Source organism: Mixophyes fleayi, chromosome 10 (assembly GCF_038048845.1).
Source record: "Mixophyes fleayi isolate aMixFle1 chromosome 10, aMixFle1.hap1, whole genome shotgun sequence".
NCBI lineage: Eukaryota > Metazoa > Chordata > Amphibia > Anura > Limnodynastidae > Mixophyes > Mixophyes fleayi.
Window position 1 is genome coordinate 25,686,920 of NC_134411.1, and position 60,948 is coordinate 25,747,867.

Consider the following 60,948-nt stretch of genomic DNA (forward strand, 5'->3'; position numbering starts at 1 on the left):
GAAACTGACAAAAGATAGGTGTGCCAAGATTGTGGCATCATTGTCACGACTTTCACTAGGAATATCACTGACTGGTATTAGCACAACTAAACTGAGAGGTGCGGAGTATAATGCACCACCGGTGTTCGCCAGGGACCCCCGCAAGGAGGTTTGGGCTTTGCTGCGTGTGATGCGCAGGTCGCGGTTCTCCCTGATAGTTACCAGCGCAGTGAATGGAGAGTAGTCAAACAGGCCAAGTCGAAACCAGAGGAACGCAGTACAACGGAGAGAAGGCAAATCGTAGTCAGGAACAGTCCAAGGGTCAAAACCAGTGCGGGCAGCAAAGTAAAAGGGAAATCCGGAAGAGAGGTCAAACAAGCCAAGGAGTCTATACACAGGAGTTCAGGAACAGGAATGCAAACTAAATGCTGGAGCTGGAAGAACCAATACTCTGGCACTAGACATGTGTCAGAGGCTGCTTTATGTACCCTAAGGTGCCTACTGATTGGGTTAGGGAGATTTTGGCGGTTTAGACATGCTGGCTGCAGACAGGTGAGCAGAGATAGAGTTCTGCTGCTAGGCAACAGGACGTGGATTGCGGAGAGAAGGTGTCCGTCTCCGGCGCCTGTGGAGAGCGTGGAGACGGCACCTGACAATCATATTCAAAAAGACTTGAGGCTGTAATTGCTGCCAAAGGTGCATCAATAAAGTATTGAGCAAAGGCTGTGAATACGTATGTACATGTGATTTCTTAATTTTTATTTTCAATAAATTTGCAAAAATCTCCAAAAACTTTTTTCACGTTGTCATTATGTGGTATTGTGTGTGTGAATACGTTCCAGATGCACTGTGTGTATATGTATGTATGTATGTATGTCTGTATGTGTGTGTGTGTGTATATATAATTATTCTATGTATCAATAATAAGTCCACAATTGAGCAGTGCAGAGTAAACATACCTGTAACCCTATATAAGTGTTTTTTTTTTTTTATGGAGAACAGTATATAATACAGATTATGGAGTACATAGACATACTCCTAAATATACTGGCTAGGAGACTGTCATTAACACCCCTGTCAACAGTGCACAATGTGAAGAATAGGAAGCATATTTAGTCATAGTAATGAGAGTCATGTCTATTTGTCTTTTGTGTTCCCCGCCTATAACCTCTCTCTACCTGCGTTGCTCATTCTTCGTATCCCTTCACCAACTTCACCTTTTGGAGGAACTTTGTGAACAGTTATGTATGTGTCCCCGTTGTCTCACTCACCTGTTGGGTGGGGTAATGGGTGTCACACTCCTCTTGTCGGTCTGCCAAGTAATAGATATACAATACGTATATTGATTTCCAACAATATATCCACAAATAAGTAATGCAAAATAAACATATCCATAAAGACATTGCATGGGTGGCTATCCGGGCGCTTGCCTTTCAGGACATTCATGCACTCCCGGGAACCTGTGCAGATATGTTCATTGCCCATTGTTTATCTCCAGAAGGGAAACATCTCAGCAGTTTCTCGCACTGCACAGGCACTGTTGGATAATTTGGAACACGAACTTAAGGACTTGCCTTTAATACCATTCAGTATTTTATAGTTTCCCTGGGCTCCACACTATTGGGGCAATCCAGGAGTCCTGCCACCTTATAAACTGTTTTAAGGACAGTATATGACTTGCCAAGAATCACCTGGTTTTGAATAAGGAGATGATGACCATCTAGGACTGTGACTCCCCTTCCAAGCCATTCCCCCATCACTGTTTTGGTGAAAATTTTTGCCTTAATTTATGCACCCTACACTTATATGTGCCTGTCTCTCAATAAAGCTTTGGGCCTGTGACTCCCCTCCCTACTCCTCACATCCATTGCTTGTTGTTTAACTGATGCATCGTTAGTGCAGTATTTGATGTTGTATCTTGTACCTTATGTCATGTATTGCACTAAAAACTATAATTGTTTCACAGTGTATTGTGCTTACAGCTGCGCTGCAACACACAGTACACTTGAATGTAATGTGTTGTATATTTTTATACAAAATAAAGACACTTTTCAATAAAAAATAGACCTTAACCATAACCCTATGTGTTTTATGGAGCACAGTATATGATAGACTCTGCACCCTATTGTGAGTTATGCAACACCGTTAACTATAAATCATACTTGCCAATTTTTTAAATCTCCGCTCCAGGAAATCCTGGAAGGCGGATCTGGCGGAAGATGCAGGAGGGGGTGTCACCGTGCAATTGTCACCGTGGTACCAACCTCTGCTGTGCAATGTCACAATTCACTGCATAGCCCATCTGGGGACTTGGCCTGGTGACGTGAATCATATCATTAAGCCCCCCTCCCACCAGGGATCAGGGGGAATGTCCGCTCTTCTGAGAGTCTAGGAGGACTCCCCAAAATTCTGGCTTCTCCTGGACATTCTGGGAAGGTGGGCAAGTATGCTATAAATTAATAATCACAAACAGTATAAAAAGCATGGATTATTTATAGGTAACAATGTCACAAATAAAAAGACGTAAAACTGCTTTATAACCAGACAACACAACACACAGCACTATGCACTGGACACAAATGTCCACCCCATGATTCTATACCTTCTATGGAGCAGTGAAGTAAGTCACGTGACTGTGGCACACTCAAATCATGCTGAACAAAGAGACGTAAGGCGGACATCTTTGTACGCCGAGCGCTGAAGCCGTCCAGGCCGGACATGTTTCTACTCCAACCTATATATCTATTTGGGCTGTGACACCGCAATAGTCTTCCCCACAGGAAGTGCGGCTCAGCTGAAGGAGTTCCGAGGCCGGGCATTTTGAGAGACTATGGCTGGAAAGAGCGGCGCAGGCTCCTTCTCCCCCCTGTGGACGGTAGTTCTGCTGCTGGGGCAGATCTTGGCAGCTGTACAGCTCGCACAGGCTCGCCAGCTACGCCTGGTCACAGTGGTAAGTGGGGGGAGTATGGCGGGGGGTACCGGCGTGACGTCACCTGCACTCATCAGCCATTATTAGTAAATTATAAGGGACCCGGAAGTGAGGCAGATACAGGGGTTCACCAATAGAGGTGGACAGTCCTGTGTAATGAATGAGGGTAATCTGTATTGTTTAACAAAGGTGTATCCTTCATGCAGAAAGTAAACATCGGGACAGGAGCATTGTTCTAGTAGACCATGGTATACCTGCCATCTGTGCAATACTCTACTCCTGCTTTCCCAAATTGGTTTCCACTTGCTATAACCCCCAATATATTTAATCACTTGTGTTGAAGAGTATTTGGTTATTATTTTTATTTTTTTAACACCAGCTAATTGAGCCCCATTTTATTGAAAATGAAAAATAAGTGGGAAAAGCAGGAGCAGTATAGTATCACAATGTGAAGTGGAAAAGGTCATCATCATCATCACCATTTATTTATATGGTGCCACTAATTACGCAGCGCTGTACAGAGAACTCATTCACATCAGTCCCTGCCCCATTGGGGCTTACAGTCTAAATTCGCTAACATACACAGAGAGAGACTAGGGTCAATTTTGATAGCAGCCAATTAACCTACTAGTATGTTTTTGGAGTGGGAGGAAACCGGAGCACCCAGAAGAAACCCACGCAAACACGGGGAGAACATACAAACTCCACACAGATAAGGCCATGGTCGGGAATTGAACTCATGACCCCAATGCTGTAAGGCAGAAGTGCTAACCACTTAGCCACCATGCTGCCTCTGGTATCTGTCATTTACATACTGTCCATAGTATTGTACTATGGAGGAAATAGGTGGCTGAGAAGTCCCCACTCAATTTAGAGTACAGCCTAAAGTCCATTTACTCTTTTATGTATATAAAGATATAGACTTAATGACACATCGAGAAAAAAAAAAAAAGAGCAAAGTGCAAAAACCACTGATAACACCCACCATAAAGGGCTAAACCTGCTCTAACCCATAGTATATACAATAAGATAATTATATTAGTTTCCAAATTACTCTGAAAAATAGACCCTACTTGGTTGCTATGGAATACGCCAACTTTTTCCTGCGCTTCAGTTTTCAGAATGTCAGTGATCTCAGGTGTGCGGCACAAGGTTGAGTGCTGCACACACTGCGGGTTTGGGACCAAGAAACTGATGTTATAAAGGGACCAAACTCTAGAACTGTAACATTAAAGTGGATGTGTGTTGCTGTTCCATTGTTGCACCAGAGCCATTTCTCTGTCCATGCCATGCTGCATACAGTGCAATGCCATCTAACGAGCTGGGTGTTCCATGTTCACTTTAATGCTACACTGTGGGAGTGTTTGATCATGGTTAGGACACAGTACTTTTATTTTATTTGCACATGTGCATAATGTAGACGTCTGTGTAAAAAAACCAAAACAAATTGCAACCATGAACCTTGTGACAGGTAGTCGTTAAGAAAGATATAGAGGAACATCATCATTTATTTATATAGCGCCAACATATTCCATAGAACAATATGTTAACTTGTGGGTCTGGATCTAAATGTAGGTTCCCATGCCATTTACATTAAATTATGTTGAAATCACCATTTATAGGTGATTTTAACATAATCGAAGACCAAAATTAGGCCTAATTAATGGTTTGTTGTATTGTATTTTCTTTAATTTTTTTGTTTTTATATATGTATTAATGGTTGTACAAATACATTTTATTATATATTTTAAATCTACAGTGGTATTTATTAGCTAGGATCTATTTAGGCTTGTATTGTTTTTGTTTGTTTTTTCTTAGAATGTTTTAAGCCTGTAAATAAAAGCTGTGTGAAATGTGTCTGTGCACCTCCAGCAGCTCATAGAAAGACAATTGGGTAGATTTTCAGTTTGTTTAGTCTGTTTTCATAGTGATGAGCAAACATATTGCACAATGGGCAGCTATGACTCCACCCATTGTTTACCAGCCGGAGAAACCAGGAAGTTCTCAGTGTTATGACATGAATAAGGATGTCTGGGGCCTGTAGAATGTATGATGGGGGCCCATATGCACCACCATAAAGTCATATCCTCCACAATGTCTGTATTCACCCCCAGTCAGTATCCAGTAGGACATATAGGGCCAATAGCATCAGTAGCAATCTGGAAGATTAGTGTGAATTGCATATACTGTCATTTTATCCTCCTTATATTACAAATCATAAAACTGCCTGGATAAATATACTATGAAGCCATGTTATATTTATACTAAAGCACTCTGGGACAGGACCCCATGTGTTAATGGGTGCTGTGTCAGTAACACCTACTTACCAACCTTTGGTAAGTTCCTTCCGGGAGAACCCAAGCAGGGGGCGTGTTTGGTGAGTGGGTGGGGCACGGTAATTTGCGTCCTCTTGGCTCCGCGCCCGCGACAAAATGCCATTTTGGGGACAGGGCCAAAATGACACGATTCACCGCGAACTGCGTCATTTTGAGGAGCAGATGTCATATGCGGGATATTTGTTTGCTCGCCCGGGAGACCTTCCCAAATTTCGGGAGTCTCCCGGACATTCCGGGAGAGTTGGCAAGTATGCAGTAACATGGTTATAATTTCACCGCTATAGTTGCACCCTTGGAGACATATAGTTCTGTATCAGTTTGTATTAATGGGTTATGAAATGAATACTTTTAGAAGGGTAGACCTATTGATGCAATATACAGGCAGATATTTTATGTAATCATTTAATATTAATGAAGTTGTACATGAGTGATTTATAATGTCAGCATGCATTTATAGAAGCACTCCTGTAAGATTATAATTGTATAACTGGTGCTTGGTTCTGTGCCAGGTCTAGTAGCGTTGGGCCAGCGTCCTTGTCTGTATGTGATCTCAGAACTTTTTGGTGCCTCCTAATATCCGTAGAAATAAAACAGTGATTACATATGTGACTGTCAGGATTTTGCAGCAAGCGGTCTCGTGTTGTGTGATTTTGAGGGCTTTCCCTAGTGGCTCCAATGAACTTATGTCTCTGATAACTCCATTGTCTTCTCCAGGTTTATCGTCATGGCGACCGTTCACCAGTCAGAGCTTACCCAAAGGATGTCCACCAGGAGAGTGCCTGGCCTCAGGGGTTTGGGCAGCTAACACAGGTGAGGTTGATCGGTGTAGAGGCACACCTGGCCCACATTCATAGTAATACAGACCATCCATTCACTAGGAACCAGGGAGGATGCATTGTCAGGAATATTGGTTCATACATGACTGTATCCAATGTATATAGAGGACGTGCATATTAATGAAATCTGAACTTCATTTAAAATTTCCAGCCCGAAATTAGCATTTCCTTCCATCTACTCTAATGATCATTCAGCTCATCAAATGGACCATAAAATTGCAGACACAACAAAAACGGCCCATAGATTACAGTCTGCACTCTGTTCGTGCTTATTTGGTTTGCAAATTTCACACAGACACAAATCTAAGACTGAATCAGCATTTAGGTTATTGCTCAATGAAACCACATGATACACCACACACATTCATCTGTAATAGTTTATGTGGATAACTGCTCAGAAGTTGTTGTTTGAGTCTGTGTGATTAAAGGTCCCCATTGTGCTACAATATCCTACAATAAGTAAACACACTTGTAAATCTATGCACTGCAATGTCTGTGGTGTAAAATAGATCAGAACTGAATCAAACCTTGAACCCGGATTGAAGAAAATCTACCAGTATGCACTATTTCCAGAAAAAGAACAAAACGTAGCACTAGGCTACAACCCACCAGTTTCCATTAATCTGTCACTCGCATTTCACAACACCATGTTTAATGAAAGTCCCCAGCATTGGGCTCACAGCCTGCGATTCAACCAATGCCATGTTTATTGGTTTTAGTACACAAACCTGCCTGACCAGTGTGTATCTCCGGTTATGGGATATATCTGGGCATATGTTTATAGCCTGAATAGCCTGTTTTTCCTGCAGATTAACTTAAATGAAACCAGCTTTGTCTCTACTAACACACCCTCCGCCCTGTAACTAGCAGGACTGTGGGGGAGGGGTACTTTACCAGGGATCTCTGCAAATTGGGAGAAATCTCTGCCAATGCCACACAGCAGGGAGAAATCAATCTATACTGTATTGTGATCGTTTGAAAGAGAGGAGCTGATTGGACGGAGCTTCGTGTCTCATCAGTCGGTTTCTGTGTTGGATTCCAACGTAGAAATGTTTGCATTACCTCTTCTGACAGTTATCAGTGGTGAACAAGCATCACTGACCGTGCAAACGGGCATGAGAACTCAAAATTGTGCCATTCCAGGCACTGGGCTCTCAAAAGTTCTCCTAGTTGGGAGGAGAGGAGTTGTTAATTAAAAATGTTTTTTGAACTTATCCGCTAATGGATGATTATTATTATTTTTTTTCATTTCTAAGTGGAGGAGGGTATTTCTTTATTCTGATTGCAGAAGTGACATTTGGTACACATTTTTTTTTTAGGAAATGAGTCTATCCGTTGTAATGCTTTTAAGAGTAACATTTTCCATACATTCAGAAAGTTTCTTGCATAACAGCGATGTTTTCTTATTCTCAGTCCTAGAGAACACACAAGTGTCTTTGTATTACCCTAATTGATGCAGTTCTTGGCGCACGGTGTCAGATTTCACCCTAAGGCAATCTGTGTTTCTGATCCACACTAACTCCTGGGGATTTAAGTTGTCATGTCTACTAATTGGTCCCTTGTCAAAGTGTCTGCACTGGGATAGTTTATATATTATGTTAATTACTGTCAAATGTTATCACTTCATGAAATCAATAGATCAATGATTTAAGGTGGATCTCCCAATATGTATCTGTTGTTTCTGTAAGTGTCTTCTTAGACCAACCTTTGGTTGATGTTTCGTTCCTAGAAGTTGCGGAAAGAAAGGGACCTAAACAGTGTATTTGTGTAGCCCAACACTGGAAATAATCACCAATGCTTGAATTTCAAAACTTCACCAAAGATTACTACATACCTAAGATTACGTTAAAATAAAATATATAATATTTTTACAACCATATGTATAACAATTATTGACTGTTTATTTACTAACTGTTATTTATATAGTACCCTGATGATCTTTCTCGCTCACTATGTAGATTTACTAACTTTAAAAATAAACATGACAAGTATTAAGTCTCTTATGAAAGAAATTAAACACATCATATCAACATAAGTTTTATTAAGTATAAAAATAGCTAATTATATGCTTCAGACGGAGTTGTTCGCAAAGATTTTCCCATCAGCAGATCAGGTAGCGAGATCTGATATTGTGATACTGACGTGCTGATTACATTTGTTTGTAGAGTCTTGCTGGAGGTTGTGTGTACAGATCTGTTCATGCTGCCTGTAGCAACGTCCTGTTTTTCTCCGCTTGGTTAAATAGACGATCAAGTAAAGTACAGATAAAATAGAGACGGTAAACGTGGACCCCAGGACCACAATAGTGCATGCCATTTCATCTTCCACAGGCTCCGTCCAATTCTCCAATACATATACTGTGGCACATATGTGCAGCAATACCGAGTGCCACAATAAGTTAAATAAAACTATGGCCTTCATTGGCCAGTTTGTAGGCTTCTTTGTACCAGGCTTTTGAATGTGATGTGTGGAGCTAAAGGAGCAATCGTTCATGGCCCCGGCTCTGTTTAACAGAGTCCAATTAGTAAAGCAACTTTCCCAGATTCTTCCTAGATCAGCATAATCCACCACTGCAGTCAGTGCAAGCTGTACATGGAAGGCGGCAGCGGCTAATATGGGGAAGGCCAAGTCGTAGTTATCAGCCAACCAAATGTATGGGAAACTGAAAAACAGTCCATTCATTAATAACAGCATGCAGAGAAAGAGCAAACTATTGTGCATCTTTTGGAGCGATGTCCTGTGGCAACGTGTCTTCTTACTTGAAATCTGGTCAGTTGATCATCTTTGTGTTTCCTAGCAACGGCGGAATTCAGGAAGACAATTTTATGTCATTGTTATATCATTCGGGTTCCAAACAAACTTTCCCGTCCCATCTGGGGTCCAGTGGACTTCTACCGGGGTGCCCCGCCAGCCTGCATGTGTCTGAAAAAAAATCTTTTTTTGGGTGGGTGACATGCTCCCTTAAGTTCAGAGTCCCCGCAAGTATCTGAACAACCCTGGGGAAATATGGGGGCATAGGAAGATGATGGGGCAAATTAGAGCTTGGATTCTTTGTCTGCCTTCGAAAGAAATAAACTTGTCTCCTATTTTACTTTTCACACAAATCTTCCAGGAGATCTGAAATGAGGCACATTTGTACTATATACAGGTCTGAAAGAAATAAGATCATATCATTGTGTAAAGGTTAATTAATAACCTTTATACTATATATCCGGTTACTTTTTTCTTTTTTTTTAAATTGGATTAAGGAACGTCTTGTAAAAAGAGGAGTTAATATGCCCCCATACTGTAACATTAGGATATTCTGTATAGTCATGGAACTTCAAGCTGACTACTAAGGCCATATACAGCTGACTTCTAATAACCATAATCCCTTTCAGTATGGGTACTATCTTCTTAGAATACAAGCAAGCTTTACTTAAAAAACAAAAAACATTTTTGCAATTGACCTGCCACACTGATATATATATATATATATATATATATATATATATATATATATATATATATATATGGGAGATACAGAGATCATTTGGTACAATGATTTAGATTTTTACATCTGTGTACATACTCTTAACTGACTGTTTCTAAAAACACGGCAAGCTACGTACCTACTGAAGTTAACATTATTCGTCTAAGACAATTCCGTCTATCAATACAGAAAGCTCCAAATGCGTCGTACACCCTATTCTTTGTTTTGGGTAATTGATATATTTGCACCAAATGCGTTCAGACTAGTTACCATGTCTATAGTGTGTCGCTTACATTCTCCTCCGGTTCCTTGTTGTCGGATCTTTGTATTTTGCTTTTAACAATATTATAATAAATAAAGGTCTCCGAGCTGGTTATTACATCAGAATTATACCTATATTATATTGCCCATTAGTATAACAATTTCAGATCTCCTAGAAGAATGACGTCCTGGAAACCTAATGAACATGCCTCGCATAACAGAGTATAAAATATATATCTCGCATTCTATAAACTAATAGAATTTACAGGTTGTAGGAAAAATATACAAAATATATATTTATTAAATGTCAGGAATATGAAGGAGAACACATAGCCATGTTTACATGTTACCCCTCTGGCTGAAGGTTCAGCATCCAAGCTGCTCCAGACTTTTTGGAACTTTGCAGGACGACCTCTTTGAATATAACCTAATTTGAATAACAACCTGTCGCTATTTTGCACCAGTTGGTCCTGCTGGTGGTTTCCAGTTGAGAGTTATCGTTTTTCCAGCATAGAACAATAGGTAGGATAGATGAATATTTTCGTATAATGTATGCCCAATAGATACAACTTTGAGGTCCAGGGGGATATAGTTTCCTAATATTACCTGTATTTGGAGTACCAAAAGATGACATATGGAAGTTGGAACCCGCTGTCCATCCCACAGAGCTGTATTTCTGGAGCCTTTGCTCAAGGGGCAATTACAATTTTTTTTTTTTTTTTTTAAATGTGCCTTGTGTCAGAGGAACCTATAAATATGTCAGGGATAATTGAGAGCCCTACATTACCACCTGCTGGACATTAATGTGTCTGCAGAATCTGTTTGTCTTTTTGCAGTCTCCCAAGTAGTTTTTATTTGCTCAGGTGACGTTCAAAGACCTGTAATCCCCACTGCTTAAAAAAAAATAATAAAAATGCATTTGACTGTTTTCTTTTTAATTAACATCTTAATTTATGCAGTGCCTGAATTTGATCTGTTTTTAGGTTGGCATGAGACAGCACTGGGATTTGGGACAAGCATTACGTGCGCGTTACAAAGGATTCCTTAATGAGTCATATGATCGGCATGAGGTAAGAACTCCTGTTACATTTAAACATAATAGTACTCACAGTCTGAAAAACCTTTTACCGTGATATATTAAACTGGACCTGACTTTGTAACAAGTTGCTATGAGCCAATGACCTCACTGAGCCAAATTTAAACTGCTTCTGTTGCATCGTGCAAGACCAATGAATAACTAAAACTTTGCACTTGCATCTAAAAATCCCTTTTGTGCCTGTCAAATGCTTTGTCCTAACTTTCATTACTTCTGCACCTAACCTTAAAAATTTGTGAACTCCCCCTCCCCTTTGTAAACATCTTTGACTTTTAAAGCCTGATAGTATTAAAATCTTTGTATAGATTATGATTGCCTGGTTCTCCCACCAGCTTAGTGTTCGTGATACAATATTGTTGTCTCTTATTTGTTGTTCCTGATGTTCTGCTTTGGATCAGATCTATGTTAGGAGCACAGACGTGGACCGCACACTTATGAGCGCAGAGGCGAATTTGGCCGGTCTCTACCCACCTGAAGGCTCCCAGGTCTTCAACCCAAACATCTCTTGGCAGCCAATCCCAGTACATACTGTCCCCGATTCTGAGGAGCGGGTGAGTGACTATGTTACTGACTGTTTACGAGAGGGCCTAATGGAGGCCACCCACACTTGTTTCATGTGTGTCTTTTTTTATTTTAGCTCCTGAAATTTCCAATACTTCCTTGTCCAAAATACCTCAAGCTGCAGGAAGAGACACGGAAATCTCCAGAGTATGTCAACAAGACCACGGACAATATGGTAAGAAAGCAGAGTAACACCATTACCCAAGCCAATAGCACAACTATAATTAATACTCACTCTTTGTTTCTTCAATAGAACTTTATACAAATGGTGGCAAATGAAACTGGTCTGTCCGATTGTTCTTTAGAATCTGTATGGTCCATTTCTGACATTCTCTTCTGTGAGGTGAGTATCCACAGCATTGAATCTGATCTCTAGTTAGTTTGTGACATTCCATCATGACATCACCCCTACCATAACCTCTCTCCGTTATAGGATAAATGTAATTATTAATTTTCTTATTTGGGGATTTGATGCAAAAGCAAGTTACAAAAAAGTGGTATTGGTCTAATAGCTGCCATAGACAGTTCTGCCACAAATTGAGATATTATCTGATAAAACACGGAATTAGAAAGCATAGGAGCAAAGTGAGTGAACAGCAGTTCACATTGCTGGAAATACAGACTTTTAAGAATGAATAGATCAATACATTTATTATTAAATGTAAGTTTTCTCTATACAACAATTCCTGCATTTAAAAAGCAAAGGGAGGCCACAAAAAACAGCTCAAAGGTGTTTGTGTCAAGATCCATGGTACTTCCACTTAACATGTAGCAGGTCTTGAAATAAGATTAATTCTAGGGGGGGTATTCAGTTGACTGCAATTTTTTTTTTTTTAAAGGAGAAAAAAAAAAAATCACACGCAGGCTTTTAACTGCTAAAGTTTTTAGTTAACGCAGAGTGAAAACTCGTGCAATTCAATTGAAAAAGAGGGAACGCTGCACCTGCGCGTTAATCATTGGTGTTTGCGAGTTTTTAGGGGAGTGAAGGAGTTTTAACGTGGTCATGTATAATAAAAAAAGGATTGGCATACATTTGCATACATCAGATTGCATTACACAACCTATTTATTTGATAATATCTACATTACAGTACTTTCTTTAGCATATCTTTTTATTTAATTTTTTTAATTTTTTTTTTACTATAGGATAATCTATACCATGTCAAAACACATTAGTACATACATATTTGTACCCAAAAACATACATAAATATATTTTATTAGTGGGTTTTTTTTTCTCCCATTATTACATGATTTCAAATAGTTTATTTTTATCAACATAAACATATTTGCCTGTTTAACGCGCCGCGTTAAAAAACAATTGAACACCTTTTAACGCGGCTGCCTCTAGCACACCCTATACTGTCAATAGACCTTCTATTGGAGCGCGAGAGTATTTTTTCATAAAAAAAACGGAGCGCTAGAAAGTGAATTGAATCAAGGGTAAAGTTAACCCGCTCAAATGATTAAAAAAAAAACAACAAAAAAAAAACCAGCGTTAAAATGACTTAACGCAGTGTTAAAACAAAACTTGCTATAACTTGACTACCCCACTAAGTATCGCTACACTATGGCGCTCCCTAGTGGCCAAAGTTTACATTTTTAAATTTTCCATTTGTATTTGTGTAACGTAAATATTAAGTGATGAATGTATAAAATCAGTCTTGTTATATAAGACATGATTTAGTCTCTGTAATGCTGCAAATAAATCTGTTTGCAAGATTGGCCGTTTGGTACAGTGCCAAAATCTCGTTATCCTCTTCCCTGAGCTCTGCTGTCACTTATTGAGGTGTGATAATCCTTTTTCAATACAGTAACATGAGACATAGCCTAGTTTCAAGTGTTCAACGTCATTGTGAAGTGATCAGGTTCAAAGAGGACAGAACATATCCTATGGGTGGCACAGTGGTTAGCATTGTTGTCTCCCAGCGTGGGGGAGTTTGAATGGCCTACCTGTATTTGCAGGATTTCCTCCCACAGTCCGTACTGGTAGGTTAATGTTTGTTGGGTAGATTATTTAGACTTTTAGCTCCAATAGGCCAAAGTCAGAAGTGACTGATTTAAACATTCCAAATATGTTGGCGCTACAACAAGTTTGAGGCTTCAGTCCCTTTTTTTTGCATCTGACTTTGGGATAGTTTGTTTTATTACCAATATAACATTGAGTTTAAACTCCTTTCTAGATTGTAAAGGGACATTACATTAAGGTATTCTTCTAAAGACAATGTTATTGTAATTGTAAAACAATCTGATTATAAATCAACAATAGTTTGTTTTTGTGTTTTGTTCATGTTCCAAATCCTATTTTAAAAGTCCGTCCAAAAATGGCTCCCGCAGTTTTTATAATATCTGAGTCCATATGGTAAACCCTGCATGTGTAACATACTTATGTATGAGCATTTACGATGTATAATCCTTAATGAGTATAGCACATATACTGTTATTATGCTTTACTGAAATCTTGTAAATTGCGTCATTTAATTCTGATATGTATGCGATTGTTTTTCATTTCTTTTTGTTGTTTGGTATGTTTGTATCTTGAAAAATTCCAATAAAAATACTGGATTTAAAAGAAAAAAGTCCGTCCAAAAAAGGCTCAACAGGCACCACTGTTTTGGGAATATGGACGTTCTACCACCTTAAAATAAGACTATATTGCTTTGTAATGCTAAATCTTCAGTTTTGCACCTGGGTGCAGAATCCGGAGTTTACTATGGCTAGCACAGATTCTGTATAGTGTACCTTACACACACACACACACACAGAGTTCCTCATGTCTCAGTGATATCTGTGTACACAATATATAAATAGTATATTATGTAAGATTGCTAACGTTTGCGTCTTGTGCCCTAGTCAAAGCACAACCTGAGCCTCCCGTCCTGGGCAACACCTGACGTTCTAGCACGACTGAGCAACTTGAAGGATTTCAGCTTCAGGTTCCTGTTTGGGATCATTGAACAGAAGCAGAAAGCTCGTCTGCAGGGAGGTGAGATGATGAACGGATCTAGAATGGCCAGCAAGTGTCAAAGGTCACCTGGGGCTGGTTTTATGTCACTGGGCCAATGTTGTACAGTTATGCCATAGGCAAGGGTGGTACTGTATGACAGCAGATGATACAGACAATTGTCCCAGCAACCAGTGGACTGCAAGATGTCAAGTGTCTGTAGTCATCATATTGATACAGATACACTTCATTTACTTTCCGCCCGTTTTGGGGGGGTTGAGAGCCATTCAAGCACCAACTGATGCCAAATACATAGTCTCTGCCTTACTACAAGCCTCCGCTTCTGGGCCGAGTATGGCTGTTTTTATATCTATCTCCGCATCCTGGCAGAATAGGAAAAGAAGAGATGGATTGACCCTGCACATATTATATCGGTGGTTGAATTCGGGGCGGTGGTGGGTAGAAAATGACATTATAATTGGTGGTACACTACCTCTTTTGTGCAGGTGTTTTGGTGGCTCAGATCCTGAAGAACATAACCGCAGCGGCACACAACACCTCAAGCGGCCTCAAGCTCATTGCGTACTCTGCAGTAAGTGACGATACAATGGCTCATCGGCTTGTCCTGCATGCAGGCTTAGTCTGTTGTTTGCATATGTCTAACGTACACTCCTCCTTGGGTGTCTGACTCCTGTGTATGTTATAAGGATACCAGATTCTGAATAATGAAGCCAGCAACACAAAAATCTACGGTTTGGCCACGGACCCCTTTACAGCAACTAACTATGGGGGGGTGGGGTTACAGCAAAATATGCACTTTATAACATCACCGTTAGTAACTGTGCAGTGCACATGGCCCACCATGTTGGGATGATAATATGGGACAGTACCTGACATACATGATATACTTATAGCAGCATAAAAGTGAATATTTAGCATACACTCTGTAGTAAAAGGTTAAACATAGCTATGTAACTATAATCAGTGCTGAGATAGTAGTATATCTCCATTTTAGAACTCACAGGTTCTATTTCAGCTGTGTTTTAGTAGTCATTTGCCTATATAACTAAACCTTGTACATAGTGTTACAGCGCTGGACTATATTCTTTGTTAATAATATTGTTTAAACGTTGCTATGTACCTGGGTTAGGAATATAAGAGCTTAACCTCTGCTAGGATATCCTTTCCATTGCCACGCATACATGCCCCCCCTCCCCCAAATTGCTGCCCATCTTCCCCTTGCCAGTCTTCACTGATCCGCATCTCCTTGCCAGCCTCCTACCTGAGCATCTTAGTGGTGCCCCATAAATGTCCTGTGTTTTTAGGGTCAACTCTAGAACCTTCAGGCAGCAGAAGTGATTTAGAGACTCGGAGAGGAAAAGCCGCTGTGTAGAGGTTGTCTGAGCAGTCACTGCTATGAGCACTGATAGTGCTGAATATTCCCGATGCCATAAAGCAGTAGTGTAGCCTTCACATCTGTTGTCACCGGTCATAATGGTTCCATGCACAAAGGCTGGAACAATGGACAAGGTTACTCCAGGGGTTGTCTTTGAGGACAGACACTTCCCACCGCTAACAGGCCTGTTCTAGGGCAGCGGACATCTAGTATCCTTATACTTCACAGTCCAGTTCTCTAGCTGGTTCAATCAATGTACATGTTGTCTGTAGATTTGTGGTCTGTTTTTATTATAAATGTCCCTTGTATAAACACTTCCTTTTACTCCTTAGCATGACACCACACTGGGCGCTCTACAGATGGCTCTGGATGTCTACAACGGAAAGCAGGCTCCTTACGCTGCCTGCCATATATTCGAGCTGTACGAGGAGAGTCCTGGGTATGTTCTCTTCTCTGACCTTTCTGCTCTTCTTTTCACCTATATCCTGTGTCTGATTCACCCTAAACTATTAACCCTTTGTTCTCCGGAGAAGCTGATGATCTTAAACTGTCTTTCAACCAGAAGACTATTAAATGAAGAACAATTTTTACAAATCTTTATCATTTGGAGAACATCAATTAAAACAAATGTCTGGATCAATGTGTTGTCATTCTCTGAAGAAGAAGCTCCAGCCTCTTTTCATCCTCATTCACTAATTGTATAGTCAAGTGTAATCAGTACTCCTGTTACTCCTTACTTCACTACTGTCTGTTACTCTCAGTGCCACCTTGCTGACCAGGAACTATGCTTTATCATTCTCATACCCACTTTTTCTTTGCCCGCTGCTCTGTAGTCGAGATCCCCAATATTTTCCCTATTGCTCTATCCATCACTGAATTGTTTTGTTTTTTTTCTGGCAGAAACTTTACAGTAGAGATGTACTTTAGAAATGAGAGTGCACAGCCACCTTTCTCTCTGACCGTCCCGGGCTGTGTGCACAGCTGCCCCCTGGAGAAGTTTCAGAGCTTGCTGCAGCTGGTGGTGGCTGAAGACTGGGAGAAAGAGTGTCAGCTCTCCAGCCCAAGCAGGGACACAGGTGAGCGAGAGGCCGCAAACTAACCAGACCAAGCAGGGAGGCCAACCCCAGAGTATCCCTTTCTGGATATATGCTCTCTGCATACATGTATTCAACGTGATGGTGTTAATTCAAAATAATGTATAAAAGGAATCATAGATAAATGTTTTTGCTATTCTTATCTTACTGTATAAATTGTTAGGGAAAAAACTGGAGTTAAAATGTTCTAGTGCAGTCCTTTAAAAATGATGGAACAGCATTATTTTAATAATACTACCACTTTTATTTCCAACCTAGCAGCACAAACTCCAAATCTTATGCAAATTATCAAAGGCGAGTGTGGTTTCACATTGATAAAAGTATATCTTTAGTTATAAATAATAGCTATGTTTATATAAATAGTAAAACTATAATCTTTAGTTAAGGCTGACATTCTACACAAATGTTTTACCATATGACACTACCGTTTGGGGTGGCACAGCTGTTGGCATTAATGCCATGGGTTCAATTCCAACAAGGGCATTATCTGTGTAGAACTTGTATAAGATAAACAGTACTTTATGTGGTGGTGGATTTGTGAAATTGCTTCATCTATTTATAGTTCTACTGGTAGGTTAATTGGCTGCTGCCAAAAATAGTGCGTGTTGAGGAATTTGGACGGGGGCGGATGTGAATGATTCAATATAGATCTTTATGGGAATGGCCGGGACAGACTCCGTCTTTTTGTGATGCAGCGTGATTGGCTCCCGGCTATAGGTAGCTATTATGCTACATGGGAGGGGACATTGCGGATAAGGGAAAGTTGTCCTTTTAATATTTGACTCCCACTTTTATAGAATATTCCTATGTAAAGTAAATGTCTTTCATAATTGCAGAGACTGAATCCATCTTGACACACTATCTTACTCTCCTTTTACTTTATATTACTCCATTCCTTATTGTCCTATAGGACTGTAGGTAACGGTGAGGGATATATAAAATTGTCACTGACTATACACTCTTGTTTTGGTTACACAGAGGTCATCATCGGTCTGGTCGTATGTGGGTGCATCCTCTTCCTCCTCGTTGTCCTGCTACTCATAGTCCTATTCCGACAGAAGTCTCAACCAATCGGCTATCAGCACGTGTCAGATGTGGGGGAGGAACAGAGTTGAATGACTGCACTCTTCCCCAATACCTATGGCCTTGTCACCTGTCCCCTCTGATCTGATGACACCCGACAGGTGGCAACAAAGGGAATTTTTAAGCAAGATTTTTATTTTTTAAGTTCAGGATCAGCAAGACATTAATTTTAAACTTTAAAGTAAAGAATGGTAATGGGAACAAGTCAATGCAAGAGGTTCCATGGACACAACATATTTTAGAACAGTGAATCTGCAGTATCAATCTGATTCTATCAGTGATGGCTTAAAGGCTTAGTGACCAGCTGTCTGCTGGTGTCTGTCATCTTCCATGTCACTGTGCACACTGAGGCTATTCCCTGGGCGGCTGGACATCGCCGGCGTCCAGTGTGCAGACTGAAGTGGACAGAGCTGTACTTACGACTGTTCCATTATATTCCTCTGTGCTGGATGCAGAAGAGACTAGGACAAACCACAGTCCAGCATGTCTCCTACTGACGACCAGCAACACTATAGCCCCATCCCAGAGGCCTTGGCTATTAAAGGAAAAAGTCACGTCAAGCCCAGTACATAATGGCCTTCAATACCCACTTGACCATCAATCTTTTAGAATTTCTTTAACTTAAATGGTATGTCTACATATGTATTGCTAACTTACCATTCCGGATGGCCTAATGCAGTCCTTTGTCTTTAGCAGTTATTTACAGTCCTTTATTTGCATCACCATAATTCTTAAATCCGTCATTTTATTATGTAGCAGTGAGCGGTGTGTGTGTTCCACCGATCTTGTGCTCACAGAGCATAATGGGAGGGGAGACCGCGCTGAGACAGAACGGTTCCACCGCTCTAAGAGCTGGGGAAGTCCGCTCATTAAAATCTTTATAGTGTTAAAAAGCCTAAATCTCTGATACAGAGCTGGACGAAATTATTATCCTAATAGTAAAATGTATTAATATATAATAAATGGGGGGAAAAAAAACAATTGCACTATTAAGTTTCCCCCTCTTATCAAAGAGCCAGATATCTGTTTAACCAGTGCTGATAAGGTGTTGGTAGCCACCAGCCACCCTGGTATTTCTTCTTCAGAGAGTGACACAGGAAGGTTTGTCCCAGTGGCTATAAACATGACTGATCATCTGTGGGACTGATTGTAGGATGAATACTTTGTTTTTGTCACTATTTGATTCGGTTGCAAAAAAAAATTGTTCAGCTATGAAAAGCACCTATTTGGTTTTACCCTTATTACGGATGAAGCAACTTTTAATGTATTTGTTTTTCGTCATGCCTTTCTGCAACTATTACTAAATGCATTGCCAAAACCGAATGGCTTTTCTCTACCTCTTTTTCATCCTCGTCTTTATATCATCAGGCATAGCTAACTGCTTGGTGATGTAAGTATGTGGCTGAAAAGCACAGAATGAATACGGAAATATTGTTTTTACAATTATTTAGTAAGAGTTGCAGGAAGGAATGTGCAAGTCCCCTGAAGGTGGACAACTCCTTATCAGATATAGCACATCTGTTCAATGGATAACATCTTATTATTCTGCAGTAATATTCAGAGTCTTATTGAGACTATTTAACATTCTGTACTGTATCTTTTTTTTTTTTTAAACATTATGTATAAACTATTTTATGATCTGTAGGGGCATGCATAATCATAGTGATGGGTTTATCTATTGTTTTAAGGAGTGTAGCATCCTGTAAACATCACCGATGCCATTTCCAGATGATAAACTCAATATATAATATACAATCTTGACAATGTGAAGACCATACTGAGCGGATTACTATATAACCACTTTTAGTTACAGATGGAGTTTGTCTTCTGCAGGGAATGGTTCAACACCACTGAGAATGTTTGTTCTTTGTGCAATTAATGTCAATATCCGGAGCTGCTTACAGATGTACACATTGGAGATCTGTCCCAAAATAGCACAGATTTTCTTCTTAATCCCTGGCCCGTTAACGCTGTCTGTATGACAGCACCCTCCGTTTAATCAACAAGGAGCTCCTAAACTGGATACATATTTTAATAGCAGTCATGCTCCTTTTTTCAAGTGCTAATTTAAAGTGTATCCACCGTGATACCTAGCGAAGGCAGCCGCTATATGGGCTTATCCAATATTCCAAACACTGTAGTCTCCTTGGTTCCTAATGAATTGATAATATTCTTCCAAATGTTGGTTCATCGCACAAAATGGCTGCCTCCACTGTGTGTTTGTGACAGGTGCAATTATTTACTACTGTGTCTGAGATCCTAATCCTATTAAATAGTGGTGAGGCGAATAAAGGATGACCACTGTTTAACCCATTATGATCTGCTACAGGGCACACTCATACTGCTACCAAATGGTACATGATCTACCTATAAATCCAGTACTCTTTGCGATTTTTACTGAACCCTTCCTTGTGGGCTTTTAAAGCCATTGTTTATTTTGCACTATGATTTTAACATTTGTAATGTGTGGGGTTTTTTTGTGTGTGTTTCTTAATCTGACTGAAATTACTGGGAGGTTTGGGACTTTTATCAAATAAAAAAATAGAAAGAACCAGTTTAGAAAACATTGGATTTGTCTCTTCATTACTTTAGGACATGTTGATTGTTGCTTAAGTCTTGGCAGTGTCTGGTTTGTGTGGCATCACCTCTCTGAGTAGCTGTTATGTGATCTTTCCCTTTACTCTTGTCTCCCTATCGCTGTGTTTTAGCTGTGCTAGAACAGCCCTTAATTTGTTTTTCATGCTGAATATTGTGTGGAGCCTCTTTTAATGCACATATGTTAAGATGCAGCTTTTTCATGCAATTGGAAAGTACGATGACATTTCTTTAATCTGCTACATGGCCAGACTGGAAATCTGCAGTTTCTGACCGAGTTGTAGAAAAAGACGGAATATATATATTTATACTTCAGGCTCACAAATCATCACACATATACCATTTACCAATAAAATACATACAAAACACATGTGGTCGTATTGTGCCAGAGTGTAACACAAACAAAAATTTAAGTTTTTGAAATGGTGAAGGAAGGTACTCCCACATAGTGCCAACGGATGCAGGAGGCTACCATGTAGGGGGAAGTCCTGAGCTACAACATATAGGATGCCCACCTAGTCGGGGCAGAGGGCATCCGCTCCTCCCTGTTGTACATCTGGCCCATCCTGGTTATACCTTACGTTCGTCCTTTCCCTTCCCCTCTGCTCCCTACCTCCTGTTTCTCAGTTTGCCCCCTTCCCTTATATTTTTTTCACTTCCCTTCTGCTATTTCCCTCTCTGTGTGTCAACTCCCCATCCATCCCTCAGTTCATGTGGGCTTGTGCCAGCTGACCAGCTCCCCAAGCAACAATCTGTGCAGGAGGTAGACAGAAGTGTGTTCCTCCCACAGCAATTGTATGCTGAGCAAGTTGGCTAGTAAGTGGAGTGATGTTATTAATGTAATGTGGGAGGGAAGGTATTAAGGTTATATAGTGGTGCTATTTATGTAATGTAGCAGCAAGTGGTGGCTGTTCATTTAATAAGGGGTCTATTAAATGTGGGCTATTAATGTAAAGTGGTCTGGTAATGCAAAGTGGGTGTCTTTATTAATATTAGTGTTAATACTTTAATTACAGGGATAGTTGAGGGAAGGAAGCCTATTTATTAATTGTGGGTATTGTTGATTTAATGTCCATGCTGGTTGGGGGGGGGGGGGGAGATTATCAGCAGCAACAGAGCTACATTTTATGGATAGGGGGTGTTGTATTCAAACGATATTGATTGAAAGCGATGAACAGTCTTTGCTGCAAAATAGATGTTTATTCGGTACAGGTTACAGCGTGACTGTCAAGGTATTAAAGTGATTCTATCGTTTTCAAATAGGCATTGCATAGGCGATTGTATTGTTTCTAACGCACAAAGTAATTTATTTTAGCAGATGTAAATAGTCAACAATTCAATACATTATTATATTATGATACAGTACAGTACAGGCAATACCAAAAGATAAATACATACCGCTGCTATCGCATGCGCTCACTGCGTACCCACGGGACCCGGTGGACAGTATATCTGTTAGAATACTGCGGTCAGTGAAGACTGAGGACTGGGTGCACAGCTATGATCATATATACACACATTAAGTGTTAGAGAACAATGCAAATGACGTGGCTTGCTTCTATAGGTCCAGACATCAGATGGGTCCAGGCTAAACAGGTCATAGGCTGATTCAATCTAAGGAATCCAAAGGTGGGGGTCGTCTCTCCAGGGGATGAGCTCCTTTCTTCCCGCCAATGCTCCAGTTACAATTAGCATTTCATAGCCAGCATCATACAAAGGTTTATTCCCTAACATCAATAACTAGAGTATGCAATATGCGATCTCTTCGGTGATGGAACCGGACAGCTGCTGATGAATAGGGTTTTAATGATAGTAGGCATGATACCTTTCCTATAACCTGAACCTTGAATATCACTGAAGTGTACATATATATATATATATATATATATATAGACTAATAATAAACCAAATACTATCTGCTCATAAATTACAGTGTAACGGAACCAATATGAATATAAATAACTAAATGTTGTAATGCGAGTGTGTGTGTGTGCATATTTTACAGTGCAATCGCACCATGCCACGTGTTACGTGGCGTACGGATCGCAATCGCACGGCAAAACAATATTAACTCATATACTTTCGTTCATCCAATTATACGACTTCAAAAAAGGGTGTCCGAATTATCTGGCATTTTATAAGGTAGAGTCTATATTTAGCATACATATATTTTATACTCAAAATGACAATGATTTTGCTAAACCAATCAAGAATCTTCTTAATTATGTTTATCAGCAATTTTGGTAAAGTTCCACATTTAATTTAGACATTGACCAGGTGCCACACTATTTCTTTATCTGGTTTTATCAGACATATGTTCTACCCCCTATCCTGTCCTTAGGCCCTTATCCTGCTATTCTTTTATGACATTTATCACATTATTTATTATGTTGTTTATTAGCCTAGGACACATTGACCTTAAGATTAATAAACTATTTCTTAAAGTGCAAGTATTAAAACAATTTCCTTTCCCTACTCCATGGCAGCCCTTACAATGGGTTAATCCCTAATCGGCTAGTGTAGACAGGAAGAAATTTATCCCACCTGGCCCCTATATAAGGTAGCTCTTCCTCAGTGTCTTTTCTTCCTGTCTCAGCAGTGTGTAGGACGTGTAGCGAGTGGTTTTTGTTTTGTTTTTTTATTTCATTCGAGAGGGCTTACCTGGAGGGTTTTCTGGCTTTCCTCTGAGCTGGCTGTTGGGATGACGGCTCCAGCGGGGCAAGTGCCAGACAAGGCTGCCGGCTGGCGTGTACACTTGGATGGCAAAGACACGCGCGCAGAGGTGGAGCACGCACGCATGTGACGGGGGCGAGCGCGTGGAGACTTGCACGCCTGCGCAGTGCGCTGCCAGGTGGCCGGCAGCGTTATTCCCCATTTACCTCGCCTGTCAGGATGGAAACAGGTGAGGTAATAAACTAATCTGCTAAAGACTCACCTGATTTAAGTCAAAAGCAGGCACTGTTGAGCAGCTGCAGCCTATTTATGAGGCTCAGTATTAGCTGCTGGGTCCTGCAGCAAACACTAAGCCACCTCGATAGTGCACTATGGACAAGGCGCCCGCCCCAAAAAAGCTGAAGGACACCCCAAAGGAAGCCCTTTAAAAAACGTTTTTTTTGGTTACTCTTAGCTTGCTTAGGTCCTTTTTTCTATCATTTACAGTACATCTGTGGAGCTTGTGCAGGGGAAAAAGGAAATATAAACTGAACATTTGTGTATGTGCAGCTTGTGATGGCAGTTTAGAGGAGCCTGAGCAATTTAAGCAGTTCTTTTCATGTATGGTGAAAGCAAGGCAAGAGTATCAGGCCCCAGAACAGAGAACGATAAGGGACAGGATCCCTGTAGCAGAAGAGATGGAGAAAGTAAGGCCAGGGTCGTCCTCTGGAACATTTAGTTCTGCTCAGGAATAGGATTTGGAGTCGGATAGTGAGGATGAAGTGAAAGAGGATCCCAGGATGTTTAAGTTGGATACTGTGAATATTATACTTAAGCATATTAACAAGTCTTTAGGTATTGAGGAGCCAACTGTACCAGTTAAACAACAGGATGCATTGTTTTCAGAGCACCAAGTGACTTCTAGAGTGTTCCATACGCATAAGGTGGTTAAAGACTTGATTGCTAAAGAATGTGAGACCTTAGACAAGAGTCATCCTAACCTTGGGAGACTAAATTGTATGTATCCTTTTCAGGATGATGTGCTGAAATGATGTTCTGTACCTAAAGTGGATTCGGCCATAGCTGCCTTATCCTTAAAGACCACTCTCCCATTGGATGATGGGGGTTCATTAAAACAGGCTATGGCCAGGAGAATGGAAACTTCCTTCTGGAAATTACACATCTCCTCAGGCGTAACGCTAAAGCCATGGCTGCAGTAGCTTGAGCCCTGAGGCTGTGGGAAAATACTCTACATACAGACATTGAGGATAAGATAAATAGATTATATCTTCTTAAATCCTTAGAGGTTATGCAAAAAAAAAAAAGCATTGATTTCTTGTGTGAAGCCTCGTTGGATACAATTGTGTTCTCTTCCAAGAGCATGGCCTCCGCAGTTGTAGGAAGAAGAGCGCTATGGTTACGTCCATGGGCGGCAAATCACCCATCCAAAAGCTGTCTGACAATGCCTCCATATGAAGGTAGTTTCTTGTTTGGGGAGAAACTGGATAATTTGATGCAGAGGCTAGCAAGGGGTAGTGCTAACCAGTCTACCACAAGACAGCAAGGGGAGACATTTCCTCACTTATTCTCCAAGACAACAGTTTAAAGAAACCCGTGCCTCTAGGCCTGGGAGACAGTATTCCAGACACCAAGATAATATGGCAAGACAGTCCTTTCGGCCCTTCAGATCAAAAAGGGAGAAACAAGTACAGCCAAGAACCCAATGACTATCTGCAGATCCAGTCTCCACTAACTCCAGTGGGTGGCAGAATGTCACGCTTTGCAGAAATTTGGAATCAAACCACAGAAGACAAATGGGTCCAGGAGATAGTCACCAGGGGGATATGTCATAGAATTTCATACCTGGCCAAAAGGAAACAGATTTGTCCAGTTAAGAAGTCCCACGCCCTTCTTAGAACAGAAAGCATTGGAGGAAAGCCTAAAAGGCCTGGTGAAAACAAAACAAAAGCTATTGTGGCGGTGCCAACAAATCAGGGAAACGTGGTTCTATTCCAAACTGTTCCTCATCGAGAAAGCATCAGGTGCCTTCAGAATGGTACTAGATTTACAAGCTCTCAACTCCTATGGGCAAGCAAAACGCTTTTGGATGGAGTCTATCAACTCAATCCTCAAGGCAGTAGAAACAGGAGATTTTCTGACGGCGATAGACTTAAAAGGATGCATATTTTCATATCCCGATCAATCACCAGCAATTCCTGAGGTTCTGCATTTAAAGATGCCACTTCCAATTTACTTGTCTTCCGTTTGGCATTTCCACGTCTCCTAGAACATTTACCAAAGTCCTTATAGTTCTCATAGCGGCACTCAGGGAGAGAGGAGTAGCTTTGTGGCCGTATCTGGACGATATTCTGATTTCGGCAACGTCAGAAGAAGTGGCCTTAGAGCTTACATCCCAAGTAATCCGGTTTCTGCAGCGGCATGCCATCTTATACCCTTGCAACAGCTTGTGTTTCTAGGAGTGCAAATAAATACAAGAACGGACAAGGTCTGTCTATCTCAGGAAAGATTGGACAAAATCCAGTCGCTGGCGCATCAAGTCCATATTCAACTTCGGATTTCAGCACAAACCTGTCTTCGCCTCCTAGGAATGTTTTCCTCAACAATAGGAATCGTTCCAAGGCAAGATGGCATATGAGAGATCTTCAATCAAACCTCTTTGCAGAATGGGATCGTACAGTGGAGTCTCTAGATTCCAAAATCAACCTCTCAAGATTGATCTTGGAGATGAAAGCGGTCTGGAGTGCAGTCCAGTACTTCCAGTCCTATCTATGAGCCAAACATCTGCAAGTATTCTCCAACAACAGGACTGTAGTAGCCTTTATAAACAAGCAGGGTGGTACCAAGAGCAGAGCAATGCTGGCAGAAATAACCACACTAATGGCTTGGGCAAAGATGAATCTGAAATCTCTCAGCCCTTCACATGGCAGGCAAAGACAATGTGGTGGCGGACTATTTAAGCAGACACCAAGTCCATATAGGAGAGTGGGAGTTGCACGAAGAGGTCTTTCAACTAATACGACACAGGTTTGGGATGCCATAAATAGACTCGATGGCTGCAGGGGGCAATACCAAGGTACCCCTCTTCTAGTCCCGTCACAACAGGGCCCTAGGGATAGATGCCCTGTCAATACAGTGGAACTTCAAGCTGGGGTACATTTTTCCTTTCCAGTCATCCCTCAGATACTCAGGAAAATAAGGAAGGAAAAGATGGAGATGATAGCAGTCCTCCCGGCGTGGCCGCATTGCCCTTGGTACGCGGTAGCATGGAGGATGTTGTTGGAACATCCATGGCAGTTGCCGGTCAGACCAGATCTCCTACATCAGGGTCCGGTTCTGCATCCAAATTTGGACTCACTTGGTTGATGGCGTGGAGACTGAGCGGCAACTATTGAAATCCAAAGCTGTTTCAGACGAGGTAATAAACATTCTAATTCAGGCAAGGAAAAATAATTCCTCTATAGTTTATTACAGAATTTGGAGAAAATTCATTTGTTGGGCAGGGAACATGACGAAGGATCCCATGTCCGCCTGTGTTCCAGATGTGTTAGTTTCTTAAAGATGGTTTCGTTAAAGGACTAGCACCGTCTACATTAAAGGTGCAAATATCTGCTCTTAACATCCTTCTTGATACCAAACTGTCATCTCAGGATCTCGTCTTCCAATTCTTTCAGGCACTAAAAAGGTTATGACCAAGAGTGAAACCATTCTTAGCCCCTTGGGACCTTAATATTGTCCTGGACGCCTTAATCGACTTCGAACCATTGCATGATATTTATCGCAAATGGCTCAGTCTGAAAGTGTTCTTTCAAGTGGAAATCACTTTGGCTCGTCAGACAGGGAACATACATACGTTATGGTGTGAAGAACCCTTCCTGAACATTTAAGAAGATAAAGTGATTTTGAGGACGAATCCAGAGTATCTACCCAAGGTTGTCTCTTTCACATCAATCAAGAATTGGTACTACCGTCTCTCTACTCTCATCCCACTAATAGTGAGGAGAGAACTCCATACTCTAGATGTGGTGAGAGCTACATCTACTTACATTGTCAAAACAGAAAATCTTAGAAGACAAAACAACTATTTGTACTTCCTGAAAGTCATCGCAAAGGCCATGCCCCATCCAAACCCACACTGGCGAAGTGGATTAGAGAAGTGATTGCACAGGCCTACAGGGGGAAAGGGCCTGAGGTACCCAAGATACTGAAGGCGCATTCAACAAGGGTGGGAGCGACCTCCAGGGCACATAGAACCCAGGCATCGGCAACAGACATATGTACGGCAGCCAGATGGTCATCGATGCACACTTTTTCTACGCATTATCTGCTTGACGTTTCAACCTCTACAAAGACAAAGTTTGGGAGAAATCCTCTTTAAACTCCCTGGACAATGAATCAGTATCAATCACATGAAATGACTCACAGACAGAAGAACCAGGCATTATTTCATCCAGTTTCAAGAATGTGACCTTTTTGTCCCTTTCCTATTGCCCTCTTTTGTGGCAAAGGTATCTTTCATTAGTTTCATCGTCCACCTAAATGATTTAATAGATTAAGGGGTTTGAGTATTACCAGTTTCAGAATTGCATGCAATACGGTTAAGAGCCGCAGCGTCTGCAGGCAACGCCGTGACTCACTGCCCCTCTCCCTGGCGTCCCGGTAATCATGGAGTCACTTCCAGGTTCTCGGCCTGACCGTTGTCAGGGCAACGGCCGGATGCCGACAGTAATTGTTATTGCGCATCAGAGCAGCCAGGTGCACGCACTACATCCTGCGGGCTGATTAAGCAGCTAATTAATTTATTAACTGGTGTCTGGGGATGATTCAGGGCAAAGCCCTGATTGGTTACCATTAGTATTTAAGGCAGGGAGGGCTTAGCCTCCCTGCAAATTATAGCGTCAATTTTGTCTGCTGCTGTTCCGCCCCTGTAGATACTCTGCCCGTTTTTCTATTGGACCTACTGTAGTGACCCTCTGCTTGTACCTTGGACCTTGCCTGTTGCCCGTGACCCTGACTTTGGACTCCGCTGTTTGCCTGTGAACCTGACCTTTTGGCATGTTATTGGAACATTCTACTTGCTTGTGACCCTGACCTCGGCTTACATCTGCTACCATCTCCTCTGGCCTGCCGCTGCGGTGTTAACGAACTTGCAATATGCAAGGAGTTAAGTCCTGGGGACATCAGACTACCTGTGAGCACATAAAGTTCTATGGGAAAGGAGGCTGCTATAGGTGAAGACCTCTGTCATCTGTTCTGCAAGTTAGTTATCAAACCGGCAGTCTAACAGATACCTTACGTTCCAACATAACCATCAGGGACAGGACTATCACATGCTCCACAGAAGTTTTGAGACTCAATATTTTTATTTCTTACTATAGGCCTCAGATGGGTACCAAGAAGAGAGAAGAGTAGCTAACTGAACAAAACCAATACGTATACAGAAAGCACCCCTGACTAGGTTACCTACATTGGGTGTCTTAAAACCTATTATAGCTGTAGGCAAAATCTAGTGGAAAGCCATCGCCGAAGAGTGGAGGCTCTTATAGCAGCAAAGAAAAGACCAACTTATTCTATTCATATTAATGGAATATCAATGAATATGGAGGAGTAATATGAATTAATCATTCAAATTAATGCTCATGGTTTTGGAATGAAATGTTCAACAAGCACCTATGGATGTGATGTGCGGGTTTCCAGATACTTTTGGCCATGTAGTTTGTATCGACTTGTTAAAGACTGAAAAAACTGTTTATTATATGCTGAAGATAGACACCTGTCTTCGATTGGCTAAAGAAAACCGAATTTTCTTTTGAACTGCATTGTTTAAAGTTTTTAGTTCTTCAAGCAAATGAATAGATGCATATTCATAGAACATTCTTTTTCATACCTGCTACAGGACAAAAGCAAAACACTGGATGCTGAGGGATGGAGATGGCCATGGATGGAGAGAGGAAGAGCTTCGATTTGTGTTTTGTCCTGCATGCCCTGAAGACGCCTGCAGGCAAACACCACACACTGCCAGTACACAAGCAGTAAAACAATTAAAAAAAATGCCATATTTATTTAGGCTGAATTTAAAGAAGCATACAATATATATACACACATAGAGGGGCCTTCACTTCCATTTCTAAACCCATTACTGCATATATAGATACTGTTTTTTGCACTCATTAAAAGATACAGTAATTTTTGGATGCTGTTTTTTTTCCGTTTTTGTTTTGCCACATCTGTCAGATGTTAGAAACAAACCATTCTCCAGAGCACAGAATACGGTTAGCAGAGACCATCGCAACCAATCAGATGCTGCTCCCTTAACACACTTTGAAGCCTATTCTGACTGATCAATGTCAAAACTAGTGACCAGCATTAAGCACAAAGAGTGTGTTCAACACTTTCAGGCAAAAAGGACCAGCGTTGAAAGTCTTCTTTACTCACAATATGGGGTATGGTTAGAAATGTTTGTGGGGTTTTTTTCACTCTGAGGTTTAGGACATTCAGTCCAGCAGTTGCTAAATGGTTTACGTGAGCTTGAAGTTTGGGCTATATCAATGAAAGAGAGATAATGCTAGGTATCTCATTTATCACTTAGCCTAGGCTATTACTTTGATTTTTAACAACTGTCCTTATAAAACTATCCGTTCAAAGCCAGGAAGTGGAGGTGCAGGGAAGTCCCATCTAACGCTTACTACAGATCCTGCACTTAAAAACACCAGACTAAGTAGTGAATCTGTATTTTCGGCAAGGTGGAAGGAAGTCACATTTAATGAGTTGCTGTAGGTTTTTTTTTCTTCCTATGAATATTCTACTTAATGGGCTGGTGTACACAACTGTAATCACTGAGCAATCATTGTCTTACACTGAACCAGCTTTCATAAGGTTATTGGTTCACTTAAACTGCAAATTTCCATCAGCTACCACTGATGGTCAGAAGGGGGAATGTAACGTCCATCTGAACAGTAAGGAACATTATGGCTTGTTTTTCATTATGACCTTTTATCTCAAATGACATATAAAACAAACCAGTTGTTTATATAATGTGTTATATCTAGGTGCGTTTTGCCTAAAATAGTTCCCAGACAGCTCCAAACCACTGTGGAATGCTTTCAAACCAAGAGATATGATGCCGGAAGAGGATGATGCCCATTTCTTTCCTAGATGCAGAGAGAGGGGCGAGACAAGAACAATAGGACTTTCTTGTTTTGGGCAAAAAAAAAAAAAAAAGTGCCTCCTAATGTAACCAAATGCGCTCTGCTTCATGAAACCAGTGCAGTAAGGCACAACGGGAGTTTGGTTACAGCAGCCAGAGATGTTGTAGTGTGTAATGTCACAGGCTGGGTCCTTCCATCACGTTCATTTGTCTCTGCTTTTTCCACGTTGTTTATTAGTTGGTTCTTTTACAACAGTCAGCGTTTTCCCTGTCTCTGATGTGCCAGACTTGTCCTTTTGAGAATGGGAAGGGCGAGATTTTGGTGGTTCTTTCCTCCCCACCGGAATCCCCTTATCTCTCAACGCCTTCATCATTTCTTCTTGCTTCATCATCAGCAGAATCTCACGACTCCAGATCAAGATGTTAAAACCTTGAACAAACATGGAGAACAAAGATATCGCTTATGTCACCAATTTGCAAACTAGAGCACAAACCCCCCCCCCCCCCCCCCACCAACCTTTCCAGAGGAACACAATGCAACATGTTTTCATTTACATCAAGAGCAACAGAGTTGCTGTCAGATAAAAGCATGTGTCACCTGACCAAATGAAATTGCTTTAAGTGATAAAAAAGGACTTCATTATCTTTTTTATTGTCTATAAGATCTACTACTTATTCTCTTCAGCCAGAACAAACTAAGGGTCGTATGTATGAAATTTTCAATGCTACCCTTTGCAAGAAGGTACACAGCAAAATCATGACAAATATTAAAGGAATAACATTTTTAAAATTATGTTGAACCATGTAACTCTGTATGCAGTAGTTTTGATTGTAGAATCGCTGTGGAGTGATTGGAATTTCCTAATCACTTTCAAATCACTTTAGAATGTTGTGGACTTCTGTTCAGAAAATCGCAGCATTCTAAAATGCTCATGTGACAGTGCCCTAATTCTGTAAGTAATAGTCTACATCATTATTCGCCCCCTTATTTTCTTTTTGGGCAACTCCTCTCCCACTTACTTTTCCTCCTCGCTTTTTTTTACGTTTTGATAAAAAGATTGCAAAGCAGAATGACGAAAGAAGGAAAGTGGGAGTTGTGAATACATGTTTATTTTTATGGCCAAATATGTTTTTTACCCAAATAGCTTCAAGTAATTTATCTTGTAGATTTGAAACTATACACAATTGATTATTAAAAAAAAACACAAACAAAAAAAGTGCTTACCCATTCCTGATGCCAATAGGTCTCCCATTGGATTGAACTTGTTCAACTACAAAAAGACAAAAAAATAAATAAATCAGAAGTCATCTTGAAATATTCCCTAGACACAGTCAACACTTAAATGCTACTGGCACTTCCACACAAATTTTACATTAACACCATAAAAGACGTTTAAAAGGAAAGACTGCCTCACCGAGACAATACCAGACGCATAGGGATCGTACAGCTGGCAGACTATGTTCCCACTTTGCCCATCAAACACATCCACTGTGCGCAGCTCATCTGCTGTGTACCCTGGGAACTGAGGGTCTGGGTATCGTCCAGCAACTATCAAGTCATAACGGGGATGCCACGTGGCCTAGATGAAGAAAAAAAAGGTCAAAACCAAAAAACATTATCCACTGCAGTAAAATATGCTTCTAAATACCATCATAATAGTCAGTCTATATAAACAGAACATGTGCTCATTCTGGAGCAGGTACCAAACCACAAACCTTGATGGCAGTCAGGTGCTGGAACTGGCGATGTGGGTGAGGAATAATACGCTGTGGCGTTGACCAATCATACGCAGAGTAAACTCGGATTTCACTGTGCTGGTCAGTGGTGAGAAGCTTGGCTCCATCCAGTGGACTGAAATAAGCTGCAAAGAACCCGTTAAAGAAGATTAGCTATACTCACACAGACAATTGATAGAATGAGGTGGAGGTATACCACCTGTTTTTTTCCAGTTGTGGAACTACAAGTTGCAGCATGCATATCAACAATGCTTCTTGCTCTGTGATTTTGAAATCTAATTACATTATGAGCCTGAATTAGAGTTATGACAACACATGTGGTGGGACAACACCACTTCATTGCAGTCTACACTTCTCATTTTTGGAGACCAGTTTTCATCAACATTTATTTATATAGCGCCAGCATATTCCATAGCACTTCACAATTTGGGAGCAAACACAGTAATAAAACAAAACTGTGTAATACATACAGACAGACAGGTAAGAGGGCCCTGCTCACAAGCTTACAATCTATGAGAATAGCAAAGAAGGAGAAGATCCCACAATTCTGGAAAAGTATGTGGGATTAAACTGAAGATAAAACAATTGATCTGTTTTCCATAAAAGAGCAGCTTTTCATCAATGAATTGAATAATGGAATAAGTCAACATTACCAGAGTTCACACCGCGAGCATGTGGCATGGTATAGAGGCAGCTGGACTTGTCCTTGATGTTTCTCAAGTCCCAGAGCTTGACCGTTTGATCCACAGAGGCAGTGGCCAGAAGCCAGTCACATCGAGGGTTAAATTCCACATGTGTCACTTTCTTCTTGTGCAGCCTCAGCTTAAAGATCTTTAATTTAAAAAAAAATAAGCAATAAAGAAATAATGTATTTATGTCCAATCAACAGATTGGATATTGCCACAGATGAGAGTATAATGTCCTGACTGAGGCTGGGTACACAATACAGAAAATTTTCCCTGAAGTGAAATAGTTAACAATTTTACCAACAACTGAAAGTCCCGGTCAGCAGCCGATTTATGTGAACACACTATACATGTCTTATAAGATTCCCCTTCAGATCTGTGCTCGTCATCGGTCATAACCATCGGCTGAAAAGATTGTGACTCTGCACACTCCATAGAGATCTATGGACACTGGCAGTCCTGAGCGCATACACACTGCAGAACTGGAACCAAATTGTTCCATCGTTGAACGAGATTTTTAGTCCGGTTTAAAAATCAAACGATAGGATGTGCTGTGCTGTGATTTGGAACGATTGTTCATTGTTGGAGCGTACACACTGATGCAGGATTGGGCCAAACGATTATTTGTGTGATTGGCCTGATAATCGACTGAAAAACCTGTAGTGTGTACCCAGCCTTAGACCAAGGTCAACCCGTGCACAGTACATACCTCTTTTCCACACGTCTCCAGGAGCACCACGTTGCCCACGTTATCGCCTGTAACCACGCACTGCTGGCTAGCTGATACATCTAAGCTGCAGTACCACATGCTAGAAGAGAACAGAACAGTTATTAGTTCAACCGCTGTTATTTGTTTTCGATAGAGAACTCAAACTTCAGAATTATTTTTTATTTTTTTTTAATAAGTTTCCTTATACCCCAATAGTCATTGTTGATAGATACAGCACTTACCTTCCCTTCCACTGTTCAGAAGCTACACTTCCTCATGTAACAGGTGCCTAAAAGGCTTCCCTTAATTACCACTGGAAACTATAAACAAGGCAGCTGGTTGCCAACATCGTCCATCACTGCGACATCCCAGCAACAGTGGCTTCCAAAACCCAAACATGAAATGAGGAAGGTAAATAATCTAAATTACTAAAACTCTATTTTGGGGCATAAATATACTCACATTTAGGTATACATGGCTTTAATGAAGTACATGACACACTAGACATAAATGATGGTACGAAAGTAGGTGCTGCCTATTTTTTTAAGTACATAACTATATTGGCCATAAATCAGATACTTCTTGCCTGTGACAAAACACAGGTCAAGCTGGAGTAGAGTCATTCAGCCTAATCTCCCAAATTGGTAAGTTATACGGTCACACCTGTGCAGCCAAACCGCAGAGATCCAGCTGTTCGGGACAGTACATCCGGATCACACTGAGAACCAGGCCACTCTTTATTCCAATTTACTTCCGGGTCAGAACCTTGATCTCACATAGGCAGTGATGGGAGGCACTGGCTCTATTAGATCACATCAATTCACATCTGACAGCATCAAACTATCAATTAATCACAATGGCCAAACAAATTTGCAATGTAGGTCAAGTAAACCAACCAACATCAATATATATTTATATACACCAAAGATTGTGTATTACCAAGCTGATTATGATACATAAATAGCTTAAGGGTTTAAACTTAACTAAACATGCCCACCAGGCTCTCTTTCTTCCTTCTACAGCGGGTTGTCATGTTAGGAGGTAAGTGCTTCTCTAACTCAGCTTTCAGACCTGCATCTCATCCCATTAGTACAGGCGCTTCAGCTGTCTGTAATGGAGCGGGGAGGTAATATTTTACTTTTCAGCAGCATTGCTGTGGAACATCAGCTAACACTCAACAATTGCATTATATCTATATGGTTCATTTTTGAAAAATTCAGATTTATGGGGTTCAGTGGTCATTTAAACATTTTTATTTATAACAATGCCCCCAACAATTTCATATATTAGTTCCCATTTAAAAAAAATTAATAAAGAAAAATAATTTTAAAATATTTAACATTTTAATGAATATATGTATTATACATATTCATCACATGTATTTGCTATTTAAAGAAAGGGTCACTGAATCTATAATGCAGGAGAATGTAAAAAGATGGTCAACGTTGAACAGCCCCCTTAATAGAACATATCCCGCAACATCCTGTGTAGCGACCAGGAAACCACTATTACCCAAAGCCGGATCAGCTCACTTTACTGTGGTGCTGTAAAAGCTCACCGCTTGGTATTAGTGTACGGTCAATCCAGTCCTCCAATCCATTAGTTTTACACAGGGTGGGGTGTGCAGGCTAAATTAAGAAGGGTTGTCCTAAAGTGTACAATTCATTTACTTTAGAAACTCCTCTTGCAACATTAAACCACCGTAATATTTCCCAAGCAATGACAGAATGTATAATATTTAGCAGTTTTGGCACTACTATTAACTAGCAAACTGCAAGCGATTACCTGCTATACTGCTTCCCTTAGCAGATACGGTGGCACAGTGCCTAGCATTGCTGCCTTTCGTCCAGTGCTGATTTGTACCCACACAGTCCAAAAACAAGGTAAAATATAATTGGCTTCCAACAAAAATGGACCCTAGTGTGTGTGTGTGTGTGTGTGTGTGTGTGTGGGTGGTAGGGAGTTTAGACTGTAAGCTCCTATGTAGCAGGGACTGATGTGAATGATTCCATAGGATAGCAGCTGAGTACGCCCAAGATGGCTGTCTCACCCTCTGCAAGAATGTGTCTTAAGTCCTATTTGGAGTGTTGTACTATATAAAGAATAATAATTACTATTAATAAATATGTGTTTGTCCTTCAAATGCCTTATAAGAGAGCTTGTTTTGCAAAAAGGAAGCCAGAAGTGCATATAACAATTGACAGAAGAGTCGGCTGCTTTGTGAGCTGAACCAATATTCAGCCAGCCAACACACTAGGGACCAGTGACATCAAGATAAGAGGCACAACGTGGCTAATGCTTCTTGCCGGAATTGCCATTACTAGTTGATAATGGCAGCTGATTTAGCTGCCCACACAATAGCTGCCTGTTCTGCGTGCAGGTGACATGTACATTTTAACATTAAAATATATGTTACTTTTGTCCTATGAGACATCTGCTAAGTAAGTTTAGATTTTGTTTGCAAGAACCCACTAGTTTCCCAGGAGACACTTTCCCATCTGCCATGTAATGTACACAATAAATCTTCTCTTACGCCCAGTCTTCAGTGTTTGTAAACATCTGTACAGTACGCCCACTCAGATCCTGCAAGACGGTGCTGCCCGCTACGGATGCCGTATACAGCTGATTAGGATTGAATGGATCGAATTTCATCCCTGTAATGCAGCCACCTGCTCCGATCTGCAAGATAGAAGGAGAGTGATGAGAGGCTACATACGGACCAGCTGTTAACGCTCCGCCAATACCGGTCTCTGAGACTTACTCCAGGGATTAGGGTGTTATTAAGCTCCTCATAGTCCCACAAAATGATGTCCCCGCCTTTTGACCCCACAGCCACCGTGTTCTGCTGAGTCGGATGCCACTCAAGCGTTGTAACTCTCCTGTCAAAGGGACTGTTGGTTCGATAGAGAATATAAGATGCCAGGGAGCGCAGGAATGGAGTCTGTAGGTACTGGGAAGGGACACACACCTAATAAAACATCTGTAGATAGACTGCACACAAGGCATGACTGGATGAACAATAGGCAGAGCTGCCTGGTAAATTACCTTGGCTCGAACATTTTCACCTACTGTACTCCGGTACAGGTAATGCACAATGCTTGTCTGCAGGTTTTCCCGTTTCTTGGATTTACGGTCATCGGGCGCACCTGCATGGTAAAGCATTATATCATCATACAGAAGAAAACTAAATACAACTTATGCTACAAAGGAGATCCACAGAAATAAGTGTTAAAGCGCACATATGAACGTCATTTCATATAGAGGTGTGTTTCACCACACAATCTTCCTTTAATCAGTTTAAGCTTCACATCACTACTCTGTGCTGTGGGAGGACCCTGCTCCTTCCACTACGTAACTCTCAGTCTGTGGCTTCCCATTTGTCTCCATTCCAATCCTCATCATGAAGCTGTCTGTCACTTACAGCCCTGTCCTCACTGATATAATCACACAAATGAACAGGACACAGCCTCCCCAAGAGCAGAACATATCTCCTGTTCACATTGTGAATATATATGATGGGAAGAAAACTGTAACCAATCACCGGCCACTTAAATTGAAGCTGTCCTGCATGCGCAGGTGTTGAAGATTAAATACAATAAGGTGCTCAGACCCCGATAAAATGCACCTTGAAAAAGTAATTACTATAGTCCTATAGATTGTAAGCTTGCGAGCAGGGTTCTCTTACCTGACTCTCTGTATGTATTACCCAGTATTGTCTTATTAATGTTTGTTCCCAATTGTAAAGCATTACGGAATTTTCTGGCTCTATATAAATAAATGTTGATGATGATGTCTACTTCTACACAGTCATTCAGGCAAAAGTTAGTGCTGCTGATAGCATGAGATGTTACAATATATTTGATTAGGACAAGGGATAAATTATAATAAAAATACATTTATATCAAGTGTTCTGCACATGTAAGTGTGCTTTGCATTTAATTATAGGTTAGAAAGCAATGAGGCACAAGTGGGCAAGGTTTAGTACACATAGATGGACTGAAGGATTGGGCTGACACTATACAAGTTTATAGCACAAGTATTACTACACCTTAATTCCCTTCAGTGCTGCTAGTTCTTGGCTAGGTATGAGAAAGGATAGTTTGGCAGGTGAAGCTGAAGACTTCTGGGTACTGCAAGGTCAGCAAAGTCCTATGACACTAGGCAACATATACCCCTATAGGGTATGAGTTACCTTTGCTGCTCTCTGGATCAGCTTTTGAAGCATTTTTCTTTCTAGTGGTTTTTTGGGGTACTTGGTCAGTTCCTGATTCTGCCTCTCGCTTCCTCTTCCCAGGAGAATCCTCTTCCTGCTCCTTATTCTCGGAGGTTTGCTCCAATGTCTTCTTTCCCCGAGCTGATTTTTTGGGGGGCATCTAGGGACAAAAATGTAAACAGAAAGATAAATCTATACTTTAAGTTTGCAGGACATATACAAACCTAAAAACTAAAAATGTCCCCGAAGTTGCCAAAAACCTTCAAAGAGATAATAATATCTACAACAGAAGCCTCTAAATTCAAACAAGAAACCACCAAAATCATAATTCCCTCATTGTTCTTGGAGTCTGCCTGCCCTTCTTCTCTTTTGATAATCCTAGTTTACAATCTTGAGCTGAAGAAGCATAATCCAGGACCTGATGTGAAGCTGTCCCAAGGCCTCCGGTACACCATGGGACCATGGTATAACTGCAATGCATACCGCTTCCCTCCGTCAGCATCCACTGCATGTGGGATGCCATGTCACCAAACGTTGGTCTACTTCCAACATGACCCATTCCATCCAGTACCAAATGTTCTTCCCCAAAACTTATTTCCCGATCACAGCAATATGTGCTGAATCAATTGAAGTTTAAAAAAACCCCTCTCTCGTCAATTAGCTACATATCAGTCCAGGTATTTGCACTAGTAAGTGGGAAATTTGAGAACATAGTATTTTTTAACTGGATGGAAATGGTCATTTCGAAAGGTCAGTCATGTAGGTGAAACTCACTATATCACATCAGACTTTCTCTTGACTCTTTCATAAGACCCATCTGGTAACTGGAGCTTGTGTGAAAAGGTATTACATTCATAGTGCTGGATCTGCAGTTTGTAAATACTCCCCTGTCGAACACTCTTACATACCAAGTATCTAAAACAAGTGATGTCTACAGGCTACAAATGGCTCAGTCTCCTCATGCAAAAACAAAGGTCAGATTTCACTATAAAGGCTTGTTCACAAGAGGATTTTTACATCTGTTTTTGGCCCAACCTATACAGGAAACCAAGGATAAAACGCACTACTGTTTTCCATGATAAAGATACTTGAGTGTACCTCATCCACTATACTGTATAGCAGAGGTGCTCAAACCCAGTCCAGAGAGCTACTAACAGCTCATGTTTTCAGGATTTCTTTAATCATACACAGGTGAGAACCTATTTGTTTGGGTCAGTACTAATCCCACCTGTTTCTATAGACTGAAATCCTAAAATATGACCTGTTGGTCGATCTTGAGGTCTGGGTTTGAGCACCTCTACACTGTATAGTGTATGGTTTACTTTTCTTCAGTATAAAAAGAGATACAAAAATAAACGCGTTTCACAAACGTTGTGTACAGTGCCTAAAAACAACAAATACAAACAAATTCACAAATAGAGATCAAAAAAACATTGGTGACCGAATGGTAAAAGGATACGGCATTCTGTCCTTGCTTTGCAAATGTACAAGTAAACAATGCACCAGGAAATCGATATACAGTCAGACTGGTGCTCATGTCCTTAAAATAAAATAGCAACTATGTTATGTGCAAAGGCATGACGACACGCAGCTCATAATTATGTTCTATCCCCCAATGAGTGACCATATCAAAAGAACACTAAGTGATGCTCTAAAACTATATAGTACTACTGTAACTATACACTAGATGGGAGCCACAGACAGAAGCCAGGCAGTGACTAATAGCATGATAGGGCAGGGAGACATGCGACACCACAGTTCCTGCATCGGAACATATCACAATGACATTCTGACGCATTCTTGGCCCACTGTAGCCCTGCACTGCAATTGTCCCGAGAAGGTTGATCTGAAAGATGGCCTGGCTGCCATCATTATCATATGTGCCTAACCGAGGCTCCATGCGAGGAATCTTTCTTATCCTCAAACATCAGTGTTTTTTCCCCATTTACCTGTGTTTGCAACATAGCATCTTTGTGTTTGGAGCAACCCCTGATGGTGTTTATTTTAGGCATACGCATCCCAAAGTCTGAGATCTGGAGTCTGCTCCCATCTTCTGCCACAACCGTTCAAGCCTCATCACCCTCTCCGGATATACTGCAGTCTCCCCAGCCACATCCAAGTCAGACCATCGCCACTGCTTAACTGCTGACCGAACCACTGCTTACGGTGTAGCAGTCTGGTTTTCTTCCAAGGATTCCCCCCTTGGGTTGAACGTGGAGAGAGAATCCGCCATATAGAGGAGTGCACCCTCCCAATTGTCGCACCACCGAAGAGGCGATCCCAGCGCATAGTGGATCTGGTATGATTGGTTTCCTTCTTATTCTGCCTCAGAAATTCCAGCGCTTCATAGAGTCTCGGCCTCCAGACTTCCAGTACTCATACCGCTACAAAGACTCCTGTCAGGGCAGAAACCCTGTTTATGCACCTGCTCCCACAACCTCTGCCATGGTGCCATACTGTTTCCAGACACCCAGTGTGCAACAAAACTTAGTGCCTGCACATCCACACTCCATAGCGGAACACCCAATGCTGTAGTGTCAGGTAGCTCCTGTGTTAAAAACTCCACAAGAGCTTCCTGGAGAGGAGATACCAGTCGGACCATCTTCCAGAACTCCGCTTCCTCATTTGAGCGTATCTGATCTAAGCCAGGAACCTTGCTCCCCACATTGGTCCCTGTCGTGTGTGTGTGTCTTTCCATCTCCTAAACAACCAGTATACCAGACACTCAGTGCTACACATTAACTGGAAAACACAGACTAGCTGATCCACTAAAACACCTGACCCATTGCTGCAGAGTCTGTGCCTTTGATTTACTCCCGATACTTTGTGCAATACTGTTATTACACTCACGTTTGGGCTCCTGTAAAGCTACCCGTTTCATAGCATTGCCACCCTTGCTTTGTTTTATATCTGTTCTCGCTCTTCCCGGGAGACACTGCTATGCTTATAAGGAAGATCTTCTAATCCAAATCCGTCATCACCTAGAGGACCATGTTCATAATGCAGGTGTAAGCATTCCTCTACAACATCCAATGTTTTGAATACACAACTGTTAAGCCCTTGAATTGGGCCTTATGGCTTCCAAAAACTTACCATGGAAGGGTGTGACCAATGGTGACCTAAGCTACCAAGGATACTTCTCTGTGGCACATCACCATCCTATGCAAGCCTCCAATTATGACATTATCTATTAAACAAATGGCAAAAGACAAGAAAAGTTCTTCCAGAAAGGACACATTGAAGCTAGGGAAACACCTCAACGGACAGATCTACGACAATTCTTGAAGATCTCAAATGCCTCCAATATGAGCAATGACATCCCATCCGCCTCACCCGCCCATTCTTCCACCTCTGATACTCCACCTTCAGCTGAAGTATTTTGATACAGACTGATCGCAAACAAGTGGCTACCCTAAAGGAGATTTTACAGCCTCTGACAACCTTGACAGCAGAGGCCGTCGGAACAACCTGGGTGTGCAGGGTTTACCAAGGACATTCTGACTCACGGATTGATACCTTCTCATAATTTTTTTTTACTGTGATCTTTGGTCAAGACCCCAACAAAGCTCATAAAATTGACACCGAGCCCTGTGACCACGTGGTTCTCCAACCAAAAGACCAAGCGATGTAATCTGCAGGTTACACCATTATACACAGAAAGAGGAGATCCTTAAAAGAATGAGGTGACTGGATGGGATCAATTATGATTGCCAGAAACTCCAAATATTCCAGGATCTTTCCTGGCATATCCCCCAGCAGTGCAGAATGTTACAACCACTCACAGATGATCTCCGCAAAAACATTAAGTATAGGTGGACCTTCGCATTCAACATTCAAGTCACCAGCTAATGGTAAAACACAGGTCCTTCATGAGCCTGCAGACCTAGAGTCATTCTGTTCATCCCTTGATCTACCGCTGGTCCTTATTCGATAATGGCAACATCATTACCTACATCTGTTACCACCAGAAAAAGAGGGATGACGGGTTATTGGAAACTCTAGGAAGAATGTGAAGAGACGACAACTTTCTCCTACTCTTGTGGACACTTGAAGACCCCCCCCCCCCTCTGAGGGAGTACTCCACGTTGTGCCACTAAAGTCTCTCCAGTTTTAAGAGTTGTCTCTTTATTTTCTTGTGCTGCAATACCCCTTGCTGTAGTTTTCTTTTTTTCCCTCTTATAGGTCCTGACGAAAACAAGATCTCAATTGCCAAACTTATTGCAAACAGACTAAAAATTATTTTACCAAAAACCATTCATTCAGGTTGGCTTTATCCCTGGTCGAGAGGCCAGGGATAAGACAACAAAGGTTATTGATCCAATTCACTTAGCGTCACATGCACCTCTTCAATCTCTGTTACTGTCTACAGATGCTGAAAAGGCTTTCTATAGGATAGATTGAATGTTTATGCAGTGCCTGCTGGGACACTTGGGATTGGGCCCGATGACTCTTTACAGGATCCTTGCATTATATAAGCATCTTACAGCCAGGATTAAAATTAATGGCGATTTCTCAGATTTTTCGGTACAAGACAGGGATGTCACCACTTATCTTTGTAAAATGCATGGAACCTCTGGCAAGGTCTATTTGTGCAAATCCTAACATCTCTGGCATATGTGTAGGTGGTGTTGAGTACAAACTAGCACTCTTCGTGGACAATCTGTTAGTTGTGATTACTAATTCAGTGGTCTCGTTCCCAAATTTGGTTGAAGAGTTTCAAAAATTTGGGATTTTTTCCAACTTCAAAATACATTATTCAAAGTCTGTGGTACTCAAAAGAACCACTCCCCATTAACGCAGTGGCAGGCCTACAACATGCTTCTGCTTTCAAATGGCACCCCACTCATCTTAAATATCTAGGGGTCACTATTAATAAGGATATTTCAAAGCTTTATACAGATAACTTCCTCCCCATTATAAACAAAATCCATACCGATCTGAAGGTGTGGCAGGAACAAAAGTTTCTCTTGGTTAGGGAGGATAAATATTAATATCTTACCGGGGAGTGGATTGGGCGCCATGCTAGCTGGCTACGTTTCGTGAGGGCTCCCTGTCCGAAGTCGGCTATCTGGCAAATTTTCCAGGGAATTGCACCCCCTTCCGCGATTTAACCTGCCTTTATCCGCTATAGGAGGTTGTGGGCTCCCGATAAAGCTATAATTGTGGTCGGGCTGCCACACTGGCACCAACTCTGGGCCGTTCCTGTGGTCCCTGGTGTCTACCCTGCTGCACATACCTCTGTCTGGCCGAGAGGTGTGCCCTGGTATGTGCCGTTGGTTCAGGTGCTCTCTGCTGGCTCCCCGAGCGCTCCCCTGTGCTGCCATGGAAGGAGCCCTAAATTCGGTTCTGAAGCCCCGGCGCCCAGTTCAGCCTATACCCCCGACATCCCACTTCCGGTGGAGACGGGGCTTAACGGCCGCTCCAAGTCTCACTGGCCCCAACGAAAGTCAACTGCCGGGTGATCGGAAGCCTTAACATCTGGCCTACCCCCGGTCGACTCCACTCCTGCTGTTGTCGGGGTGTGCTGCCTGCTATCTTCACACTGCTTGCTATCTGCACAACTACACAAGATCCCCCAACACAGCTCCTCACACTGCTGGCAGCCCTCGGAGAATTTTGAGCAGCTAAGTTTCTCTGGGACTCCCCCCTCTGGCCACTTGTACTGCGGCCACCAGGCTGGGGTCATCAATATCCCTCTGCCGTGAGTACATGCTGTGATCGCCTGGTCTGATTGCATATCATACTTGTGCCGATTTGATTACTGTCTGCATTTCTAACTGTGGCTCTAGTGGCACTACACTTTCTGATCCCTGCCACCTCCACAGTCTATATAATATTAGACAACATCTTCTGCTCTGCTTTTATGCCGGATTTCTACGAAGCGGAGCACGGTTTTGAATTAATGCAATATGCAACATGAACTAATCTGTGACGTCCCATATGGCCCGCGGGCCAGGGTCCTAACCTGGAATGTCGTGACACAGTCTTCTCTTCTACCCTACACACAGAATTTTTCGTAACAGTACATCCTATTTGACCTATCTGTAGCCCCTGCACTGAGTAAACCATACCAAAAGGAGGAAGGAAGGTGGGTGGTTCAGATCTTCCTCAGAGCCTTAAGAAATTTGCCTACACGGAAGCAAAGACTACGAGCACTTCATCTCCACGTCATGAAACTCATTCAGATTCCGATGACTCGAATTCTTCTCCACTGACTCGCAAAGACCTACAATCTCTGTTCAAGGATACAAGGAGATCAGTGCAGGCAGTTTAAACTGAAGTGCAAAAAGCGATAGGCTCTCTCAAGGCTGAATTGCATGACCTCGGAGACAGGACAGATCACCTGGAAACTAAAATGGATGAAGTTGTTTCCTCCCACCAGGACACTCCCGACTACCGTGTGGTCGACGGTGACTAGAGCCGCCAAGCCACCTCCCTCTGTTCCTCCGCCTGGATATGTTCTTATTGTGTTTTTCTCACTAAGTCATCTTGTTCTCTCTACATGACGGACCACTGGTTTTCGGTCCTTCTCCTGTAGACTTGAAGGGGTGATGTACCTTAAAAATAGGATGCGTTTTATCTTGTTTTTCACTGATTTTCTGTGTTCTTGCGGTGTTACTTTTTTACTGTGTTAGAAATTCCTTTTACTACTGCCGTACCTCTTACTGTTTGACCGGATTTCTAGATTTAGGCAGTAGTTATTTCTCACCCCTCACGACATTCACCCACCTGGCTTTCTTTTTAGCTCCTTTGACCATGTCATGGTCACATGGTCGTTCACCTCTTGTAGTTGGGACCACGGGACTTTTTTCTGTATCCCTGTCCACGCCCCCGTAATGGGGTTACTGCCCTTGACCTGCCTTGCCCCGCTATTGGCACATCCCTTTACTTTTCCTGGCCGGCATCGTGGATCAGATGTGCCCCCACAATACTGGTCCTGTTCACTTCCCTACCCCCTTTTTTTTTGTCCTTCCCTTTCTTCCTATCCTCAGGCACTTTTTGATTCTATGGTACTTATTACTATATTGCTAATATTGTGTACTCTGTTTGTTCTCTTCTAGCAAGTCTGACCCTCGTTGGGGGACCTGAGGTGGCCCATCCTTCTCCTTTTGATGACAGTTAGGATTTTCTCCCTGAACGTCAAAGGTTTGAACAGCCCACAAAAACACACGACACTATCTCACATTTAAACATAGGGCCAATGTAGTTTTTCTTCAGGAAACGCACTTTACTCGTCATTCCTACCCAGAATTGAAGTCTAGATTGTATCCCTTTACTTTTCATGCTTGCGATTCTAGAAAGAAAAAACACTTTTTGCTTCTCATGTAACGTTTGAGCTGTTGGTGTCCCACTCCGACCCGGACGGTTGCTTCCTGATCCTAGTGGGAAAACTCAACAATATCTTGTATACTTTGGTAAACTTATATGCCCTGAACCAAAAGCAGCGCTCATTTTTTGCTTCCTTAGACTCCTTGCTCTCTCAGGTCCGCCATGGAGAAGTGATTATGGGTGGGGACTTTAATGCTGTAGTGGACTACGTTGTTGATAAATCTTCTACTCTGGCTCCCCCCGCCAGCAGCTCGGAGTCCCGTAAATTCAGGCTTGTTCTACTATTTTGTATAGTTTTATAGAGGTCCTCCTGACAAATGCGGATCTGTTTTAGTCAAAGTTATTTTTGTATTGTTTGGTATGTTTGCTGTACGCTCTTTTAAAACTCAATAAAGAAAGAAAAAAAAAATAGATATCTATAATATATATATATATATATATATATAAAGTTGACATCTAAGTAATTTTGTAGCAATAGGCAGGGGCGAAAGAGTCAATCGCTAAAGCCCATGGAAAAGAGCAGAGAGGAGACCTCTTCTGAGCATACTCAATCCGAACTGCACCCTGTAGACAATGGGAAACTACCGTGTCTACGTCCGCTATGGGGAACTCAGAGGGCGACATGGCATTGCAGACCTCCCCCCTCACTTCTGCAACCTCTTGACCAGAAGTTTTAAAAGGGAGCAACTTAGTGGCTTCTCTTAACAGCAAATGCTTTCTTAGCAGAAACTATTGTCATGGAGATTAAAGATCTATGAGCTCTAGCAGATACTCCCTCCGCCTCCACCAGTCCAAAAATCAGGAGGGAAAGGGACCTGGGAACATATAAAGCCACCACTTTATACATTATCTGCACCACTTCCTCCAATATAAATAGTTTTCCCTTATACCATATGGAAGTATGTTCCTGTCTTAGTATGGCTTCTGGAAAAAATGTAAATTGCAGGATTTATCCAATGCACCTATATGGGGGTAATGTATACCCTATATGAAGTGCAGCTGAATTAAACTGTCTCTTGAGGAGATAACTGCAATCCAACTCACTCCAGGGAGTAAATGTATTATGCTGTGCTTTCTGCAACTCTCCGATATTCGGCAACTTTGACAGCTAAATTTAAAACGGTAATGTCTAAGGGCAAACTTGCCTTTAAAGACATTGTTGTCTTGAATTTGCCCTGCAAAGTCGCAGAATACCGACAAATTGCAGAGAGCACAGCATAATACATTTAACCCCAAGACATCAGCATGGACCTCTTCCATTAGAGAGGGAATGTTAGCTTATCACTTCTAATAACTCTCTAGCTTTGGGGCCTCACTGATCAAAAGACTATATATACTAGACATAGTATGACAAAGCCTTACCTCTACAAGCAACAACTCCAAGTTACTAAACGTTATGGACAAATTCCCTTCCCAAATTGAGCTTTTGTCACATGCTGCAGCTGGAGATATTTGCCCTTAATAATATCTGATAATGCCTCTATTCCTGTGACAGCACACAAGTAGGGTTCCTGGTTGGGATTACCCCAAATAGGGGTCATGGGACCAGGGCTCATCAACAGTACTTTGTCACAAAGGCCCTCCAAGACTCTAAAATATCATTTGTGGAGAAGGTGGTGGTGTAGTAACCAAAACATGCTAGTAGGTTAATTGGCTGCAATCAAAAATTGACCCTAGTCTCTCTCCGTCTGTGTGTGTATGTTAGGGAATTTAGACTGTAAACTCCAATGGGGCAGGGACTGATGTGAATGAGTTTTCTGTACAGTGCTGCGGAATCAGTGGCGCTATATAAATAAATGATGATGATGTAGTACTGTATCTGGTGGGACCTCTGATAGAATGAAATTGTAAATCTTCATATGACCCAATCACAGCTGCCTCCAGTACAGCGGTTGGATTGTTTTGAGTCAATCATCCAATGAACAGTTATCAACGTAAAAGCTAAATAGTACAGATTAAAAACTGGCATAATCAGTACCCAGAACCAGGTGGTAGCTTGACAGTGGACAGGCTAAGCTTTGAGACCTGTGATCATCAAAGGAAAAATTACACAATCTAATTGATCCTTCAAAATATATAATTGGGAATCCATACTGGAGACTATCTAAAAAATATGTTAACTGTGGGAGAAATGTTATCTGAATTAAACAGACTCTGCCTAGACAAGGAAAAGAGGTAGGTATCTGCCCATATTTTAAATTTTTTCACTCATTTTGTGTATAGCAGAAAAAAAAGTTCATACAAATAAAAGTTAGCCAAGTGTTTGTGGATTGGTATACCCAAGTATTTAAAGGATTGGATGCATTGCAAGTGGCAGCTAGGTATGTGGTAACTTACTATCTTCAGTTAAGCGAATTAATCAAGCTATATTTCATTGACTTGATTCAGACATCATGTAACAAAAATAGAAGAACTGCTCAATCCATGGATTGTGATCTGGAAATATACTGACTTTTGGTAATTTTTTTACATGAACATTTTATTCATTAGTATGAGAAAAACAGGTAAGTAAATATTAGAAAATGTCTTGCTAGAACTATTGTAAACACTTGTGACTGTCTAGTGTTGTGAGCAAACATCATCCCCTCCTATGTGACCTCACATACTTGTCAGTGCTAGAAAAAATGATGTTACCTCTTACAGCTCTTGTAAATATTTTCTACTAACACACTCAGATCACCAGCTCAGAGGAAGACATGATAAGACGAGCTAGCGGTTTAATGGCCAAAGAAGCAAATAGGGATGGTGAGAGAGGGTATGGCTGCCACAACCCCCCAAAGCAATTGGAATGAGTGAGTCAATCTGTCATTTACCCTGACCAAGGATTGGTGGAGAGCAATACATAATTTTGATTCACAACATATAATTCAGACCAGTACCTCCATGATCAAGCATAAAAATGGCTACTTAACCAAATCAAACCCCTTTTCAGCAGTCAATGTATAGCACTACGTGAGAGCCCAATTTAGAGTGATTATCCTATATATTATTGAGAAGGTATCCATGATGGATATTGGTAGAGTCCCATTGCAAGAACCCAGATTGATCTGGGTTAATCACTTTATGTATCACTAAGTTAAGCCTTTCAAAGGGGATTTTCACATCATCATTAATGAAAGGGTGGTACAAAGAGCACACAAGGAGGCCCTTGTCAGTTTTAGAAAGTAGTCACCCTATTGCAAAGCGTATAACTGCGGCTGTAACTGCAATGTTGGTGTTAGACGTGCGCCCGGTGTCCGCCATCAGTGGAGTGGGATTTAGAGGGTTGATGGAGGTATTGTGTCCCCGGTACCAAATCCCCTCGAGATTCCACTTCACTAGGCAGGCGATACCAAAAATGTACAGAGAAGTACGATCAAGTGTCCTCAGTGCTCTAAAAAATGCGGTTGTACCCACTGTCCACTTAACCACGGACATGTGGACAAGTGGTTCTGGGCAAACGAAGGACTATATGACTGTGACAGCCCACTGGGTAGATGCATCCCCTTCCGCAGCAACAGCAACAGCTGCATCAGTAGCAGCAACTACAAAATGGCGGCTCGTGCAAAGGCAGGCAACATTGTGTATTACAGGCTTTAATAAGAGGCACAACGCTGACAACATATTAGAGAAAATGAGGGAAATTATCTCCCAGTGGCTTACCCCACTTAGACTCTCATGGGGATTTGTGGTGTCAGACAATGCCAGTAACATTGTGCGGGCATTAAATATGGGCAATTTCCAGCACGTCCCATGTTTTGCCCACACCATTAATTTGGTGGTGCAGCATTACCTCAAGAGTGACAGGGGTGTGCAGGAGATGCTTGCGGTGGCGCGCAAAATTGCTGGACACTTTCGGCATTCAGCCAGTGCCTACCGCAGACTAGAGGCACATCAAAAAAGCATGAACCTGCCCTGCCCTCAAACAAGAGGTTGTGACGCGCTGGAACTCCACCCTCTATATGCTGCAGAGGATGGAGGAGCAGCAAAAGGCCATTCAGGCCTACACAGCCACCTACGACATAGGCAAAGGAGTGGGGATGCGCCTGAGTCAAGCGCAGTGGAGACTGATTTCCGTGTTGTGCAAGGTTCTGCAGCCATTTGAACTTGCCACACGAGAAGTCAGTTCCGACACTGCCAGCTTGAGTCAGGTCATTCCCCTGATCAGGCTGTTGCAGAAGCAGCTGGAGAAAGTGAGGGAGGAGCTGGAAAGCCATTGCGATTACACCAAGCATGTAGCTCTTGTGGATGTAGCCCTTCGTACGCTTTGCCAGGATCCGAGGGTGGTCACTCTTTTAAAGTCAGAGGAATACATTCTGGCCACCGTGCTCGATCCTCGGTTTAAAGCGTATGTTGTGTCTCTGTTTCCGGCGGACACAAGTCTACAGCGGTGCAAAGACCTGCTGGTCAGGAGATTGTCCTCTGAAGAGGACCGTGACATGCCAACAGCTCCACCCTCATTTTCTTCCACATCTATGGCTGCGAGGAAAAAGCTCAGTTTTCCCAAAAGAGGCACTGGCGGGGATGCTGATAACATCTGGTCCGGACTGAAGGACCTGCCAACCATTGCAGACATGTCTACTCTCGCTGCATTGGATGCTGTCACAATAGAAAAAATTGTGGATGATTACTTTGCTGACACCATCCAAGTAGACATGTCAGACAGTCCATATTGTTACTGGCAGGAAAAAAAGGCAGTTTGGAAGCCCCTGTACAAACTGGCTCTATTTTACCTGAGTTGTCCCCCCTCCAGTGTGTACTCGGAAAGAGTTTTTAGTGCAGCGGGGAACCTGGTCAGTGAGCGGCGAAGGAGGTTGCTTCCTCACAACGTTGAAAAAATGATGTTTATAAAAATGAATAATCAATTCCTCAATGAAGTACAGCACTGCCCTCCAGATACTACAGAGGGACCTGTGGTTGTGGAGTCCAGCGGGGACGAATTGATAATGTGTGATGAGGAGGAAGTACACACTGTAGGGGGAGAGGAATCAGAGGTTGAGGATGAGGACGACATCTTGCCTCAGTAGAGCCTGTTTAGTCTGTACAGGGAGAGATGAATAGCTTTTTTGGTGTGGGGGCCCAAACAAACCAATCATTTCAGCCAAAGTTGTTTGGTAGGCCCTGTCGTTGAAATGATTGGTTTGTTAAAGTGTGCATGTCCTATTTCAACAACATAAGGGTGGGTGTGAGGGCCCAAGGACAATTCCATCTTGGAACTTTTTTTTTTGCATTATATGACCAATCAACAGTCGTTTGCCATGTTCAAAAAGTAAAACCAAATTTAAAAAAATTCAAGAAATTAAACCAAAAGTAAAATGCCGTGTCATAATTTAAAACAAGAGGTATTGACGTGCTCTAAAACTACTGTATTGTTGTTTATATTTTATAAACACTACACTTGAAAGCTTGAGTCTTTCAATAAAAAAGTAACTGTCCATTGCACGAATATTTGCAACAGGGACAATTTTAGGGTTAAGAAAGTCAACTAATAACACTTCGACGCTGTCTGTCTTTATAAACACTACACTTGGAAGTTGGAGGAGGTATTGTGGCCCCGGCACCAAATTTACTACCGGGGCCACTCCACTGTGCAGTCCATATTTAGGTGTATCAGATATTAAACAACGGTGACAGTTGATGCCCAATTTTTTAATTATATTGTGGCCTCGGTACCAAATTGTGTACCGGGGCCACCACACTACGCAGTCCAGATACTTGTTTGGTGGAATTCAGACCAGTTGAGGGTTTTATTATTATATTGTGGGGACCACTCTATCTATACCACACTACAACTCTATACCACTCTATTTAATACTTTAATTCTATTTAATACTTTAATTCTATTTCATACTTTAATTCAATTTCATACTTTAATTCTATTTCATACTTTAATTCTATTTCATACTTTAATTCTATTTAATACTTTAATTCTTTTACTAATTACCATAAAGAGGAACTGCCGCTTCTATTTAATACTTTAATTCTATTAGTAGTTACCATAAAGAGGAACAAAATAAACCAATTTTACCAAAAGTATAATATGACTTAGACTTACAAACACTACACTTGAAAGATGGTGCCTTTAAATGAAAAAGTCAGTCTTCATTGCACGACTATGTGCAACAGGGACAGTTTTTTGGTTTACAAAGTCAACCAATAACACTTCGACCCTGTCTGTCTTTAACATACTTGATGGGATCTCAATGACGAATTGTCTGTACCATGTTTGGAGGAGGTATTGTGGCCCCGGTATCAAATTGGGTACCGGGGCCACCCCACTACGCAGTCCAGATACTTGTTTGGTGGAATTCTGACACGTGGAGGGTGTATTTATTTTATTGTGGCCCCGGTATCAAATTGGGTACCGGGGCCACCCCACTACGCAGTCAAGATAGATAGATGCGTATCATAGATAAAGTACATTCAGTGGTGTGGGGCAAATTAAAAAATATTCAAAATGCACTGACATTATCAAAAACAAGAGGTTGTCACACGCTAAAACTCCAACATGTATATGATGGAGAGGATGGAGGAGCAGCCGTATGTGTAGTGTAATGCAGACCTGTTGAAGGTTTTTTATATATTTTATTGTGGTGCCCAGTGCCCACTCCTCTAGGCAGTCCAGGTACATTTATTGGTGCGATTCATAAAAGTTCAGGGTTTTTAATATATTGTGGTGACCCACTCCTCTACGCAGTCCAGGTACATTTATTGGTGCGATTCATAAAAGTTCAGGGTTTTTAATATATTGTGGTGACCCACTCCTCTACGCAGTCCAGGTACATTTATTGGTGCGAATCAAACAAGTTGATGGTTTTCTTATTATATATATTGTGTTGACCCACTCCTCTACGCAGTCCAGGTACATTTATTGGTGCGATTCATAAAAGTTCAGGGTTTTTAATATATTGTGGTGACCCACTCCTCTACGCAGTCCAGGTACATTTATTGGTGCGATTCATAAAAGTTCAGGGTTTTTAATATATTGTGGTGACCCACTCCTCTACGCAGTCCAGGTACATTTATTGGTGCGAATCAAACAAGTTGATGGTTTTCTTATTATATATATCGTGGTGACCCACTCCTCTACGCAGTCCAGGTACATTTATTGGTGCGATTCATAAAAGTTCAGGGTTTTTAATATATTGTGGTGACCCACTCCTCTACGCAGTCCAGGTACATTTATTGGTGCGATTCATAAAAGTTCAGGGTTTTTAATATATTGTGGTGACCCACTCCTCTACGCAGTCCAGGTACATTTATTGGTGCGATTCATAAAAGTTCAGGGTTTTTAATATATTGTGGTGACCCACTCCTCTACGCAGTCCAGGTACATTTATTGGTGCGATTCATAAAAGTTCAGGGTTTTTAATATATTGTGGTGACCCACTCCTCTACGCAGTCCAGGTACATTTATTGGTGCGAATCAAACAAGTTGATGGTTTTCTTATTATATATATTGTGGTGACCCACTCCTCTACGCAGTCCAGGTACATTTATTGGTGCGATTCATAAAAGTTCAGGGTTTTTAATATATTGTGGTGACCCACTCCTCTACGCAGTCCAGGTACATTTATTGGTGCGATTCATAAAAGTTCCGGGTTTTTAATACATTGTGGTGACCCACTCCTCTAGGCAGTCCAGGTACATTTATTGGTGCGATTCATAAAAGTTCAGGGTTTTTAATATATTGTGGTGACCCACTCCTCTACGCAGTCCAGGTACATTTATTGGTGCGAATCAAACAAGTTGATGGTTTTCTTATTATATATATTGTGGTGACCCACTCCTCCACGCAGTCCAGGTACATTTATTGGTGCGATTCATAAAAGTTCAGGGTTTTTAATATATATTGTGGTGACCCACTCCTCTAGGCAGTCCAGGTACATTTATTGGTGCGAATCATAAAAGTTCAGGGTTTTTAATATATATTGTGGTGACCCACTCCTCTAGGCAGTCCAGGTACATTTATTGGTGCGAATCATAAAAGTTCAGGGTTTTTAATATATATTGTGGTGACCCACTCCTCTACGCAGTCCAGGTACATTTATTGGTGCGATTCATAAAAGTTCAGGGTTTTTAATATATATTGTGGTGACCCACTCCTCTACGCAGTCCAGGTACATTTATTGGTGCGAATCATAAAAGTTCAGGGTTTTTAATATATATTGTGGTGACCCACTCCTCTACGCAGTCCAGAAAGATACCTTGTTGCAACGTTTTGGACTAATAACTATATTGTGAGGTGTTCAGAATACACTGTAAATTAGTGGAAATGCTTGTTATTGAATGTTATTGAGGTTAATAATAGCCTAGGAGTGAAAATAAGCCCAAAAACTTGATTTTTAAACTTTTTATGTTTTTTTCAAAAAAAATCCGAATCCAAAACCTTAAATCCGAACCGAGACCTTTCGTCAAGTGTTTTGCGAGACAAATCCGAACCCCAAAAATAACGAAAATCCGGATCCAAAACACAAAACACGAGACCTCAAAAGTCGCCGGTGCACATCCCTACTTAGAACTGTGGAAAAACAAGATTATAACACTAACACCAGATACATGCCAATAATTTTTGATCAGTCCCACAAGTATTCCCAGTCATCCTACTCTTAATGTCAGGCTGGTGCCTATGATTTCCTCCTCTTAAGACTCTGGCCCTGGGTATCAAGATTCTTAATCACAAGAGGTATCAAAGATACTCATTTGTCTGGTAGAAAGTAGCCCAGAGCCACCAGGAATAATTACAGGATATTTAAGAGTGGAGCTCTATGAAACACATCCAAACGTTTGCATCCAATCAAACCAGTTTTCATTGGATTACTATCAGGTATCAGGGTTTGTTTGGGCTCATGCATAATGCAATATCTAGACAATTGCACAAAATCATATGTGATATCACTAATTATGTGGCCATCTTTTGACAGTTGATGCAAAGAATCAGAGTTCCAATGACAAGCGAAGGCAACGCTGGCACCGAATAAGAAATGTAGAGCAAATTTATGGACATCAAAGGTGGATACAACAAAAGGTTCTCTCAATGACAGATACAGCAAGTGAGGTCACTCAAAACTTTAAAAATTTGGGGACATTTATGAAAACTAGTACAGAGGAAAACATATAGGGGCAGATTCGATCCCCTGCATTGTTCTTTAGCTTAAGACTGTTCTTTAGAACAATGCAGCCTGCACACTATTACCGTTACTATAGTAATAGCTGCACATTATTTCCAGTACTACGTTAATTTCAAGGCTGATTTTTGCTTGCAGCTCTACGAGCAAAAATCTGCGTTAAAATTACTGTAGTAACGGTAACAGTGCATGGACCGCTGGGAAATGAATCTGCCCAATAGTGCTTCACATAATAATCAGATTGTAATTTTTCTAGTGCAGTCAGGGTCTTTCAAGTGAATGACTTGTTGTAACAATAGGCATCAATAAGGGATTGTCAACATATAGGCCCCCTACCGCACTGGTGTTTATCAGTGCATCATTCTATTGGGATAATTTAATTGTGCATGAGGTTACTCAGAGCCGTGGGACATTACAGTACTATACTCAGAGGTGTAAGCAAAAATAAGCAGCCTTACTTAGGGCTCGTAGCCGTGCATCACGCACGACTCCAATGGGACTTCGCACATGATTGACTTCCCCCCTAAGAGCCCAGATGGGCCTGTATATATCATTTATGCCCTAACTATCACATACATATTGCACTATATATTTTACAGTATTAATAGCTAAGTGCAGTAAAGCACAAAAAGAAACCATAACATAACGCTAGATTACTACAAAGCTAATTGCATCTACTAAAACATCTCTACTGTCTCATATGGCAGTGGCACCATACAATGCACAGCCCGGATGGAGGGCAATTTTACTAGGAGACCACAAGTCAAATACCCAGCAATAAGAGCCCCTCATTTCATGTAAAGGATGCTGCTTACTACCATAATAATGTAGCAATGCTAGCTGTCAGTAAATGTATATGCAGGTGACACACACACACATGTAATATAAATAGATGTAACATAGATAGACATTAGATATTTAGCAATTAGCAAGAGTGGGTACAGGAAACCACAATAGAAAATGTCACATTATTCTAACACTAATCTGCTACAGCTTAAGACTGCAATATTGCATGTTAACTAGCACCGTGTCCCCCATCTGTCCCTCCTCCCGGTTACCTGTCAATCCCGGTGTCCACTAGACAAATGTCGGTCTACTACCACTGACACAGAAGCAAGATGTCGCTCCGGCTACGCGCATGCGCGTCCCGGGAGCAAATTACCTTATTGTCTCGTAATCACGCCCCTTTCGTTTCGCCTGTACTGTTTGATTGGCCGACTGCGAATTCGAAAGAACAAACTGCCCAGACGTCATCGGCGCTGACGGCGAGACGTCTGTGTCGTTGTGGGGAGCCGACCAGTGGGGTTGTTCGGTGTATGGACATAGGAATCAGTTATCCCACTGCCCTGCTATTACAATACTTACCGGCTCCCGCCATTTTCAGGCTGACAGAACATACAAGGACTTCACAAGCAGTTGCAGAGCCCCAGGTTGTGACCATTACTAGGTCAGATTGCCCATCTCCGAGCAGTGGTTAGCTGTCACTTCTTAACAATGGTGGTTTGTTCTTCAGCAAAATGGAGTTCATTTATGTCAGGGAATACAGAAGACACTTGTTTATTTATATATATTATTATTATTATTAATAAAAATAATAATAATTATTATTATTATATGTTATATATATATATATATATATATATATATATATATTTATTATTATGTATTATTATTTATCTTTATAGCGCCAGCATACTCCACAGCTCTGTACAACTGGGAACATAATACAGTAATAAGCAAGACTGGGATATAACCAAAGGACTAAGGGGCGATGTGGCGCGCGGACATTGCCATACGCACATTGCCAGCAATTACGGTAGAAATCTTTAGGGGTGCGAGGAACATGAGAGGAGCTTTCTGTAAAATCTCCACCGCGAAGTGCCTCGGGGACGCTCCGGAGAATTCGCGGCTAATTGAATTCCTGCAAGATCCCATAGAAACGTGGCACAATAGGGGGGAAATTCAGTCCTCTGTGACATCACAGCGATGACTAGCTGCACTCATTTTTGGGTGCAATGAAATATCGGAGATGTTACATCACTTCCAGGAGATGAATTAACAATGGTTGCTGTAAGGGCGCTTGCTTTGATGCAGAAAGCAATACCAAGGGGTTATCACTACCATTAGGCGAACATAGCCGGTTGCCTAGGGTACCAGTAGTTAGGGGGCAACTAAAACGCTGTTTCCTGAATCGCTCATTCTGCAGTCAGGTGTAAAAGGCACCTTTAGTTGATCATTGAACTTCTGTTCAGAGAACGGAGTTGCTGTCGGCAGCCATACAGGACCTCCTATTCGTATTCTTACTGTCATCCAGATAAGCTTACACAGACTTTTTATCATGTATATATTTAAGTCTAAGGGGTATTCAATTGTTATGAAATCCCGCCGCGTAAGAACTACTAACGTTATTACGGTAGTAGTTAGCTGGATTTCAGCTCGCGGCTCAGGGAGCTGCGAGCTGAAATCCAGCGAGAAAATTACCGTAGTAACTGTTTTTCCGTGCACTATTACCGTAATAGTGCGCGGACCGCAGGATTTTCTGCGTTTCCGCCGACAATTGAATACCCCCCTTATTATATTAAATATATACAAAACTACTGAACCAGAGATGGACTTTTGTTTCTTTCCTATGATGTATTGTGAATTTATAGTACCACTATTCCTGAAATTCATGGGATTTCACATTTGTTGTCTGTGTGTGTATGTTAGGGAATTTAGACTGTAAGCTCCAATGGGGGCAGAGACTGATGTGAGTGAGTTCTCTGTACAGCACTGCGGAATCAGTGGCGCTATATAAATAATGACGATGATTTGTTACTGGGTGTGGTTTAGAAAACAGCCTTTTGTTACGTTTCAGCCTCCTTGCCTGAGAGGTGAGTGTGTATGATTTTAAAGGAGACAGAAGGCTAACTAGGCCTAAAGCAATATAAGAGATGGGGCTTAGACCCTCCCCCCAGAGAGGGGGTCATGTGGGATCTGCCCCATCCTTCTTGAATCTATTACTACCAAGGGATGGGGTGGGGGGTGGATGCTATTTAAGTACCAGCAAAAGCTCCAGGGTCCAGCTTCAGACAATAGCTGGCAGTGCACTATCAACACTGAAAACTACAATGTGTGGATTCATCACAATACCAGCTACCGAAGACAAGTGGTAGTACACCAGCAACACTGACAACTGCACATTCTTTCCTCTTCAATCCTCCAAGGCAACCTTAACAATGGGTTAGTCCCCTGTAGCCTTAGGTAGAGACAGGAAGACCTGAGTGTACGCGCGCACCACATCCAAGTGAAAAGACGCCAACATAGAGGACGGACCAAGCAAAGTGATGGGCCTCGGAACCACAAGTATGCTGCCATTCTCTCCACCCTTGGAAAGCGCTGCTGGCCCTTTTGGAATTCTCCTGGATGGGAAAAAAAGGCACACCAGATACATGTCAGCAGCATGACACCTGAGTCCACTCCCAACAGTCGAAGAGTACACGTCCTAGGTAAGCCCCTAAGTTAGGGGTGCTTTGTTTTGGGTCATTCGTTAGATATTTAGTAATATTCTCCCCTCTCAGAAATCTTTCATAGCCTGTGGAAAGGAAGAAAGACAATAAAGTCCTGAGTCGGACTTGTGGCGCCTGCAACAAACCTTTATTTGTGGATTATAAAGGGATTTTTTTTTTGCAACATGCAGTGGTATGGAATTTGATGATAGACCCAGTCATTCTGAATTGGCTTTGTTGGAGGTACTAGATGGGTATTCTAGTAGTGAGTCTGGAGCATCTTAGACTATTTATTGTGGAGATTCCTAAGCACGAGTATAAAACTATGGGAATTAATGAAGCTTCAACTACTACTACAGTCCACAATTCCCTGTTTGATGATCGTAGTAAGACGAATAGAGATTTTCCTGCGGCTATTAAAGGTCTTTATTCATAGGGAATAAGATCATCCCTTTTAGGGATGAAGAAAGAAAGTTGCAAAGGTGGATGCAGTAATAGCCAGTCTGTCTGCTAGAACCACTATTCCTTTAGAAAACGGTGGTCCTTTGAGGGATCCTATGGATAGAAAGATGGAAAGTTGTTTTAAGAAAGTTCATATTTCTTCTGTAACTACCTTAAAGGCAGGTGTGGCCATGACTTCAGTATCCACAGCACTCAGACTATGGGGAGAATCTCTTTGTGTGGATGGTCAATAGAAAATTAGTAGACAACACTTGCTTAAAAGTAGGCAGAGAGGAATGGAATTCCTTTGTGAGGCATCTTGGGAAACCAATGCCTTTTCAGACAGAACTATGACTTCAACAACAGCTAGTAGAGCTCTCTGGTAGAGTCCATGGACAACTAGTCTAGCTACTCTTCTCTTTGAAAGTTTCTTGCTCTTTGGTGACAAGCTAGACAGCACTTGTTCCCAGAGGTGTAGGCTTTTATTCCAAACTTTTCCAGGTCATAAAATCTGTTGGGGGTTTCCAAACGAAACATAGCACTTCTGTATGCAGTCCATAAATTCTATTTCTGACACCATAGTCGAAGGAGACTTCTTGATATCCCTAGATCTTCAGAATGCTTCATTTCATATACCTGTTGCAGTTTACTACTAGCGTTTTCTCAGTTTCTCTGTTCTGGGTCATCACTTCCAGTTCATCTGTCTGGCATTTGTCTGCAACATATCCAAAGACCTTCACCATGGTATTAATTATGCTTGTAGTGGAAATGAGGAAGCATGGAATCATTCTCCGGCCTTATTTGGATGGCTTCCTAGTGACGGAGAAGTCAGAGCACATTGTCCAAGTCAAGTTTAAGCTATCTATTCCCAGGACTCGGAGTCTAACGTGATGCCTGTTTTCAGAGCCCACCACAAAGCAGGATGGAATTTGAAGGTCGCACCCCCTGGGGTAGGTCTAGAGCATGGCTTGTGTGCCTGAAAGGAGTTAACCGAAATGAGGTGCCACCTGTATGCCACACTGAAATATGATAGCAGGTGGAGAGGGTACTGAGGTTAAGCAACTGGATAAGTTACCCGCAGTATTTGGTACTAGAATATAGACCTAGTATGTTGCCAGCAGTATACGAAACATATTATAGTCGGCAGAATACAGCACCACGAATATATGAGCAAGTTACAGCACCAGGAATATGCCAGTAGGGTTCAGCTCCAGGAATATGTCAATAGGATTTAACAATAGGAAGGTATCAGCAGGATTCCAAATAGGGAGCCAGGAACAAAGTCTAAACTGAGGGTCTTAAATAAATAACACCCTAATGGTGAACAGAGCGGGCTTAAATAGAGAAAAGGTGCGTGATCGAGTCCATAAGAGAGCGGCATGCACGCGTTAAATGAGCAGCACGCCGGCTTGTGTTAAGTCTAGTGCATTACATTATTCCCCCTTTTAGAGGTGGACTCTGAACACTTTATGAATGTCTTAAGAGGGATTTTTTTTATGAAATTCTTATAAAGAGTGGGGGGCCTGGACAGCCTCATATTTTAAACAACAGCATTCTTCAGGACCATATCCTTTCCAATCAATAAGGAATTGAAGTGTCCCTTTGGAGATGCGAGAATCCAAATTTTGTTTTACCAAATATATTGGATTGGTGAGCATCTGCCACAGAAGCAGACGGAAGCTTAGAAAAAAATGTTTGTTGAGAATGAGAGGCTTCAGCAAAGAGACATGATTTGGGTATTTGCAAGGTAGAAGGTAACTAGTTTGAATGCCACTGGATTGATAACCTGTAGCATTTTAAACCTTGGAGTAAACTTAATGCTGGGAAGTTGCAGATAAATGTTTTAAGTGGACAGCCAAACTCTATCTCCTGGTTAGGAACTGATCAATGTTATTTGTCAGAAAAGAATTTGTAACTGGAAGAGTTCAAGAGACTCCTCTTAACAGTAGACAAATTACTAGAACATTTGCGAATTAGGTCATCCACGGCAGGTACCTCTGAAGATGACTTAAAGTACGGAAGCCTGGGATGACATCCATACAGACTAAAAATAAATGGAAAAAATTAAGATGATTAATGATAATGGTTTATTGTAGGTGAATTCTGCCCAAGGTAACAGATCCACTTAGTTTGCCTGACTAGCAGATTAATAAATTCTTATAAAAGTCTCAAAACCTTTGTTTGCTCTTTCTGATTGGTCATTAGATCACGGGTGGTAGGCAGAAGAAAATTGTAACTGAATCCTGAGTTGTTTGTATAAGGCTCTTTAAATCTAGAAACAAATTCCACATCTCGATCAGAGATGATTTCCTTTGGATAGCTATGTACCCGACAGATCTCTTTAATGAAAAGTTCAGTGAGTGCTGAGGCATTGGGAAGGTTGACAAGAGGAATGAAATGAGCAGCCTTAGAAAATCGGTCCACCACTACCAGATGGTATTAAATCCTTTACTACTAGCAAGATCTGTGATTAAGTCCATTGTGATATGGGACCAAGTGCTTCTAGCAATTAGTTCACATGTCATTTTAACTGTCATAACAAAAAAATACGTCAGGAGGTATGATCCCAGTGAAGATTTTCTGGTATAAAAATGTTGCCAGGTGTAGGGTTTTGAGAGGAACAGAACTCTGCAAAATGGAGAGTCTGGACTCAGAATGAAATTATGTGTATCAGAAATTTCTCAGTCCTTGCTTTAAAAAAAATAAAAAGCATCAGCTTTTTCTATTCCTATCTCCTGGGCGAAATGTGACACAGAGATCAAATCGAGAGAAGAACTGTGACCAACCTGCTTGACAGCGGTTAATACAAAAGGTATTGTGGTCTGTATAGACGGTGGAAAA

The 60,948-nt window shown here is 41.5% G+C and overlaps 2 protein-coding genes across 2 annotated transcripts; one reads left to right on the top strand and one right to left on the bottom strand.

Moving 5' to 3' along the window:
- The first annotated feature begins 2,761 nt into the window (after positions 1 to 2,761).
- On the top strand, positions 2,762 to 20,549 carry ACP2 (acid phosphatase 2, lysosomal). The gene is made up of 11 exons (XM_075188155.1): positions 2,762 to 2,929; positions 5,959 to 6,054; positions 10,797 to 10,883; positions 11,308 to 11,460; positions 11,547 to 11,645; positions 11,724 to 11,813; positions 14,322 to 14,454; positions 14,919 to 15,004; positions 16,141 to 16,247; positions 16,709 to 16,884; positions 17,881 to 20,549. The coding sequence occupies exons 1-11, from the start codon at positions 2,810 to 2,812 to the stop codon at positions 18,015 to 18,017; spliced, it is 1,284 nt and encodes a 427-aa protein (XP_075044256.1). The 5' UTR covers positions 2,762 to 2,809; the 3' UTR covers positions 18,018 to 20,549.
- Positions 20,550 to 29,286: 8,737 nt separating this feature from the next.
- DDB2 (damage specific DNA binding protein 2) lies at positions 29,287 to 55,325 on the bottom strand. Its single transcript, XM_075188156.1, has 11 exons — positions 55,237 to 55,325; positions 37,722 to 37,902; positions 36,575 to 36,675; positions 36,291 to 36,479; positions 36,063 to 36,208; positions 33,530 to 33,629; positions 32,788 to 32,965; positions 32,114 to 32,259; positions 31,813 to 31,977; positions 31,623 to 31,668; positions 29,287 to 30,827 (listed from the first exon to the last, which is right to left on the bottom strand). The coding sequence occupies exons 2-11, from the start codon at positions 37,900 to 37,902 to the stop codon at positions 30,601 to 30,603; spliced, it is 1,479 nt and encodes a 492-aa protein (XP_075044257.1). The 5' UTR covers positions 55,237 to 55,325; the 3' UTR covers positions 29,287 to 30,600.
- Between the last annotated feature and the right edge of the window lie 5,623 nt (positions 55,326 to 60,948).

Bases quoted from the DNA above. Each gene is read 5' to 3' on its own strand.
- ACP2 (XM_075188155.1), top strand. From the start codon at position 2,810: ATGGCTGGAAAGAGCGGCGCAGGCTCCTTCTCCCCCCTGTGGACGGTA. The intron at 6,055-10,796 runs GTGAGGTTGATC...ATCTGTTTTTAG, and splicing joins GGTTTGGGCAGCTAACACAG to GTTGGCATGAGACAGCACTG. The intron at 16,248-16,708 runs GTATGTTCTCTT...TTTTTCTGGCAG, and splicing joins CTGTACGAGGAGAGTCCTGG to AAACTTTACAGTAGAGATGT.
- DDB2 (XM_075188156.1), bottom strand. From the start codon at position 37,902: ATGCCCCCCAAAAAATCAGCTCGGGGAAAGAAGACATTGGAGCAAACC. The intron at 36,676-37,721 runs GTAACTCATACC...TTTACCATGCAG, and splicing joins TGATCCAGAGAGCAGCAAAG to GTGCGCCCGATGACCGTAAA. The intron at 36,480-36,574 runs GTAATTTACCAG...GTCCCTTCCCAG, and splicing joins GTGAAAATGTTCGAGCCAAG to TACCTACAGACTCCATTCCT.